Consider the following 72,089-nt stretch of genomic DNA (forward strand, 5'->3'; position numbering starts at 1 on the left):
TCAACACAAAAGTTTTAAAAATATGCTACAAATATATGTATTATAAATATACATGTATTTTTCAAAGTATAAAGTGACTCAGAAAATAATTGTTTAAAAATTTTAAGAAACATTTGAGTCCAGAGATTGAATTTTTAATAGAATATGTCTAGAAATATTTTCATAGCTTAGTTTAAAATTATAGTGCATAAAGTTTATAGAAATTCAGAACTGTGTATATTTTGGATTTTATAGTGTCTTTAATAAAGCAAAATTTCTGAGTGCACACAGTTACTGATTTTAATGAGAAATGTTTTCCTGCAGGCACTGGCCAGAGGAAAGGTATTTCTGTGTACCTTTGCGACCAACTCCTTGAGTCAGTGAAATTCTCCAGCGGGTGGCCATTCCCTTTTCTGGGGATCTTCCCAACCCAGGGATCGAACCCAAGTCTCCCACATTGCAGATGGATTCTTTTTCACCTGAGCCACCAGGGAAACCTAGGGATACTGTAGTCAGTAGCCTATCCCTTCTCCAGGGTTTCATCCTGACCCGGAAATCGAACTGGGGTCTCCTGCATTGCAGGCAGATTCTTTACCAGCTGAGCTATCAGGGAAGCCCATATTTCTATGTAACAAAGTAATATTTTCTTCTCATTGGAGATAGAGACAATAATGTAGATACATTGACAATAATACCAGATGAATGCTGATTAATGTTTGACTGATCTGATTATAGTTAATAAGAACACAGTTTTTCTGAGATTCAAGTCTGCTGTATATCAGAAGTGATGGTAATCATTTTGACACATCAAAAAGTCTGTGAGTTGAGTGAAGTTTATTGGAACTTTAAGGTCAGAGAAAGGCTTTGATGTAATTATTATTGCTCGGCTACTGGCATAAAAAATGAAATCACTTCATTATGTAACTTAAAATGCTATTGGTGGTGCCTATTTAAAGTGTCCATTTAGAAAAGCATTGTAAGACACTTTTTTTTCCCTTCTATAAATAAAATCATCTTTATCACTGATCTTTAACAATCTGAGAAGGAAAAATGTGAGTGTGTATGCATTTATTATCTTACTTTTTAAGTTTTAACAAAGCAATCTTTTTTACTGAAGTTATTGTATAATATATAAATTACAGATGTGAAATATAGTGATTCACGATTTTAGAAGTTATACTTCATTTACAGTTATAAAATATTTTGCATTCCCTGTGTTGTACAATACATCTTTTCTAGCTTATTTTAAACATGATATTTTGAATGCTTATTAAATTAAAAAAAAAAGCTTATTTAAATATAGTTGAAATACAGTAGGCTAGTTTCAGGTGTACTATGTAGTGTTCCTGGAGAAGGCAGTGACAACCCACTCCAGTCCTCGTGCCTGGAGAATCCCATGGAAGAAGGAGCCTGGTGGACTGCAGTCCATGGGGTCGCTAAGAATCGGACATGACTGAGCGACTTCACTTTCACTTTTCACTTTCATACATTGGAGAAGGAAATGGCAACCCACTCCAGTGTTCTTGCCTGGAGAATCCCAGGGACGGGGGAGCCTGGCGGGCTGCCGTCTTTGGGGCCGCACAGAGTCGGACACGACTGAAGCGACTTAGCAGCAGCAGCAGCAGCAGCATGTAGTGTTACATTTATATTTATTATATGTATACATTTATATATATTTTTGAGAAACCAGTTTATATCCCCTCCAATAGTGCACGAGGGTTTTCTTTTATCCACATCCCCATCGACACTTGCTATTTCTTGTCTTTTTGATGACAACCATTCTGACAGGTGTGAGGTGGTATTTTGCTGTTAATTAGTGATACTGAACAACTTTTCATGTCCATGTTGGCCATTTATGTCTTCTTTGGAAAAATATCTTAACAGAATCTTCTGCCCATTTTTTAAATAAGGTTTTTGGTTTTTTGATTTTGAGATGTACAATTTCTTTATGTATTTTGGATATTAACCTCTTATCACATGTATTGTTTGCAATATCTTTTCTCATTAAGTACATTGCCTTTTCATTTTGATGATAATTTCCTTCACTGTGCAGAAGCATATTCAGTTTGAGGTAGTCCCACTTGTTTATGTTTGGCTCCATGGTTGTAAATTAATTGACCATATAAGCACGAGTTTATTTCTGATTCTGTATTCTGTTTCATTGATCTGTAATATCTGTTTTTTTCTTTTTTTACCAGTACTTTATTGTTTTAATTATGTAGCTTCTTTGTAGTATAGCTGAAAATTTGGGCTCATGACTCCTCCATGAGTTTTGTTCCTCTTTCTTAAGATTTCTTTGACAATTCAGTGTATTTTCTGTTTCTGTACAAATTTTAGAATTATTTGGTCTGGTTTTGTGAAAATTCCTTTGGGATTTATTTTTTATTTTTAAAATTTATTTTTATTTGGAAGATAATTGCTTTACAATGTTGTTTGGTTTCTGCTATACAACAATGTGAATCAGCTCTAAGTATACATATATCCCCTCCCAGTTGAGCCTTCATCCCCTGCCATCCCAGTCCTCCAGATTGTCACAAAGCATGGAGCTGAGTTCCCTGTGTTATACAATAGCTTCCCATTAGCTGTTTCACACATTTCAATTCTACGTACTCAATTCATCCCCCTTTTCCTTCTGTGTTCATCAGTAACATTTTTATAGATTCCAAATATATGCATTAATATATGATATTTATTTTTCTCTTTGTGACTTATTTCACTCTGTGTTATAGGTTCTAGGCTCATCTGCCTCAGTTCAGCTAGCTCAAATTCATTCCTTTTTGTGGCTGAGTAATACTCCAGTGTTGGAGAAGGAAATGGCAACCCACTCCAGAGTTCTTGCCTGGAGAATCCCAGGGACGGGGGAGCCTGGTGGGCTGCCGTCTATGGGGTCACACAGAGTTGGACACGACTGAAGTGACTTAGCAGCAGCAATACTCCAGTGTATGTACATATATATCACAACTTCTTTTTCCATTCATCTGTTGATCAAAATCTGGGTTGCTTACATGTCCTGGGTATTGCAAATAGTGCTGCAGTGAACATTGGGGTAAATGTGTCTTTTTAGATTATGGTATTCTCAGGGTATATACCCAGGAGTGGGACTGTTGGATCATATGGTAGATCTCTTCCTCATTTATTAAGGAATCTCCATATTGTTCTCTGTAGTGGCTGTATTAATTTACATTCCCACCAACAGTGCAGGAGGACTCTTTTTTCTCCACATCCTCTTCCGCATTTGTTGTTTATAGATTTTTTTTGATGATGGCCCTTCTGACTACTACAATGATACCTCATTGTACTTTACATTTTCATTTCTCTAATAATGAGTGACGTTAAGTATCTTTTCATGCTTGTTGGTTATTTGTATGTCTTCTTCGGAGAAATGTCTGTTTAGGTCTCCTGCTCACTTTTTGATTGAGTTGTTTGTTTTTCTGATATTGAGATGCATAAGCTGCATATGTGTTCTGGAGATTATCCTTTGTTAGTTGCTTCATTTGCAGTTACTTTGCCTCCTTAGGTAGATTTATTCCTAAATATTTCATTCTTCTTCCTGTGATGGCAAATGGTACTGTTTTGTTAATTTCTCTTTCTGATCTTTCCTTGTCAATGTATGGAAATGCAGCTGATTTCTGCCTATTAATGTTGTACCCTGATACATTACCTAATCTACTGATGACCTCTGGTAGTTTTCTGGCCCAATTTTGTTTTTGATGCCATATTTTACATCTCTTTATCATTTTAGTATTTATAGATAATTTGACTACTCTTGTATTTTAACCTTTCTTTACAGGTAATTAATTTGCTATATTTAGTATATATTTATCTTGCAAGTGAGATTTCCTTCTTTCATGTTTTATTATTTCTAGTTATGGCCTTTTTTTCTTCATTTAAGGAAGTACCTCTAACTTTTCCTGTAAAGCTAGTGGTGATTAGTTCCTTTAGCCTTTGCTTATCTAGGAAACTCTTTATCCCTCTTTCAATTCTGAATGAGTAGAGTATTTTTGATTGTAAGTTTTTCCTTTCAGTACCTTGAATATATAATGTTAGTGCCTTCTGATATGTAATGTTTCTGCTGCAAATCAGTTGATAATTTTAAGGGATTTCCCTTATACCTAACTAGTTGTTTTTCTCTTGGTGCTTTTAAGAGTCTCACTTTTACTTTTGGACTTTAAATTATAATGTGTTTTGGTGTAGATCTCTTTGGATTCATTTTGTTTGGTACTAGGTGCATTCTGGACTTGTGTATCTGTTTTCTTTGCCACATTAGGGAAGTGTTCAGTTGTTATTTCTCCAAATAGATTTTCTCTTTTTTCTTTCCTTCTCATTCTGGGACCCCAATAATGCAAACGTTTGTGCCTTTAGTGTTGTCTAAGATGTCTCTCAAATTCTCCTCATTTAAATCTTTTTCTTCTACTGTTTCAGTTGAGTAATTTTCAGCAGCATGGATTGCTGATCTGTTCTTTTGTATCCTCTAATCTGCTATTGATTCCTCACTTTCAGTGTAGTTTTTATTTCAGTTATGTATTCTTCAGTTCTGATTAAAAAAAATATTTTCTATCTCTTTGTCTAAATTCTCATTGACTTCACCCATTCTTTCCCTGAGTTCAGTGGGTATCTTTGTGACTATTACTTTGAACCCTTTATCTGGTAAATTGTTCCTGTGTTGTTTTTTATTTTCCTGAAGTTCTGTCTTTTTTTTTTTTTTTTTAATTAGGATCATGTTCCTTTATCTCCTCATTTTGCCTGAGTTTCAGTATGTTTTCTAGTGTATTAGGTAGATCAGCTCTGTCTCTCAGTCTTGAGTGATATAGCAGATATCCTGTGGGGCCCAGTGGTGCAATCCCCCTGTTGCCCAGAACCCGGTGCTCCAGGTGTTTCACTTGTGTGGACTACATGAGCCCTCCTGTTGTGGCTGGGCTGTGATTGTTGTGGATGTGCTGGTGGACAGGGTTGGCTCCTAGGTCAGCTGGCTGTTAGGCCCACCTGCAACTGTTTTGGGTGTTTTAGTGTGTTGGGCTAACCCACTGTACAGGCACCAGTGCTGGCCAGGGCTGCCTGCCTGGTGGGGTGGCCCAGGAGTCATTTTGGAGTTCCAGTGTAGGTAAGTTGGATGGGGCTGTTACTCAGGGGAACACAAGGGCAAGCTGCACCATCATGTTAGCTGTGTTGATGGAGAGTGACAGAAATAGCACTAGCCAGTGCCAGGTAAGTTAGGTAACAGAGTAAAAAATGGCACCTACCTTGTAACTTCACAACCTACCATTGAGTTTTGTTTTGAAATCCCAAGTAAATTGAATTTTGATAATTTCTTCATTTGGGGAAAATGACTGGTATGTGTGGAATTGGAAATTGTATAGTCCATTGTAGAAAATATTTTTTTCTGAATGTAATTTCATATCAGTTGTGGAAAAAATGGCACCTGCCAGTGCATTTGACTCCAGAGAAAGTTCCACTCAAACTCTGCTTCTCCAGCACATGCTTTAAAATTAGTCAGTGACTCTTTTCATATGACCAAGGTGCTTTTTACGCTGCTGCCTTTGTGCTAGAACTTGGATCAGGTGTGTTTGTATGTGACACTTCAAGAGTAGGGTCTTGGTTTCCCACAGCCCTCCAGTTCTCCTGGTCATTGATTTCCAAAGACAGATATCATGAGGGGTCATCTTCCCAATGAAGGTCCCATTGGCTGGGGGAGCTGAACAGGTAGCTGGGACCCCTTGCCTCTTAATGAGATCCTTCATGGTTGTGATATATTTCATGCTTTGGGGCTGCTGCACCCTTGGTGTGAGTTCTGACTAGATTGTGTCTCCTTCTTACTCATCCTGCTGTGGCCTTTTATTTATATTCTTAGTCTTAGAAAATCTGTGCAGCTAATCTTCAGATCATTCTCTGGGATAGTTGCTCTATGTGTTGTTGTAGTTTGGTGTATCTGTGGGAGGAAGTGAGCTCAGGCTCTCCCTACTCTGCTAAATCGATCTGGTTTTCCAAAAGTGTAAACATTGCATTTTTATTCTTCAATAAAACAGAAAACTCCAAGGCTAAGAATTCCTGCTGCTGCTGCTGCTGCTAAGTCACTTCAGTCATGTCCGACTCTGTGTGACCCCACAGATGGAAGCCCACCAGGCTCCCCCGTCCCTGGGATTCTCCAGGCAAGAACACTGGAGTGGGTTGCCATTTCCTTCTCCAATGTGTGAAAAGTGAAACTGAAGTCGCTCAGTCGTGTCTATCCCTTAGCGACCCCACGGACTGCAGCCTACCAGGCTCCTCCATCCATGGGATTTTCTAGACAAGAGTACTGGAGTGGCTTGCCATTGCCTTCTCCAGAAGAATTCCTAGATAGCCCTTATCTGCCAGGGATCTACTTCCATCATGGCATTGCTGAGTAAAAATTTTGTTAAGAGAAAACTCTATACCAATTTGGGCTTCGCAGGTGGCTCAGTGGTAGAGTCTGCCACAATGCAGGAGACATGGGTTTGATCCCTGGGTCAGAAAGACCCCCTGTAGAAGGAAATGGCTACCCACTCCAGTATTCTTGCCTGGAGAATCTCATGAACAGAGGAGCCTGGCATGCAACAGTCCATGGGGTTGCAAAGTGTGGGGCACAACTTGGTGATTAACAATGAGTGCATATACCAGTTTACACTGTGCAGTAGCCTAATGTATTATCTCCATGTTGTCAACAAACATGTTTTAGAGCTAGAAATAGCATAATTTTTGAAACTGAAATTCCTTAATACAAGATGTTTTGATTTATGGGTAGTTTTGAAACAAAAATCTATTCATTTTACAAAATCTCAGTAAAGGGTGTTGCAAGGCATTTTTGTAAAGCTGATGTTATTGTGTTTAAAGTGAATTCATAAAGACAAAATGAATCTCTAAGGAATTCAGTTTTTTCTTCCTCAAAATAAATTCTACATTTTATTTCCTCAACTTATGTGATGGGTAATTTTATGTCAGCATGACTGGGCTAAGGGATGCCCAGATAGCTGGTAAACCGATATTTCTGGGTGTGTCTGTGAGCATGTTTCTGGTAGAGATTAGGATTTGAATCCATAGACTGAATAAAGATTGTATCAATGCAGATGGTCATCATCTAATCCCCTAGGGTCCTGAGTAGAGAAAAAGGAGGGAGGAGCAAGGAATTTACTCACTTTGGTGCAGCTGAAACATCAATCTTCTTTTGCCCATAGACATTCGTACCCTGGCTCTTAGACATTTGGACTTGGCCTGGGAATTCTACCATTGGTTCCTCTGGTTTCATCAGCCTTCAGACTCTGACTGAATTATAGCACTGTTTTCCTGGCTCTCCAGCTTGCAGATGGCAGATTGTTGGAATTCTTCGTCTCTGTAATCAAATTTTATAGTAAATTTCCCTTTATGTCTATTTATATCCTATTGGTTCTATTTCTCTGGAGAACTCTAATATAACCAATACACCATAAGGAAATCAGGAACCTTGAATAGCAGCTTGAATTTTCTCTTGGTTCTTTGCTGACAGCATCTAAGACTTATACACTGTAGGTGCTCAACCAAGATCTCTTTGAAGAAAGAGGAGGAGGAGGGAGTAATGATTTACAGAAATAAAAAGGAAAAAGTTGTGATCATCAACAAGAGACTTTCACCAACCTATTACTATTCTTTTTTTTTTTTTCTTTTATTGAATTCCAATCTTCACTATTCTTTACTGGATCATTGCTGAGACAAAGCAAGTGCTACTTCTCTGTTTACCTGTACTTCTAAACACTACTTAACACTAATTTATTTTATTCCTTCCTGTAGTCTCCTGTGAGGATGTGTGTGTGTGTGTGTGTGTGTGTGTGTGTGGCCAGAGTGTGCAGCTTGCAAGATCTTGGTTCCCTGACCAGGGATTGAACCCATGCTGCCTGCAGTCCAAGTGCAGAGTCCTAATTATGGTACCATCAGGGGATTCCCTCATGTGAGGATTTTTAATTCTTAGCATCATAAAACGTTAGAAGTTGGGCTTAGGAGAAAGTTGTGAGATAAGGATTTAAAGAATGTAGCACAGTGTATGCAGGTGGGAAACACTCAATAAATAGCTATTATTATCATATCACATAATAATATCACCATAGTTTGATCCACATCTTATTTTATAATCAAGCAAACTGAAGTCCTGTGAAGTTGCCCAAGGTAAAATCAAGAACTGTTCTTGGAAGTAGAATCAAACATAGATTCTTCTGAAACTTTACCTATGCTTTTTAAAACGTGTTCCAGCAACTTCTTGCTTAACCACAGGCTAGCCTGTGACAGAGGTAATATGATTCTTACTAGATCCTGTTTAGTACTCCTCTTTCTGGGCACACAGACTATATTATTCAATATTCTTAGATTGGGAACATGGATTAACTTTTGGACAGTGGGATATGGTCAGAATTTATTTAAGTCAGTTTTCAGGACTGGTACTTAAAATACCCCGTGTGATATCCCTGAACTTCCTCTGCAATGACCTTAGACACTGTGTGTTTCAGATCCAGATTCCTGAATAATAACTTGAAGGGGAGCCATTGAGAGGGACATCTTACATTTCACTGGTAACGAAAGAAAAATAAAGTTTGTTGTGTTAGACCACTAAGATTTCAGTATTTCTTTGTTACTGTAGCATAGCCTCTTCTAGCTAAGCCTGTGGTAAAATGTGGGCTTCTATGCAAAGTGTATTTTTATCTACTCTACAAACCTCATTTGTCTCTTCTATTTTCAATGGTAAAACAACCCATGACTACGTTTAATGATAAAGAACACTGATTAATTTGCTTCCTATCTCTTTATTTCTCTATCTTTTTTTCATTTAAGTTAGCTATAGATAAACTCTGATGTTGGGTAAATTTCTTATGGACTGTCTTCCTCAGTTTCCTCAGTATGAATTAGAATAATGATATTTCCCTACACAAGGCTGTCAGAAAGATGAATGTGTTGATAATTATTAGAAAAGGAGTGTATAATCATAGAGCATTGTGTTATTATTATGTTAGTCTTTTTTAAAAATTTTATTGGAGGCTAATTATTTTACAATATTTTATTGGTTGGCTTTGCCATACATTGACATGAATCCGCCCTGGGTGTACATGAGTTCCCCCTCCTGAACCCCCCTCCCACCTCCCTCCTCTCTTTATCCTACCTCTGGGTCATCCCCGCACACCAGCCCTGAGCATCCTGTAACATGCATCGACCCTGAACTGGTGATTCGTTTCACATATGACAACATATATGTTTCAATGCCATTCTCCCAATCATCCCACCCTCACCCTCTCCCACAGAGTCCCAAAGACTGTTCTATACATCTGTGTCTCTTTTGCTGTCTCATATACAGGATTATCATTAGCATCTTTCTAAATTCCACATATATGCATTAGTATACTGTATTGGTGTTTTTCTTTCTGGCTTACTTCACTCTGTATAACAGGCTCCAGTTTCATCCACCTCATTAGAACTGATTCAAATGCATTCTTTTTAATGGCTGAGTAATACTCCATTGTGTATATGTACCACAGCTTTCTTATCCATTCATCTGCTGATGGACATCTAGGTTGCTTCCATGTCCTGGCTATTATAAACAGTGCTGCAATGAACATTGGAGTACATGTGTCTTTTTCAATTCTGGTTTCCTCGGTGTGTATGCCCAGGATGCGATTGCTGGATCATATGGCAGTTCTATTTCCAGTTTTTTGAGGAATCTCCACACTGTTCTCCATAGTGGCTATACTGGTTTGCATTCCCACCAACAGTGTAAGAGGGTTCCCTTCTCTCCACACCCTCTCCAGCATTTATTGCATGTAGACTTTTGGATAGCAGCCATTCTGACTACTGTGAAATGGTATCTCATTGTGGTTTTGATTTGCATTTCTCTGATTATGAGGGATGTTGAGCATTTTTTCATGTGTTTGTTAGCCATCTTTATGTCTTCTTTGGAGAAATGTCTGTTTAGTTCTTTGGCCCATTTTTTGATTGGGTCATTTATTTTTCTGGAATTGAGCTGCAGGAGCTGCTTGTATATTTTGGAGATTAATCCTTTATCAGTTGCTTCATTTGCTATTATTTTCTCCCATTCTGAAGGCTGTCTTTTCACCTTGATTATAGTTTCCTTTGCTGTGCAGAAGCCCTTGATTTTAATTAGGTCCCATTTGTTTATTTTTGATTTTATTTCCAATATTCTGGGAGGTGAGTCTTGGAGGATCCTGCTGTGATTTATGTTGGAGAGTGTTTTGCCTATGTTCTCCTCTAGGAGTTTTATAGTTTCTGGTCTTACATTTAGCTCTCTAATCCATTTTGAGTTTATTTTGGTGTATGGTGTTAGGAAGTGTTCTAGTTTCATTCTTTTACAAGTGGCTGACCAGTTTTCCCAGCACCACTTGTTAAAGAGACTGTCTTTTCTCCATTTTATATTCTTGCCTCCTTTGTCGAAGATAAGGTGTCCATAGGTGCATGGACTTATCTCTGGGCTTTCTATTTTGTTCCATTGATCTATATTTCTGTCTTTATGCCAGTACCATAGTGTATTGATGACTGTGGCTCTACTATGTTAGTCTTATAAGAATAGTGAAAATGGTCCTATGCTATAGATCTGGAAAATGTTATGAAGGAGAGATTTATTATTTGTTCTGTGATTTGTTTTTCTTTGTAGAATTGGAAAAATTCTTTTAGGTTACATAACTAATCTACTTATCTTAAAACTTGAAGGCATCTTAACATGTCTACATAAATATTTAAAATGCTTCAGGGCACTGATATTAAAATGTTATATGAGATAAATTGATTGATATAAAGAAAAGCATGGGTGGCTTTTCATGCAGTTTCATGTTGCTGTACAAATGTTCAGTTGTTTCCAGCCTCAGCATAAATGAAAAATAGTTACAATACCTAGGGGCTTAGTGAACCTTGTTAAAAAATAATATGAATAATGGTTGATCTTACAAGGAGACCAGACTTTAAAAAATTTAATTCTTAAAGGCATATGTTACATTTTAAAGCAGTGTTAATATTTAACCATAATTAGTCTTTAAACTTAGGTGATTATTATAAAGCATTCTTCATAGTCTTCTTGAACCATAACTTAATTATGCAAGCTATATTTGTTTTTAAATTTGAGACACTCTTAAAGTGCCCTCAAATATATTTAGTCCTCAAATATATTTCATCTGTAATATATTTAATCACATTCAGTTCAGTTCAGTTCAGTTCAGTCGCTCAGTCGTGTCCGACTCTCCGTGACCCCATGAATCACAGCACGCCAGGACTCCCTGTCCATCACCAACTCCCGGAGTTCCCTAAAGCTCATGTCCACAGAGTCGGTGATGCCATCCAGCCATCTCATTCTCTGTCATCCCCTTCTCCTCCTGCCCCTAACCTTTCCCAGCAGCAGAGTCTTTTCCAGTGAGTCAACTCGTCGCATGAGGTGGACAAAGGATTGGAGTTTCAGCTTTAGCATCAGTCCTTCCAATGAACACCCAGGATTGATCTCCTTTAGAATGGACTGGTTGGATCTCCTTGCAGTCCAAGAGACTCCCAAGAGTCTTCTCCAACACCACATTTCAAAAGCATCAATTCTTCGGCGATCAGCTTTCTTCACAGTCCAACTCTCACATCCATACATGACCACGGGGAAAACCATAGACTTGACTAGATGGACCTTTGTTGGTAAAGTAATGCCTCTGCTTTTTAATATACTATCAAGGTTGGTCATAACTTTCCTTCCAAGGAGTAAGTGTCTTTTAATTTCATGGCTGCAATCAGCATCTGCAGTGATTTTGGAGCCCCCAAAAATAAAGTCTGACACTGTTTCCACTGTTTTTCCATCTATTTCCCATGAAGTGATGGGACCAGATGCCATGATCATCGTTTTCTGAATGTTGAGCTTCAAGCCAACCTTTTCACTCTCCTCTTTCACTTTCATCAAGAGGCTTTTGAGTTCCTCTTCACTTTCTGCCATAAGGGTAGTGTCATCTGTATATCTGAGGTTATTGATATTTCTCCCAGCAATCTTGATTCCAGCTTGTGCTTCTTCCAGCCCAGCGTTCCTCATGACGTACTCTGCATATAAGTTAAATAAACAAGGAGACAATATACAGCCTTGACGTACTCCTTTTCCTATTTGGAACCAGTCTGTTGTTCCATGTACAGTTCTGACTGTTGCTTCCTGACCTGCATACAGGTTTCTCAAGAGTCAGGTCAGGTGGTCTGGTATTCCCATCACTTTCAGAATTTTCCTCAGTGTCTTATGATCCACACAGTCAAAGGCTTTGGCATAGTCAATTAAGCAGAAATAGATGTTTTTCTGGAACTCTTTTTCTTTCTCCATTATCCAGCGGATGTTGGCAATTTGATCTCTGGTTTCTGTGCCTTTTCTAAAACCTGCTTGAACATCTGGGAGTTCACGGTTCACATATTGCTGAAGTCACATTAGTCAGGGTTAAAAATAGAGTAATAGGATCAACCACAAAATAATCGTTCTCTTGCTTCTTATATTCACCTGATTTGGAGAGGAACTATCTTTCCTAAAATTCCACTCGAATGTTTGATAATCCTTACAGAGTGGCCAGTGTATGCTCCACTGACCCCTGTACTTTGCAGTGCCATGATATCGGCCTTTGTTTCTCTTCACCATTGGCTCAGTGGCTGACATGTCCTATCTTGTTGGTATCCAGAGCAGGAGCCTGCTACTGATAGCTGCGAGGTGCCACTTGTTCTGGTACTGGTGCCTGCCAACGTGCTCTAAGGTTGCTAATGCATGATGCTTACGCCAATGATGTTTGAACCAGTGATCTTTGTAATGTGAGTCTTGGCATGAAGAGGCTTCTACCAAATGATTCTCAAAGTCTCATAATGGCACAAGTTACATTACTGTGGGTAACAGCCAGGATCTCCACTTATGCTAATAATGGCTAATATTGAGGGTATCACTTTTACTACAGAGATTGTTGCAAACAGCTCATTTGCCACCACCCCACTCCATTTTGCTCTAATTTCCATTACTGATAATTCAGGAATGAGTCCTTAGGACAAGACCTGGGCAGAGAACAAACCTAATTGGTAATAACCATGCTCTTTTCAGAATCCCTTCTTCAGTCTAATTCTTACTCTTTTTTTAATCCCCATGGGACTGACCTCAGTTTCCTCTTCCTTTTTGGAATTCATAGTTTAATATTTAACCCTCTTTATTTTTGGAGACATCACCGATTCTGTGGACATGAGTTTGAGTGAACTCTGGGAGTTGGTGATGGACAGGGAGGCCTGGCGTGCTGTGATTCATGGGGTCACGGAGAGTCGGACACGACTGAGCGACTGAACTGAACTGCAATGATGTGGATATGTAATGTGATTAGACAAATAGGAAATTAAATTTATTGATCATGATAAATATGTAAACCTCCTTCAGACCTTCTGAAAACTATATTGAAGAATGTTAATTAGCTCGAATCTCAAGTGGGCTTCCCCCCTTTCACCCCATACGTGTCTCTTGGGACGTATACTTTCTTATAGAACTAGATGAGGGGTTGCTGGAAGAGTATATAAGTCAGGGAATATTTGGTTTTGTGTTTTAAAAATGGCTTATGTGAGAACATGGGCTTCCCCAATGACTCAGCAGGGAAAGAACCTGCCTGCAATGTAGAAGACACAGGAGAAAACGTTTGGATCCCTGGGCTGCGAAGATTCCCCTGGAGAAGGAAATGGCAACCCACTCAAGTTTTCTTAACTGGAAAATCCCATAGCCAGATGGGACTGGTGGGCTATAATCCAAAGGATCTCAAAGAGTCTGACATGACTGTGACTGAGCACACATGTGAAACATATTTGAATACTAATTACTCAGAAAATTAGTCAAGGCTGAAGGTATAGGAGAGAGACCGGGGAGCTGTTGGAATAAATTCCATGAAACCAGGGATTGCCTTCAGAAGAGCTCTGGACATAACCAGCCTTTGACAGCAGGATGGACACTTGTGCCCACTCTTTCACATGAGGGTACTTGTACCGTTAGAGTGCTACCTGTAATTTTTCTGTTCCATATATGCCGAGCTCATTTCTACTCCTTCATCCAGATACTGTGCAGGAACACCCTTCCTTACACCTCCCCCTCTCCTATTTGATCCAGAAAAAGTGAAAGTGAAAGTTGCTAAGTCATGTCTGACTCTTTTGTGACCCCATGGACTATAGCCTGGCAGGCTCCTATGTCCATGGAATTCTCCAGGCAAGAATACTGGAGTGGGTTGCCATTCCCTTCTCCAGGAGATCTTCCCTACTCAAGGTTCAAAACCATATCTTTTGTATTGATAGGTAGAATCTTTACCACTAGTGCCACCTGGGAAGCCAGATTCACCGCATTTGTGTTCACCCAGCAGAGATGCTTTTACCATAGAGCTTTTCATAGTCTATTATAACTGATGATAGTCTGTTTATTTCTAAGTTGCTCCTGCTAGTTTGTAAACTCCTTGAGAAATGTCTCTAATTTATTTCTTTTTATTGTGCTGAAATATATGTAACATAAAATTTGGCATTTTAACCATTTTTAACGGCTTGGTTATATGGCGTTAAGTGTATTCACATTGTTGTGCTACTGTCACCACCATCCATCTCCAGAACTTTTTAATCTTCTCCAGCTGAAACTCTGCACCCATTAAACACTAACCAGCAAAACTTCCCGCCCACATTCCCTGGCAGCCACCATCTGATTTATTTTTTTAGTGTCAGGGACAAATGCATTACTTGTCAAATAATAGGTGGGCAATAAATGTTTATTTAGTAAATGAATACAGGTACTCATTGATTTTTGATAATCTTCTGGTGAAAATATGGACCAGTGCCTTTAAATTTGGAATGATTATCTTAACTCTACATTAGTCAAATGCAGTTGAATATATCACAATTTATTCTAATCACATTGTGCCCTTATTTGATGAAAGAACATCATGTTTGAAAAGAGGACTCAATACAAATGAATGACAGTCAAACTCCAGAGATGGATATGTGCAAAACATAGCATCTAGATTACAAAAAATACAAACACAAAGGGATTCAATTATCAGTAACCTTTACAAGTAAGCATAAGAACAAAAATAATCTTTAGTTTCATAAAAATGCCAAATAAATGGCAATGTCAGCTATCATAATTATGGAATTAGGGCAAAGGAAAAGAAGATTACACAAGTGAGCATTTTTGTTGTTACAGAAATATTGTTGTTCAATGATTGGGTTGCAGAAGATGCTTATAAGTAACAGTTAAAAATAACAAGATTAAACTCAATCAAATTTTCTGATTTTAATGAATAATTGGACTTTGGGGGGAGATATAAGCAATATTATTTCACAACTTTATAGTACTTTCTTCAAGCCTTATTTTGATAAACATATGAAGCTTGAAAGTTAGCTAAAATATTTTTTAACTCATTGTTGCTTCTGATGGCATCTTACTTATTGCAGTTAAAAAAAAAAAAAGCATGAGCTTCCTGAATATCACAGGTGTGTTTGCAATAACACATTAATGACAATAGGAAATCCTTCCAGAACAACAAACTCCTGTTGGCCTTGTTAGAACTGGCTTCCTCTGTTCTACTATGCCTGAGGTAAAGATGTGCATATTGGCATTAAAGTGACAACTCAGCTTTTCTAGAATATAGGTTAATCTCTTGAGTCACATAGAGAAAAAAATAATCTAAAACAAGGTGTCAGTTTTCAGTGATGAAACTCAGTCATGTGAAATTGGTGCATTTTCTCACTGATGAGACAAGAAAATCTGGTCAAAGATCAGAGAACTAGTGAGGAGAGAGTGAACGTTGCAAATGATGCAAATATGATAGTTTCAACCTGATTCCATTCAATTTCACTGAATTATTTTTATAACGCAAGATGATGCTTTAAAATTTAGGAAGTCATGTAACTCTATACTATATACATTATTTAGACCATTTAATAGTTTTAAGTAATAGCCTAGAAGTAGCAGATAATGTTGAGATGCTGGGTTTAAGATGTTAGGGGGGGATTTTAGTTCTGTTTACCAGCTGTGAGACTTAGGCTAAAATCTTTAACTTTTCTAGGTTTTAGTGCTCTTTTCTGTAAAATGAAGAGATTAAGCTACATAATTGAAGAACCCTACAAAGCTATGACATTTACAAACAGAGCAGATATCAAACTGGTATTTCTTCCTTATATCGACTTCATCAGGGTTTGCAAGTGCTGTCAGATGTACAATATTGAACCTACTGAAATGCCTTGAAGTTGCCTGTTATATATCTTCCAGCTGATTTCTACTGTATGCATCTGGCCCATAAAATACTGAATTATCAGTTTTGATCAACATGCTTAGGTTCATTAGATGGGCTCACATACTGAGACACATGGTAGAATTGCGATCTGTTTTTCTTTCTTGCTTCTAAGGAACAATTTATAGTGAAAAGATTGAACATTTTTCTTCCAGAAGATAATGAGAATTGATTCCTTTACCCCAAATCAAGCTTTCACATTCCAAGAAAGGAACATTGAAAAAAATTTGCTTTTAAAACTTGTAGTCTCTCTGAACCCTCAAGGGTAAAAAGGTATAATGCTGTTTAAGTGATGGAAAACCATGTACACTTCATTTTGCTCTTTTGTGCAAGTAAATACTACTTCAGGGACCTTAAATTTTAAGCAAAAAATTTATCTTTCAAGTTTTACCTTAGTAGCATTTATAATGATTGAACATAGGGTAGACTTTGCATTTGGGAAACCTTGCCGGGAGAAATATCAATAACCTCAGATATGCAGATGACACCTCCCTTATAGCAGAAAGTGAAGAAGAACTAACGAGCCTCTTGATGAAAGTGAAAGAGGAGAGTGAAAAAGTTGGCTTCAAGATCAACGTTCAGAAAACTAAGATCATGACATCTGGTCCCATCACTTCATGGCAAATAGATGGGAAAACAGTGGAAAGTGTCAGACTTTATTTTTTTGGGCTCCAAAATCACTGCAGATGGTGACTGCAGCCATGAAATTAAAAGACGCTCACTCCTTGGAAGGAAAGTTATGACCAATTTTTGGGGGCTCCAAATCACTGTGGATGCTGATTGCAGCCATGAAATTAAAAGACGCTTACTCCTTGGAAGGAAAGTTATGACCAACCTAGATAGTATATTAAAAAGCAGAGACATTACTTTGCCAACCAAGGTCCGTCTAGTCAAGGTTATGGTTTTTCCCGTGGTCATGTATGGGTGTGAGAGTTGGACTGTGAAGAAAACTTATCGCCGAAGAATTGATGCTTTTGAACTGTGGTGTTGGAGAAGACTCTTGAGAGTCCCTTGGACTGCAAGGAGATCCAACCAGTCCATTCTAAAGGAGATCGATCCTGGGTGTTCATTGGAAGGACTGATGCTAAAGCTGAAACTCCAATACTTTGGCCACCTCATGCGACGAGTTGACTCACTGGAAAAGACTCTGATGCTGGGAAGGATTGGGGGCAGGAGGAGAAGGGGACGACAGAGAATGAGATGGCTGGATGGTATCACCAACTCGATGGACATGAGTTTGAGTGTACTCCAGGAGTTGGTGATGGACAGGGAGTCCTGGCGTGCTGTGATTCATGGAGTTGCAAAGAGTCTGTCACGACTGAGCGACTGAACTGAACTGAACTGAGACAGCATATAAAAAGCAGAGACATTACTTTGCCAACAAAGGTCCATCTAGTCAAGGCTATGGTTTTTCCAGTTGTCATATATGGATGTGAGAGTTGGATGATAAAGAAAGCTGAGCACAAAAAATTGATGCTTTTGAACTGTGGTGTTGGAGAAGACTCTGAGAGTCCCTTGGACTGCAAGGAGATCCAACTAGTTCACCCTAAAGGAGATCAGTCCTGGGTGTTCACTGGAAGGACTGATGTTGAAGCTGAAACTCCAATACTTTGGACACCTGATGCGAAGAGCTGACTCATTTGAAAAGACCCTAATGCTGTTAAAGATTGAAGGTGGGAGGAGAAGGGGATGACATAGGATGAGCTGGTTGTATGTCATGACTGAGTCAGTGGGCACCAACTCCGGGAGCTGGTGATGGACAAGGAGGCCTGGCATGTTCTGGTCCATGGGGGCAAAGAGTCAGACACGACTGAGCAACTGAACTGAACTGAACTGAACATTTATAATGATTGACCATAGAGCAAACTTTGCATTTGGGAAACCTTGAGAAACTTACACAAGGGACCAAAGTTTTAAATTTTTAATTAAAATCCATCTTTCCTCTTTTTAAAATTATAGTTTTAAATTGTTTCCATTATGCCACTCATGATAAGTTTCTTATTTTGCAGATCTCTGTTTGAGTTAAATGGTAAAAAGTCTGGAGATGAATATGTATGCATTTTGTTTTTAGAAAACCCTAACAGACTTCTCTTTTGACTTCACTGTTGGAACATGTAAAACCAAATTTAGTGTCCATTTGAATTGCATTTATTGCTCCCTATCTCTAATGATGTATAACTTAACTTTTTAAACCATATATGTAGTTCTTATACTGTGAAAAATGGGGTTTTCTTTCCTTACTTTGTTTTGAAAACTTAAACTAGTCGTTGCTACATGACTTGCCAGATTGTCATGTGATGAATGTCTCTGTCTTCCACAAATTCATATGTTGAAACCCTACTGTCTATCCCCAGTGTGATGGTTTCAGGAGGTAGGGACTTTAGGACGTAATTAGAATTAGATGAGGTCATGAGGTCTCCATCCTAATTAGTGAGGGTAATATCTTTTTAAGAGTTAGAAAAGATCACCTTCTGTGTCCTAGGTTCTGTGCAAAGTTCCAAGAATATCATGTATAACAAATAAGAGACTTGGTCTTTAGGCTCTTGAGACTTAAGATCTATTAAGGAGTCAGTTAGAAAATGTTCTTTGAAAATAAGTGGAAGCAAGTATTATATTGTTGTTCAGTTGCTAAGTCATGTCCAAGTCTTTTGTGACCCCATGGACTGTAACCTGCCTGGCTTCCCTGATGATGGGATTTTCCAGTCATGAATACTAGAGTGGGCTGCCATTTCCTTCTTAAGGCGATCTTCCTGACCCAGGGATTAGACCTGGATCTGCTGCATTGACAGGTGAGTTCTTTACCACTGAACCACCAGGGAATCCCCAAGTATTATGAGGTTTCAGCAATTAGTTTATAACATTTTCTAATTAGTTATTTTTCTCTTTTTTCTACTAATCTATTTTTATTATACAAAAAGTAGAACCGATGTTAGGATTTGCCTAAATATAGCCCCTTTAAAGGCAAAATATCTGAGTAATGTGTAATATCACATTTATATTTAACCAAACATTTTACAAACAAGATAATATGGCTACACTATGAACTAATCAGTGTAGAGTCTCTTGCTTGCTTTCTAAATTGAGTGATATTTACATGTAGCACAAATTTGCATATTAGCACACAAAACAGTTCTCCAAATGAAAGATTTGCTGCCTGGTTTAATCTGCTAAGTGGTTGTAAAACAAATGTTACCTTTAATGCTATAAGTAAAAAAAAAAAATGCTTTTATTAACCTACCTTATGTTTGTACAAACTGGAGATAATTGACTTCTATTTAAGAGATCATAAGGATTATAAAGATTATATTGACACTCATGTAAACTGTAATTATCACCTTTCATTAATGATAACATGAGTTTATGTAAGTATATTTCTTTGCTAATTACCCATAATTAAGATAATAATCCATTGGATAAATGGATTTTTTTGTTGTTGTTGTTAAATCCCATACAGTCCCTCAATACATAATTTTTAATTTTATAGTATTGGCTCATTGGCTGGTTTAGGTACTAACTACAGTAAGAATTTTTCTTTAAGCACTAGTCACTGCTTTCTGGAGTGAGGCAAATAGGAAGCAGAGCTGGGGATCCCAGTTCTTGGGGAGGCCCATCTGTTCAGCTAAAAGGGTGAGATGGCCAGTAACTATTAAGGAAAAGGCATGTGGATACATTCATAAGCTAGAGAACTAGCTAATCTAAGGGTGGGCAAGCTCATTAGAATTAACTTTTCTTTGAAACCCACAGTTGTATTATAAGCACTTCCTTTTTGTTTAATATATAAGTCACCTATATCTTCAATGTTGTCCACCTAAAGAAATCAGTTTTTAAAATATTTCTCCAGCAATTTCTCCAGTGTTATTTATAAAACCTTTTTTCCTTCTAAGAATCTAACCATGTACTGGCCAAGATAAAAATAAATAAATAAAGGTTTACAATGTGAAGGTGATAAGAATTAAAGATGTAACCAATTTACCCTTACCTCAAGCTGGGGATTCATATAGATTCTCAAGAGCAAAGGGAAGATTGGAATGATCATAAGAGATTATGCTGCTGCTGCTGCTGCTGCTGCGTCACTTCAGTCGTGTCCGACTCTGTGTGACCCCATAGACAGAAGCCCACCAGGATCCCCTGTCCCTGGGATTCTCCAGGCAAGAACAGTGGAATGGGTTGCCATTTCCTTCTCCAATGTGTGAAAGTGAAAAGTGAAAGTGAAGTCACTCAGTCGTGTCCGACCCCTAGCGACCCCACGGACTGCAGTCTACTAGGCTCCTCCATCCGTGGGATTTTCTAGGCAAGAGTACTGGAGTGGCTTGCCATTGCCTTCTCCGATAAGAGATTATACTAAACATTAAAGAAATAAATATAATCATGAATTTCTTAGAACTGGTTGAGAGAATAAAATTGTCTGAATAAAGGCCAGTTATGATATTTTTTTGGGCTCCAAAATCACTGCAGATGCTGATTGCAGCCATGAAATTAAAAGACGCTTACTCCTTGGAAGGAAAGTTATGACCAGCCTAGATAACATATTAAAAAGCAGAGACATTACTTTGCCAACCAAGGTCCGTCTAGTCAAGTCTATGGTTTTTCCCGTGGTCATGTATGGATATGAGAGTTGGACTGTGAAGAAAGCTGATCGCCGAAGAATTGATGCTTTTGAACTGTGGTGCTGGAGAAGACTCTTGAGAGTCCCTTGGACTGCAAGGAGATCCAACCAGTCCATTCTAAAGGAGATCGATCCTGGGTGTTCATTGGAAGGACTGATGCTGAAGCTGAAACTCCAATACTTTGGCCACCTCATGCGACGAATTGACTCACTGGAAAAGACTCTGATGCTGGGAGCGATTGAGGGTAGGAGGAGACGGGGACGACAGAGAATGAGATGGCTGTATGGCATCACCAACTCGATGGACGTGAGTTTGAGTGAACTCCGGGAGTTGGTGATGGACAGGGAGGCCTGGTGTGCTGTGGTTCATGGGGTCGCTAAGAGTCGGACACGACTGAGCGACTGAACTGAACTGAACTGAATGATATTTTCAGATAATTTTGGAAAGCATGCCAGGTTTTGTGGCTAGAAAATACAGAATGTCCTTAGGGTATTAATCTAGAGGGACTAATTCAGGGCATGTAGAAAGTTTCCTACCATCTCTATGGATTGCTGTCGTTTTATGAGTTTCTGTTGTTTGCTAGGTGGGTTATTGCTAATACTCAGAACAATCTTCATGTTGAGAGGGTCCAGGAGATTAAGTTGCTCATGTAAATTCTCATATATAGGATGTGGAGAACCTAAGATTTTACTCCAACCAGTTTTCTCAATGCAAAGAACTAACTCTTTGGAAAAGATCCTGATGCTGGGAAAGATTGAAGGCAGGAGGTGAAGGGGATGACAGAGGATGAGATGGTTGGATGGCATCACTGACTTGATGGACATGAGTTTGAGCAAGCTCCAGGAGTTGGTGATGAACAGGGAAGCCTGGCGTGCTGCAGTCCATGGGGTCACAAAGAGTCAGACACGACTGAGTGACTGAACTGAACTGAGCTGAATTTTCTCAAAATCTGAGTGTTCCTTTTACCATAATATGTAGTATCTTTTGATCTGTTCAACCAACTTCTGTCATTGCTTATGCGTATGTACTGGACATTTGTAATTTTTTTGACTGAAGAGTAAATATTCAGTCCCATGCACCTAATATCCTGATCTCCCCTTGTGGTACACTTCCTTCCATTCCTTGTCTTTTCAGGGATGAAAAAAGAAGTCATATGTGACATATGAACTTCCTAATCTCTCTGTCCAAAGCGGGAGACAACAGCAAAATGGGGAAAAAATTAATTTAAAAAGACTAACTCTTAAAAATTAGGGGACAATTTCTTTAGGCCAAAGTCATGTTCAAATTGCTTCATCTAAAATTCCTTAGTACATTGTAAATGGCAGCAAGAAAACAACTGAATTCAGAGACTGTTCAGTATTAGGTTGACTAATTCCATTTCTAAGAGTCATAGCTAAAAGTGATGCAAAGGGAATTTTCTGAATGAACAGAATAAATACATCAATATAATTTTTAAAATAATTCAGGCTGTCTATTTTTCTAAAACTCAATTTAATATCTTATCTTCATGCCTCCTATATTTCTGTTAGGCTCTTTACTATCCACTTAAATAGCATTATTACTCCTTTGGTAATGCATTTTTTCACAAATAAATTATTTTCAGTGAATAAAAATCTAGACCTTTTTAATATTATTGGCTGTGCTTCCAGTATACATGTAATACTCCAAACAGTTGAGTCAAGGTGATGATTTTGGTTTGAATGAATGAATTTCAATGTGGGTTGCAGGGTGCTGACCAAGAAAACCTGGAGAAACAGCTTCTTTCATGACTTTTAAAAATATATTACTTTTGATGTCTGATTTTTATGTACGAATAGATTTCATCATGACTTCATTTGATAACAGCTTCACAACTTGCAAAGGAAAGAGTTATTGAGAATCTTCTAAAGTCTCTGAGGAAAAAGATTTAAATGACTTCTTTCAGAATAAATCCTTTTGGGATTGAGTGGATGGCTGGAATTAAATCATTTAGTATTGTATTTAAAATGTAAATATTTTCTTTGTGAAATTGTTCTAAAATCATGGTGTACCTTGTCCAGATTCTTAGTGAAACTATACCTGACCAAGACTACCTTTTTCTATACTTAGCTCCAGAAAGCTGTCTCTGGAAGCTCTGTTTACGATAGCTCTCATAGGCTTCAAGGGCTCAATTCTACACATGGAAATCACCAGTCAGCCAATACCAAAGTCAGATTGATTGTATTCTTTGCAGTCGAAGATGGCGAAGCTCTATACAGTCAGCAAAAACAAGAACAGGAGATGACTGGCTCAGATCATGAATTCTTTATTGCCAAAATCACACTTAAATTGAAGAAAGTAGGGGAAACCATCCCTGGGAAATTCAGGGATGACCTAAATCAAATCCATTACGATTATACAGTGGAAGTGACAAACAGATACAAGAGATTGGATCTGATAGACAGTACCTGAAGAACTATGGACAGAGGTCCATGACATTGTACAGGAGGCAGTGATCAACACCATTCTCCACAAAAAGATATGCAGAAGGGTAAAATGGTTGTCTGAAGAGGCCTTACAAATAGCTGAGAAAAGAAGAGAAGTGAAAAAGGGAGAAAAGGAGATTTACCCATCTGAGTGCGGAGTTCCAAAGAATAGCAAGGAGAGATAAGAAAGCCTTCCTCAGTGGTCAATGGAAAGAAATAGAAGAAAACAATAGAATGGGAAAGAAAATAAGTCTCTTTAAGAAAGTTAGAGATGACAAGGGAACATTTCATGCAAAGATGGGCACAATAAAGGACAGAAATAGTATGGACCTAACAGAAGCAGAAGACATTAAGAAGAGGTGTCAAGAATACATGGGATAACTATACAAAAAAGTTCTTAATGACCCAGATAACCACGATGGTGTGATCATTCACCTAGAGCCAGACATCTTGGAGTGCAAAGTCAAGTGGGCCTTAGGAAGCATCACTATGGACAAAGCTAGTGGAGGTGATGGAGTACCAGCTGATCCATTTCAAATCCTAAAAGAGGATGCTGTGAAAGTGCTACACTCAATATGCCAGCAAATTTGGAAATCCCAGCAGTGGCCACGGGATTGGAAAAGGTCAGTTTTCATTCCAGTCCCAAAGAAAGACAATGACAAAGAATGTTCAAACTGCCGCACAGTTGCACTGATTTCACACGCTAGTGAAGTAATGCTCAAAATTCTCCAAGCTAGGCTTCAACAGTACATGAACTGAGAACTTCCAGATGTACAATCTGGATTTAGAAAAGGGATAGGAGTCAAAGATCAAATTGCCAACATCTGCTGGATCATAGAAAATTCAAGAGAATTCCAGGAAAAAATATACTTCTGCTTCATTGACTACAGTAAAGGGTTTGATTGTTTGGATCACAACAAGCTGTGGAAAATTCTTAAAGAGATGGGAATACCAGACCACCTGACCTGCCTCTTGAGAAATCTGTTTGCAGGTCAGGAAGCAACGGTTAGAACTGGACATGGAACAACAGACTCGTTCAAAATTGGGAAGGGAGTACTTCCAGGCTGTATATTTTCACCCTGCTTATTTAATCTATATGCAGAGTACATCATGTGAAATGCTGGCCTGGACGAAGCACAAGCTGGAATCAAGATTACCAGGAGAAATATCAATAACCTCATATATGCAAATAGTTCCATTCTTATGGGAAAAATGAAGAGGAACTAAAGACCCTCTTGATGAAGGTGAAAGAGGAGAGTGAAAATGCTGACTTAAAACTCAGCTTTCAAAAAAACGAACATCATAGCATCTGGTCCCATCAGTTCATGGCAAATGGATGGTGAAACAATGGAAAAAGTGACAGACGTTATTTTCTTGGGCTCCAAAATCACTGCAGATGGTGACTACAGCCACAAAATTAAAAGATGTTTGTTCCTTGGAAGAAAAGCTATGACAAAACTAGACAGTATTTTAAAAAGCACACATTACTTTCCTGACGAAGGTCCACATAGTCACAGCTATGGTTTTTTCCAGTCATTGTGTATGGATGTGTGAGTTCGACCATAAAGAAGGCTGAGCACCAAAGAATTGATGCTTTTGAACTGTGGTATTGGAGAAGACTCTTGAAAGTCCCTTGTACTGCAAGAAGATCAAGCCAGTCCATTCTAAAGGAGATCAATCCTGGGTATTCATTGGAAAGACTGATGCTGAAGCTACAATATTTTGACCACCTCACTGGAAAAGACTCTGATGCTGGGAAAGATTAAAGGCAGGAGGAGAAGGGGACAACAGAGGATGAGATGGTTGGATGGCAACACCGACTCAATGAACATGAGTTTGAGTAAGCTCCAGGAGATGGTGAAGGACAGGGAAGTCTTGTATGCTGCAGTTCATGGGGTCACAAAGTGTTGAACATGACTGAGCGACTGAGCAACTACAACAAGAACTAGTTCTCTTTCAATATCTTATCTTTTTTAGATCTAAAGATTTATAGTAAATAAAAAGGGGGTTAGTATGAAATCCCTTACAGTCAAATTGAGTGTGTTAAAAACTAGCTTTATTCAAGTTACTATAGAGTATAATCATAAGGGATTTGATTTAGGTCATATCTGAATGGTCTAGTGGTTTTCCTTACTTTCTTCAATTTCAGTCTGAATTTGCCAATAAGGAGTTCATGATCTGAGCCATAGTCAGCTCCTGGTCTTGTTTTTGCTAACTGTATAGAGCTTCTCCACCTTTGGCTGCAAAGAATATAATCAATCTGATTGTGGTGTTGACCATCTGGTGATGTCCATGTGTAGAGTCTTCTCTTGTGTTGTTGGAAGAGGGTGTTTGCTATGACCAGTGCGTTCTCTTGGCAAAACTCTATTAGCCTTTGCCCTGCTTCATTTCGTGCTCCCAGGCCAAATTTTCCTGTTATTCCAGGTGTTTCTTGACTTCCTACTTTTGCATTCCAGCCCCCTATAATGAAAAGGACATCTTTTTTGGGTGTTAGTTCTAAAAGTTCTTGTAGGTTTTCATAGAACCGTTCAACTTCGGCTTCTTCAGCATTACTGGTTGGGGCATAGACTTGGATTAGTGTAATATTGAATGGTTTGCCTTGGAAACAAACAGAAATCATTCTGTTGTTTTTAAGATTGCATCCAAGTACTGCCTTTCAGACTCTTTTGTTGACCATGATGGCTACTCCATTTCTTCTAAGGGGTTCCTGCCCACAATAGTAGATAAAATAGTCATCTGAGTTAAATTCACCCATTCCAGTCCATTTTAGTTCACTGATTCCTAGAATATCGACGTTCACTCTTGTCATCTCCTGTTTGATCACTTCCAATTTGCCTTGATTCATGGACCTAACATTCCAGATTCCTATGCAATATTGCTCTCTACAGCATCGGACCTTGCTTCTATCACCAGTCACATCCACAACTGGGTATTTGTTTCGCTTTGGCTCCATCCCTTCATTCTTTCTGGAATTATTTCTCCACTGATCTCCAGTAGCACACTGGGTAACTACCGACCTGGGGAATTCCTCATTCAGTATTCTATTATTTTGCCTTTTGATACTGTTCATAGGGTTCTCAAGGCAAGTATACTGAAGTGGTTTGCCATTCCCTTCTCCAGTGGACCACATTCTGTCAGACCTCTCCACCATGACCCGTGACATTGTACAGGAGACAGGGACCAAGACCATCCCCATGGAAAAGCAATGCAAAAAAGCAAAATGACTGTCTGAGGAGGCCTTACAAATAGCTGTGAAAAGAAGCAAGCAAAAAGCAAAGGAGAAAAGGAATGATATAAGCATCTGAATGCAGAGTTCCAAAGAATAGCTAGGAGAGATAAGAAAGCCTTCCTCAGCAATCAGTGCAAAGAAATAGTGGAAAGCAACAGAATGGGAAAAACAAGAGATCTTTTCAAGAAAATTAGAGATATCAAGGGAACATTTCATGCAAAGATGGGCTCGATAAAGGACAGAAATGGTATGGACCTAACAGAAGCAGAAGATATTAAGAAGAGGTGGCAAGAATACACAGAAGAACTGTACAAAAAATATCTTCACAATGAAGATAATCACAATGGCGTGATCATTCACCTGGACCCAGACATTTTGGAATGTGAAGTCAAGTGGGCCTCAGAGAGCATCACTACGAACAAATCTAGTGGAGGTGGTGGAATGCCAATTGAGCTATTTCAAATCCTGAAAGATGATGCTGTGAAAGTCCTGCACTCAATATGCCAGCAAATTTGGAAACCTCAGCAGTGGCCACAGGACTGGAAAAGGTCAGTATTCATTCCAATCCCAAGGAAAGACAATGCCAAAGAATGCTCAAACTACCGCACAATTGCATTCATCTCACATACTAGTAAAGTCATGCTCAAAATGCTCCAATCCAGACTTCAGCAATATGTGAACCATGAACTTCCAGATGTTCAAGCAGGTTTTAGAAAAGGCAGAGGCACCAGAGATCAAATTGCCAACATCTGCTGGATCATGGAGAAAGCAAGAGAGTTCCAGAAAACATCTATTTCTGCTTCATTGACTATGCCAAAGCCTTTGACTGTGTGGATCACAATAAACTGTGGAAAATTCTGAAAGAGATGGGAATCCCAGACCACCTGACCTACCTCTTGAGAAACCTGTATGCAGGTCAGGAAGCAACAGTCAGAACTGGACATGGAACAACAGACTGGTTCCAAACAGGAAAAGGAGTACGTCAAGGTTGTATATTGTCACCCTGCTTATTTAACTTCTATGCAGGGGACATCATGAGGAACGCTGGGCTGGAAGAAGCACAAGCTAAAATCAAGATTGCCGGAAGAAATATCAATAACCTGAGATATGCAGATGACACCACCCTTATGGCAGAAACTGAAGAGGGACTCAAAGGCCTCTTGATGAAAGTGAAAGAGGAGAGTGAAAAGGTTGGCTTGAAGCTCAACATTCAGAAAACGAAGATATGGCATCTGGTCCCAACACTTCATGGGAAATAGATGGGGAAACAGTGGAACCAGTGTCAGACTTTATTTTTTTGGGCTCCAATATCACTGAAGATGCTGATTTCAGCCATGAAATTAAAAAACGTTTACTCCTTAGAAGAAAAGTTATGACCACCTAGATAGCATATTAAAAAGCAGAGACTTTACTTTGCCAACTGAGGTCTGTCTAGTCAAGGCTATGGTTTTCCCCGTGGTCATGTATGGATGTGAGAGTTGGACTGTGAACAAAACTGATCGCTGAAGAATTGATGCTTTTGAACTGTGGTGCTGGAGAAGACTCTTGAGAGTCCCTTGGACTGCAAGGAGATCCAACAAGTCCATTCTAGAGGAGATCAATCTGGGTGTTCATTGGAAGGACTGATGCTAAAGCTGAAACTCCAATACTTTGGCCACCTCATGCGACGAGTTGACTCACTGGAAAAGATCCTGATGCTGGGAAGGATTGGGGGTGGGAGGAGAAGGGGACGACAGAGAATGAGATGGCTGGATGGCATCACTCACTCCATGGACATGAGTTTGAGTGAACTCCGGGAGTTGGTGATGGACAGGGAGGCCTGGCATGCTGTGATTCATGGGTCGCAAAGAGTCAGACATGACTGAGCGACTGAACTGAACTGAACTGAACTGATAGAGTATAAACTAAGTACACTGGAAAATATCCAGGTATATGAATGATGGTGCAAAAATTTCATGGTCTGAAGGTATTGATATCACAGAGTCTGTTTTGAATAGAATTTATATTCTACTGTTGTGTGGAAATTGTATAAATCTTAATTATGTTGTATCGGTTCATGGTGTTTTTCAGGTCTACTGTGTCCTTCTACTTTTCTGTATGTTCATTCTATTAATTTTTGAGTGTTTGATATTGAAATTCCAGCTAAGAATCTTAATTTATCTACTTAAAAAGTAATTGTAATATATAGTGGAGCTTATGTAACTTTCTTCTATATATTTGAGGTCTCCTATAAATGTGTTATCATACTTTCATAATTTTATTTTTTTAATTTATTTATTTTAGTTGGAGGCTAATTACTTTCATAATTTTAAAAATAAAAAGACAGGAAATTAACTACCTTTATTATGTAATAGCCATGTGTTCTTTTCCATGATACTTATTTTTCTGTGTCTCAATTGTCTTACCTCCAAATTGGAGACAACACTACTTCTAATTCATAAGAAAATTCATTCACTATGTTTTTGAACTGTGGTGTTGGAGAAGACTCTTGAGAGTCCCTTGGACTGCAAGGAGATCCAACCAGTCCATTCTAAAGGAGATCAGTCCTGGATGCTCACTGGAAGGACAGATGCTAAAGCTGAAACTCCGGTACTTTGGCCACCTCATGTGAAGAGTTGACTCATTGGAAAAGACTCTGATGCTGGGAGGGATTAGGGGCAGGAGGAGAAAGGGATGACAGAGACTGAGATGGTGGGATGGCATCACCGACTTGATGGACGAGTTTGAATGAACTCTGGGAGTTGGTGATGGACAGGGAGAGGCCTGGCATGGTGTTATTCATGGGGTTGGAAAGAGTCGGACACAACTGAGCGACTGCACTGAACTGAACTGAACTTAAGTATTCATTGAGTGCATGTTTATTATGAGCTGTTAATACTGAATATTGAAGATAGAGAAGTGAAAGAAAAAGTAAAAAAAAAAAAAATCTTCCATGTAGCTTACATTCTACTGAATAACATCAGATACTTATTCAACACTTATGGAGTTTCAGTCACTGTTCTAAATGTATTATTTGTATTTACCTAATGCTGGCAACTACATGATGGGACAGATATAATTGGTATTTCTATTACTTTACTCACAGAATCATTAAGTAGCTTGCTTATATTGTACAGGATTAAAAGATCAAATGTAAAGTGTTCATAGAAGTATCTGTCATAAGGAAACACTAGATAGATTTGTAAGTAAACAGCTTATTTAGATAGATAGATTAGATATTAGTTCCCGTATGCTGTTCATCCATATATTTTTCTTCATCATAAATGTAATAATACTCAAATGCATAAAAGTAAAAATAAGAGACTCTTAAATATCTTCTTATACTGTTGAAGAGTTTGGCTTTTATTTTAAATTCATTTATTTTTTTAATTGAAGGATAATTTCTTTACAGATTTTTGTTGTTTTCTGTCAAACCTCAACATGTATCAGCCATAGGTATACATATGTCCCCTCCCTTTTGAATTTCCCTCCCATCTCCCTCCCCATCCCACCCCTCTAGGTTGATTCAGAATCCCTGTTTGAGTTTCCTGAGCCATACAGCAAATCCCTATTAGCTATCTATTTTACATATGGTAATGTAAGTTTCCATGTTACTCTTTCCATACATCTCACCCTCTCCTCCCCTCTCCCCATGTCCATAAGTCTATTTTCTATGTCTGTTTCTCCACAGCTGCCCTGTAAATAGATTCTCAGTACCACTTTTCTAGATTCTGTATATATGAGTTAGAATATGATATTTATCTTTCTCTTTCTGATTCACTTCACTCTATATAATAGGTTCTAGGTTCATCCACCTCATTAGAACTGACTCAAAGGTGTTCCTTTTTACAGATGAGTAGTATTCCATTGTGTTTATGTACTATACTTCTTTACCCATTAATCTGTCGATGAACATCTAGGTTGCTTCCATGTTCTAGCTACTGTAAATAGTGCTGCAATGAACAATGGGATACACATGTCTCTTTCAATTTTGGTTTCCTCAGGGTATATGCCTAGGAGTGGGAATGCTGGGTCATATGGTGGTTTTATTCCTAGTTTTTTAAGGAATCTCCATACCACCTTCTATAGTGGCCAAATCAATTTACCTTTCCACCAACAGTGCAAGAATGCTCCTTTTTCTCCACACCCTCTCCAGCAGTTATTGATTATAGACTTTTTGATGATGGCCATTCTGAATGGTGTGAGGTGATATCTCACTGTAGTTTTGATTTGCATTTCTCTAATAATGAGCAATGTTGAGCATCTTTTCATGTGTTTGTTAGCGGTCTGTATGTCTTCTTTGAAAAATGTCTGTTTAGGTCTTTTCCCCACTCTTTGACTGGGTTGTTTGTTTTTCTGGTACTGAGTTGTATGAGCTGCTTGTATATTTTGGAAATTAATCCTTTGTCAATTGTTTCACTTGCTATTATTTTCTCCCATTCTGAGGGTTGTCTTTTCACCTTGCTTATGGTTTCCTTTGCTATGCAAAAGCTTTTAAGTTTCATCAGGTCCCACTTGTTTACTTTTGTTTTTATTTCCATTACTGTAGGAGGTGGGTCATAGAAGATCTTGCTTTGATTTATGTCACTGAGTGTTCTGCCTATGTTTTCCCATAAGAGTTTTATAGTTTCTGGTCTTACATTTAGGTCTTTAATCCATTTTGAGTTTATCTTTGTGTATCGTGTTAAGAATTGTTCTGAAGTGAAGTCACTCAGTCGTGTCCGACACTTTGTGACTGGCATTTTCTTCCCTGGGATTTTCCAGGCAAGAATACTGGAGTGGGCTGCCAATTCCTTCTCCAGGGGCTTTTCCCAACCCAAGGATCGAACTCGGGTCTCCTGCATTGCAGGCAGATGCTTTACCATCTGAGCCACCAGTGAAGCCCTAAGAAGTGTTCTAACTTCGTTTTTTTTTTTTTTTAACATGTAGCTGTCCAGTTTTCCCAGCATCATTTTTTTGAAGAGGCTGTCTTTTTCCAATTGTATATTCTTGCCTCCTTTGTCAAAAATAAGGTACCCATAGGTGTGTAGGTTTATTTCTGGGCTTTCTATCTTGTTCCATTGATCTATATTTCTGGTTTTGTGCCAGAACCATACTGTCTTGATGACTGTAGCTTTATTGTATAATCTGAAGTCAGGAAGGTTGATTTCTCCAGTTTCATTCTTCTTTCTAAAGACTGCTTTTGCTATTAAGAATTTGGCTTATAATTTACTTGATGGGCTTCTTTTCCTAAGGCATATGTGAAATTAAGTCCCAGAATTTAATAAGCCAAAAAATTCTGATTGTAATCTGTGGTCATCTTGGAAACATCAAGTAACTTCTGATATCAAAGAAAATCACTAGTAGGTAGGAAGCAAATAGTAGAAGGCCCAATATAAGGAATTTCTAAGCAATTCCATAATTTGTATTTTTCATTCACCTTCTCATAAGGTCAGTAACACAAAATATCTCTTTTCTCTGTAGTACAGAAAAGAAAAGTCTATTTTTGCCTACTTGGATTGACTGCCGACCAATTGCAAACTTTATATATAAGTATTTATTTAGTGTCACAACATACTTCAGGGCATACGCTCATTTTTATGCATGAGGAGTCGCAATCATAACTTTCCTGGAGCCAAAAGAAGACTTATACTTTGCATCTTTTTACACATTTAAACTTAAATTGCTTGAAAACATAGCTTCAATCTTTATTTCTGTTCTTTCATTTTGTTTCAGCCCAACTGAAATCTCATTTTATAGAAAGTATTTTACTGTTGTAATTACCAAGAAAATACTCTTAGTAATATGATTAATAAAATTTCCCTTAGTCTTTCAAACACTAGTAGTATATCTCTATGTTTTAAGAAAACTAAAGCTTATTGAAGAGCCATAAACAAAACTAAAGTGTGATCTTTCAAGGTGCTGTTAAGTCGCTTCAGTCGTGTCCGACTCTGTGCGACCCCATAGACAGCAGCCCACCAGACTTCCCTGTCCCTGGGATTCTCCAGGCAAGAACACCGGAGTGGGTTGCCATTTCCTTCTCCAAGGTGAGATAATACTTAATAGGTACCATATGGACCTATACAGAACTGTGTACAGATGTGAACTGTTATCTTCAAGATGTTTCCTAGTAAAGGAGAGAGTATAATCTTAGGCACGTTGGGGTGTAAATAGTAAGGAGTGTACAGAACAATCAGGGCAGAGGGAAAATTAAGAACTTCTGTTAGTAGATTTTTTTTTAATCTAAAACTGAGGACATAAATGGCTTTGCTGACATATGAATAAAATTAAGAAATATTCTAATGTCAAAACTTGCATTGAAGATAAGCATAAGTAAAGATAAAATGGAGAAAAGGACATGTCTCCTATTTCAGTGTCCTATTCATCAATCATATTAAGAGGTAGAACAATAATTACCTAATCGTATCTGTCATGAATCTCTTTAAAAATGAAATTATAATAAAGACTATTTGAAATGTGGATTCATATCACATCAGAACTGATGAACTTCACTCTCGTAGCATCTTGTGCTCTGAGGTGTTAACAGTATATATGATGGATCATATGTATCTAATAGTCACATAAACATGCAGGAGGAAGGCTTCTTCATATGTTTTTCCTGAACAATAAAAAATGTTTGGGGAACACATATCCTTTAGTATCCTGTGATGACAGTAACAATTTCACCTCTTTATTGAAGGGTGAATTTGTCAGAGGAAAGATCCCATATACATTTGCAAACTTATTTTCTTTGAGCCAGATCTAGTTCACAGAAATGTTTCATTCAGCTTACATGTTATTTATTTAGTTAGTCAGTTTTTAACCTAGTTTCTGACATTTAAAACCATTAGATTTCACATTTTAAAAACACAATTTTTTGTTTCTCTCTTGTAAATCTCTGCCAATAATGTGCATGCTTTTCTACCTGAGACTCATCTTCCCTCTTTAGTCAAAGAATATGCTTTCAAATTTCCGAGAGTTTCCTATACTCTCTGTGTATTCTCTCAAAACAAATTCAGTCATTCATGTTCCTGTTTGCCTTTGAGTCTGTGAACTATGGTATATGTGGTAGCTGTAGTGAAGAGAGGTCAAAAAGCTCTGTAGAGGTTAAAAACTCTCTACACTAAAGAGTACAAAGTGAAGGATGGAAAGCAGCTGTTGAACAGGAACTGTTCCTTCATTCTTCTCTCATCTTACTGGGACACTGTGATTAGTTCTCTCAGTGGAATATGAATAGAAGTAACATGTCCCAAAGAGTTCTTTTTTCAACTATCGAGGAGACCTTGGTACAGTGGTTAATACCAAAAGATAGTAAAAATGTGAACCTTGAAATACCACATGGGAAAACATCCTACCAATTGGCAACATACTTCTGTTGTGGTAAGCTAGTAAAATTTGTGAGGCTATTCATTGCAGCAACAAGCTGTACAATGACTCAGTTCAATTCAGCTCAGCTAATCAGTCATGTCCAACTCTTTGCAACCTCATGGACTGCAGCACAGCAGGCTTCACTGACCATCAACAAATCCCAGAGCTTACTCAAACTCATGTCCATCGAGTTGGTGATGCCATCCAACCACCTCATCCTCTGTTGTTCCATTCTCCTCCCGTCTTCAATCTTTCCCAGTATCAGGGTCTTTTCAGATGAGTCAGTTCTTCACATCAGGTGGCCAAAGTATTGGAGCTTCAGCTTCAGCATCAGTCCTTCCAATGAATAGTCAGGACTGATTTCCTTTAGGATTGACTGGTTGGATCTCCTTGCAGTCCAAGGGACTCTCAAGAGTCTTCTCCAACATCACAGTTCAAAAGCATCAATTCTTTGGTGCTCAGCTTTCTTTATAGTCCAACTCTCACATCCATACATGACCACTGGGAAAACCATAGCTTTGACAGAACTTTGTTGGCAAAGTAATGTCTCTGCTTTTTAATATGCTGTCTAGGTTTGTCATAGCTTTTCTTCCAAGGAGCAAATGTCTTTTAATTTCATGACTGTGGTCACCATCTGCAGTGATTTGTACAATGACTAATACACACTAATATTTATGAAATACTTACATATCTCAACCAAATTAGAAAGCACTGTCACATTTACTGATAAATATCATGGAGAAATCATTAAACTGAAATTAAAGCTGCAGATAACGGTTTGTCCACATTTTTTAAAAAGCTTAATTTTGGGGGAAAATTTGCTCTTAGATCAGTTGTATTTTTACTATTAAGATAAAACTAAATGATATTAGTACATATAAATAATAAACAGTGGCAGGTTAAATTGTGACCCTACTTCTCTCTCACATCAGAGTAAAAGATGAAAAAAATAGAAACTTAAGACCAAGTTTTAAATTTTGAAAGTAATAAAAAACTTCTATAACTGCAGTGTCAAAATCATTTCAACTTCTCCTACACTTAGAGTTTACCCTCTTTTTGTTTTAAGCATCCATATTCACTGTACCCTATCAAACATAGAGGAGAAAGAATAAGGTTTTTTCTTTTTCCTGACTAAATAAGTTAAAAACATGTTTTTCTCAGGGATAGGGCTTAAGAAAAATTCTAAGCAGGTGATTATTATTGAACATACATTATTCTAAAATAAAATATGAGGTGAAGCTAAAACAAACAAACAAAAATCTTCTCATGGGTTGACCTGAAAGGGGAATAGATAGATTAGAATAGAACTCTTCCAACATATACGCTGTGTGTTGGCTGAGAGAGACAGCCGAGATCTTATGTAGGGGAGATTTGTTATTGACTATTTTCAATATGGAATGTAATGTGTGTTCATTTCTGTGTATGTGTGTGCATGTGTCTTGGACTTGAACAGAGGGTTGGATGTGAGGTCAGTCTGTGACTCCAGAGGCTAGAATAGAGTTGGTCAGTTTTGGAAAACAGACAGACCAAAGAGAAAAGTCAGACAAGGAGGAAAGAGAAACCTAATGTGGGGCATTAAGGCAGAAATTCTGGATGGGACCTGCTGCCAATCTTCTCATCTCATCATACATTTGCTTATTAGGGGAGAATCATTTAGACTCTGAGGCAACACTAGACCTTCAGGTGGGAGTTATGAAGTTCTGATCTCCCAAATCAATGCATGAAAGGACACATAACTAAAGGAACATCACCATAAATCAATACTGTGGCTCCTTTAACTTTCCTTATGGTGTCTCTGAGCAACTGATTTTTGTTTCTTTGAAGCACCAGTGATTTTCTACCCACAACAAGAACAGAGTAATTGTGTGGTCTAATATACTATAGAGAATCCTAACAAGGAAAATTTCAGAGGAGCTTGGGATTAATAGAAAGCCATAGACTGAGACAAAATTTTTATTTAAGCCAGTAATTTATGACTTGTTACATTTTGTCTTGCTAAGCATAAAATTAGAATTTAAAAATTGCAAAATCCATAGCTCTTAGAGTAGTTGTACAAATTGAAGTGGGTTTCCTTTTGGTTGAGCTTCACTTCTGCTTATCTCTGACATCCTTTGTACTGAGATAAGTTTGTATTTCTACATATAACGCTATTTTGTTTAGAAGATGGATTAAATTATTTCAGTATCTTACTTGAAACACATGAATTTGATGAGTTTAGAAGTTAGGGAATTTTTTTTTCAGATTTTAGTTTCCAAAACTTCACTACTTTCCCCCTCTCTTTTTTATTTGCTAATTTGTTCACTAATTGAACAGATATTTGTTCCGTTCCGTCGCTCAGTCGTGTCCGACTCTTTGCGACCCCGTGGACTGTAGCCTACCAGGCTTCTCCGTCCATGGCATTCTCCAGGCAAGAATACCAGAGTGGGTTACCGTTTCCTTCTCCCGGGGATCTTCCCGACCCAGGGATCGAACCCGGGTCTCCCGCATTGGAGGCAGACGCTTTAACCTCTGAGCCACCAGGGAAGCCCAGATATTTTTTAACAGATATATATTATTCTAGGTATTGAAGATTCCAAAGATGAGTAATATATAATAGCTAACCCCCAAGAACCTACAGGATTAAATCACTTGAGACTTATGAGTTAGGCTGTTTAGATGAAGCAAAACAACAACAACAAAACAGTAACAATTGACCTTATGAGGGTATTACTTGGATTTTAATCTGGAAAATATTTCGTAAAATTGGGAAGGACTGTTAAAAATATCCCCAAACTAAGGCTTAAAAGTGCCTTCCAACTGATGATTTCTTGTTAGCAAATGATGAGTCATTGATAAAAGTTAGCATCTCAGATTCCATCTTGCATGTGTGTGTGCGCTAAGTCGCTTCAGTTGTGGTATTCCCTAAATCATTAACTCTTCATATGATTTCAAAACATTTCTTGGAATGATGTAACCCTACTAATCCTGTTATATGGGCACACTGGAATTTCATGTGACTTATTCCACTTGTCTTCAATAGTACTTGAGGAAAGAGTCTACTGAAATGTTTTGTTTGCTTGAAAATTTGAATATAATCTTAGAAGGAGTAATAAACGTAATCATGACTAATAATTACTTTTTAAGAGTAAGGGCAAAGAAGGAGAGTTTGTATATTCATAAAGGAAACATATTTAACATTTATCATAATAATAAGTCCAGGTACTTTGAAGGAGAATATATTCAAATACATCTTAATATATGGATGACCATTAACGATACTTTAAGAATAGACTATATTTGCATTAAAGTTAGCTTTAAGAGAGCGTTCAAAAGTGTATCACATAGTCATTATATTAAAGAAACAGTATAGCATTAAAAATGTTAATCATTTCAAACCAAAATTTATACATTTTTTTTTACTCTCAAGTTGGATTTTATTTTTATAATATCACAAAATAATGATAAGGAGCAATACATGATTGATTACACATATTTGTTCTAGTAATGCAGATTCTCCTTAGAAGCTTTGCAGAGTTGTAGTCAAGAAGTGAGTAGAGAGAAACAAACTTAGACCAGCAGACATTGGAAAATAGAATGTAGTGATTTTAAGGGATAGGCTCTGAAGTTACCCTGCCTGGATTCAGATGCCAGCTCTCCCACTTTCTAGCTGTGGAACTTTGGGCAAGAAGCATACCCTCTCTGTACCTCAGTTTCTTCATCTGTATTCCATCATACCTCATTGGTTTTTTGTAAAATAAAGTGAGTTTGTTACTACTCCTACCATTACTACAACTACTACCACTACCATATTTGCCATGAGTATTCCTGTTACTGCTATAGAATAACCAAGAAAGAGTTGAGTTTTGTATAAGTCAGCTAGGGCAGAAGTTGTTGAAGGGATGCTGTATTTCTTTCTTCCTTTCTTTTTTTTTTTTTTTGAGATACTTTCTCAGCTCCCAAAGAGAGAGAGAACTTTATTTATTTATTTTTTAATTTATTTTATTGGAGGCAAATTACCTTACATTAATATATTGGTTGGTTTTGCCATACATTGACATGAATCCGCCCCGGGTGTACATGTGTTCCCTTTCTTGAACCCCCCTCCCACCTCCATCTTCCCCATATCCTCCCTCCAGGTCATCCCCGTGCACCAGCCCCAAGCAACCTGTATCATGTGTCGAACCTGGACAGGTAATTCATTTCACATATTATAATATACATGCTACAATGCCGTTCTCCCCAATCATCCCACCTTCACCCTCTCCCACAGAGTCCCAAAGATTGTTCTATATACCTATGTCTCTTTTGCAGTCTCGTATACAAGGGTAAGGTTACCATCTTTATAAATTCCATATATATGCATTAGTATACTGTATTGATGTTTTTCTTTCTGGCTTACTTCACTCTGTATAATAGGCTCCAGTTTCATCCACCTCGTTAAAACCGATTCAAATGCATTCTTTGTGATGGCTGAAAAATAGTCCATTGTGTATATGTACCAAAGCTTTCTTATCCATTCGTCTGCAGATGGACATCTAGGTTGCTTCCATGTCCTGGCTATTATAAACAGTGCTGCAATGAACATTGGAATACATGTGTCTCTTTCAATTCTGGTTTCCTCGGTGTGTATGCCCAGGAGTGCGATTGCTGGATCATATGGAAGTTCTATTTCCAGTTTTTTGAGGAATCTCCACACTGTTCTCCATAGTGGCTGTACTAGTTTGCATTCCCACCAATAGTGTGAGAGGGTTCCCTTCTCTCCACACCCTCTCCAGCATTTATTGCATGTAGACTTTTGGATAGTAGCCATTCTGACTGGTGTGAAATGGCATCTCATTGTGGTTTTGATTTGCATTTCTATGATGATGAGGGATGTTGAGCTTTTTTTCGTGTGTTTGTTAGCCATCTTTATGTCTTCTTTGGAGAAATGTCTGTTTAGTTCTTTGGCCCATTTTTTGATTGGGTCATTTATTTTTCTGGAATTGAGCTGCAGGAGCTGCTTGTATATTTTGGAGATTAATCCTTTATCAGTTGCTTCATTTGCTATTATTTTCTCCCATTCTGAAGGCTGTCTTTTCACCTTGCTTATAGTTTCCTTTGCTGTGCAGAAGCTTTTGATTTTAATTAGGTCCCATTTGTTTATTTCTGCTTTTATTTCCAATATTCTGGGAGGTGGGTCTTGGAGGATCCTGCTGTGATTTATGTCAGAGAGTGTTTTGCCTACATTCTCCTCTAGGAGTTTTATAGAATCTGGTCTTACATTTAGCTCTCTAATCCATTTTGAGTTTATTTTGGTGTATGGTGTTAGGGAGCATTCTAGTTTCATTCTTTTACAAGTGGCTGACCAGTTTTCCCAGCACCACTTGTTAAAGAGACTGTCTTTTCTCCATTTTATATTCTTGCCTCCTTTGTCGAAGATAAGGTGTCCATAGGTGTGTGGATTTATCTCTGGGCTTTCTATTTTGTTCCATTGATCTTTATTTCTGTCTTTATGCCAGTACCATACTGTCTTGATGACTGTGGCTTTGTAGTAGAGCCTGAAGTCCAGCAGGTTAATTCCTCTAGTTCCATTCTTCTTCTTCCTAAGGCAATAGAGTACAGAGTCTCATGCAGTTAACGATTCAGGAACAGTGAAGAGCAGATAAGAGTGATCAGCCATTCCAGAGGCTGTTATTTGGATACTCTAGTTGATATTCTGCCAGGCTACTCAAAACCCAATGGTATTTTAGTTGTGGTTGGGGACTAAGTGTTTAACTATGGTTGTGAAAGGTTAGAAGTACTGAAATCACTGGATGGTCTGTATCCAATTCTTTATCAAATGAGCTTGTTTACTGCAAACTTATTCTCTTCAGCTTTAAAATTAGGATGTTTTAAAGGATTCAAAGGCCTGTTTGAGTTTTAATGCTCAGAGTTCTTAAGACATACATAGTTTGTCAAAGTCTATGTCATTTATTAGTGTTAGAACTCAAACCAAATGCAGAAAATATGTTGTAAATATATTCAAACAGTATTAACCTTAATTCACGTTAATGTGATGAAGTCTAAAACCATAAATAAGAATGTAAACAACAGACTCTTGATAGTCATGAGAGGATCTAGAGTTTAATAGCATGGAGTTTTCCTTAGACTGTGTAGTGTTTCAAAGTTGGAGCACTGAATACAGAAGATTGCCTTGACTTGAAAGAAATGGAGCATCATTTCTGCTGGGTTCAGTAAACAGCTTTAAAAATGAAAAACAAAATACCATTTTCATATCTATGTGCCTTACCCTTTAGGCTGTGAGAATCCAGAGAAAGTTTTTGCAGAACCTTACCATTAAGAAGATGTATGCCAAAAAGTGAAGTATGCATTTGGATGGAAATCAGCCTATTGCCAGGGAATTTAAGGCTGACAGAGATCAATTTGGAGTCAGGCTACAAGCTTCATAACAGGCATGCCAGTGTAGCTCAAACCTCAACAATTAAGAAATGTTTAGGTGAGAAATAGCATTTGAGTAGATTTTAGTATTGTTTCCACTTAGTTGCTGCCTCTCCTTGTGAGAAGATTATATTTTTCCCATTCTGTCAACAGGAGATTTGACCATGTATCTTGCTTCCTTCAATAAGTGTGTGAGTAAAGTTATATCATTTTAGAGCAGAAGATTTGAAAGCCCTCACATGGTTCAAGTACAGCTTTTTTCTTTTCCTCTCACAGGAGAATAGCGTGTCTTTTATAAAGATCCTTAGTAATGTGGGACCCAAATGGAGCAAAGCCAAACTGACCAGTAACCTAAATAAACATAATAAGGTGTAAATCTTTTTGTTGCAAGTCACTGAGATTTAGGGATTGTCATTACTCCATAAGTTAGTATAGACTAGTTAATAATGTTCCTGCTTCCTTCAGCAAAAATAATTTTACCTGGTTGCATTTGAATGTATACTCTTGGTTACTTCATCTTATAGTGGGCAATGTCTGTGCCAATTTGAATTAGCTATTAAATTTTGCCTAAAATATCTCCATATTCTCTAAATCTAAACCTTTTGTTGAATAGACAGAATAGGAAATGATACATTTTTTCACCATAACCAAAAATTAATGATAATATATAGTAGTAGTAATTTCTTTGGCATAATAATGGGTCTTAGAAATGGAAAATCAATTTTATTTTTTTCTGAGAAAATTATTTTAAAAGCTAAAACTTTTTAGATGTTATGGAATTCATAATGATGCTTAGAATGAACTGACGTGTAATTTCTGTTCTACCTGCAATGACTCTTCCACCACTTTTTGAGAAGACAGATTGGCATTCTGCATGACCTTTGAACACAAAGAGAAAACATTTTCAGTATATTGAGTGACAGCTGTAAATGGAATGGCTCAGCAAAAGTAAATTCAATTTCCTTTCTTTGGAGGTACAAATTATATGGATAGCTGCAGTGTCTGCAATTATGTTGGCTAATCTATGATTCTGAGTTATTCTTCCCACATTGCTTCCTCTCTGAATCTGGGGTGTTATTTCAGAGGGACAGTTCCAGGGAGTAATGGATTATTTCTCAACAAGAAAGGCAACCAGAGACTTTAGAAGGAAAACGAGAGAAATTCAATACTAGAAAACATGAGTGAACAAAGAGTTTGCTGTCACAGGTACCTTTGAAGATAATTATATACCTTCCTGGCACCATCAATAGCACCCATTTATACTATTTTTAGAGGAAGATAAAAAGAAGCAGTGAGCTATTATATCTATAGTTTCAACTTTACAATTTGACCTTTGGGTACTGTTTATGTCTGTTTCATAAAGGAAGATGAAACGTACTGTTTATTTAAAAAAGAAGAATAAAGCTGTGAGCATCCTGGATTACCACTGACACTGTTTCTGATCCCAAAACAATGGGGCATATTAGATTAAATTATGTTAGGTTTGTGCTAAAATCTCTTATTTCTTATTCATACTATTACTATCACCTGCAGATCAGCAGAGGCTTCTGTTCTACATAGTCACTCAGGTTTCCAGATTGTTGAGGGCTCTACTATCTACCTTATAGCTATACTGTCTGGAAGACATGATGTATAATTTTCTCAGTTAGCATAGCAAGAGGGGGAAAAAAAGCTGGAGAGTCTTTCACTAGCAGTTAAAATGCTTTAGTTAGAAGAGATGCCTAACACAAACTATTTGCCAGAACTAGTCACATGGCCTTGCCTAATTTCTGAGAGTTAGGGAAGTAGAATCATCCTCCCTCATCTGCCTGCCGATGCAAGAGACACAGATTCGATCCCTGAGTTGGGAAAATCCCCTGGAATAGTAAATGGCAACCCACTCCAGATACCAATCTTAAAAAACCTACTGGGAACTTTACAATGAAAAGAAAGAACTATCAGATAAATATAAACAAGTATCATACCTCTGTAAATATAATATCAGAAAATCTATGAGTCACAATAGAAAATTTCCTTTAGAAAATTGTCTTTACACCTGTTTCTTGAAAAATTGTCATCCATTCATTGTTTCATAACTGTTTTGGTCAAAAATATTTTAAATGCTGCTATTAAACCAGGGAGCAGATTATGATCTTTTAGAAAATAATTTAGAAAGATAATAATGATAACCCTGTATAAGAGAACAGCAAAAGAGACACAGATGTATAGAACAGTCTTTTGGACTCTGTGGGAGTGGGCGAGGGTGGGATGATTTGGGAGAATGGTATTGAAACATGTATATTATCATATGTGAAACGAATCACCAGTCCACGTTTGATGCATGATACAGGATGATCGGGGCTGGTGTACTGGGATGAACCAGAGGGATGGGATGGGGAGGTAAGTGGGGGGAGTTCAAGATGGGGAACACATGTATATCTGGGGCAGATTCATGTCAATGTATGGCAAAACAAATACAATAATGTAAAGTAATTAGCCTCCAATTAAAATAAATAAATTAAAAAAAAGAAAATAACACCCTATGACTGTGTGGATCACAATAACCTGTGGAACATTCTGAAAGAGATGGGAATCCCAGACCACCTGACCTGCCTTTTGAGAAACCTATATGCAGGTCAGGAAGCAACAGTTAGAACTGGACATGGAACAACAGACTGGTTCCAAACAGGAAAAGGTGTACGTCAAGGCTGTATATTGTCACCTTGCTTATTGAACTTATATGCAGAGTACATCATGAGGAACGCTGGGCTGGAAGAAGCACAAGCTGGAATCAAGATTGCCGGGAGAAATATCAATAACCTCAGATATGCAGATGACACTACCCTTATGGCAGAAAGTGAAGAGAAACTCAAAAGCCTCTTGATGAAAGTGAAAGAGGAGAGTGAAAAGGTTGGCTTGAAGCTCAACATTCAGAAAACAAAGATCATGGCATCTGGTCCCATCACTTCATGGGAAATAGATGGAAAAACAGTGGAAACAATGTCAGACTTTATATTTTTGGGCTCCAAAATCACTGCAGATGCTGATTGCAGCCATGAAATTAAAAGACGCTTACTCCTTGGAAGGAAAGTTATGACCAACCTAGATAGTATATTAAAAAGCAGAGACATTACTTTGCCAACAAAGGTCCGTCTAGTCAAGGCAATGGTTTTTCCCGTGGTCATGTATGGATGTGAGAGTTGGACTGTGAAGAAAGCTGATCGCCGAAGAATCGATGCTTTTGAAATGTGGTGTTGGAGAAGACTCTTGAGAGTCCCTTATACTGCAAGGAGATCCAACCAGTCCATTCTAAAGGAGATCAATCCTGGATGTTTATTGGAGGGACTGATGCTAAAGCTGAAGCTGCAATACTTTGGCCACCTCATGCGACGAGTTGACTCACTGGAAAAGACTCTGATGCTGGGAAAGGTTGGGGGCGGGAGGAGAAGGGGACGACGGAGAATGAGATGGCTGGATGGCATCACCGACTCTGTGGACATGAGTTTGAGTGTACTCCGGGAGTTGGTGATGGACAGGGAGGCCTGGCGTGCTGTAATTCATGAGGTCGCGGAGAGTCAGACACGACTGAGCGACTGAACTGAACTGAACTGAACTGTAGTCAACATTTTTAAACTGGAAGAAATTGTAATAATAACAATAAAAAGAATAGTTTCCCAATATATGGGTTTTGGCAGGTAAAGAATAAGGAGCAAGTTGGTGCCAGAGAAGTTTTCACTGAATAAAAGACAGTCACAGAGGTTGACAGAGACGAGTAATCAGACTAAGGAATTTGTTTTTCTCTTTCTGTCATGGTCACCAGACAAGAGCAGAGAGAGGACCATCTGCAAAAATCTCAGTATCTTCTACCTGATCAAGAATGCTTGGCTGCATATACTATTAACAGAGGGAAATAGTAGCCTAATGAGTTAGTTTAACTCATGCTTCCTGGTAAAAAATTAGATCATGAATCTGGGCATCAGTAAATTTTAAAACCTCCCTCAGGTAAGTCTAAGTTAGAACTTTGGCAGTGGAACCATTGATGTAGGTGAAGAACAGCTCATGTATTATTTTATGTGCCATTCCATCTCCAGAGTCTAGCATTATCCGTAGCATACAGATCAGTTCAGTTCAGTTCAGTCGCTCAGTCGTGTCCGACTCTTTGCGACCCCATGAATCACAGCACCCCAGGCCTCCCTGTCCATCACCAAATCCCGGAGTTCACTCAAACTCATGTCCATCGAGTCAGTGATGCCATCCAGCCATCTCATTCTCTGTTGTCCCCTTCTCCTCCTGCCCCCAATCCTTCCCAGCATCAGACTCTTTTCCAATAAGTCAACTCGTTGCATGAGGTGGCCAAAGTATTGGAGTAGTAGTATCCAGTAAATATTTGCCGACTAAGTCAAAGTTGAATATATTTGAAAAAAATATGTAAAATGTAAAACACTATATAGATAGTGCCAGCAAAGTCTTACAATGAGAAGTACAATTTTAAAAAATGAACACGAATTAAAACAAATTAGTCAACCTCTTTTTCACACTGATTGGAAATAACAGGTTTACGGGAGAAATGGATATTAATTTCCGGTGATAAACACAATTAGGTGATTAAATGGGGGGTTGTTCTCCCTATTTCTGAAAGGCCCTATGTAGCAGGTGTTAGCACTTGAGTGTGACCCACTGTTCATTCAGATGTCTGAGTTTCCACAGAATGCAGTCACATCTGTCTTGAGAGAGCTATAATTAAACAACACGCTATAAAAGGAATTAAATATAATGGCAGCTGTGATAACATATTTGATCCTCCTATGGTTTAACACTCATAATTTCTTGCTACTTGTCAATTTTGACTCTTTTTAAACATTTCTGACATACTTCTACTGTCTTAGTAAGAGAAACATAGAGAAAAAAAATGTTGTCTTTGGTAGATTCTTTTCAGGACTCAAAAAATCATTTATCTCTACTTTGAACCTATTCAAAATTTCCGTCTATATTTCTCATAAAAGACTTCCTTTTTCTTGTCTTCATTCCCTTTCCTACATTATATTTCCAACAAGTAGCAGTTATGTTATTTCTTAAATCAGCCTCCAATCTGTCTCAGAGGCTTCATTATCTGTTTGATTTTACGGTCTATAATTCCATAGACAGTGAGACAAAGAATTTCTTAGCATAATAAAAAGACCCCTGAGGTTTTAAATTTAACCTGCATTTTCAGATTTATGCTTTTTTTCATGTTAAGTCCATTCATCAAGACAAATTGAAAGTGGTCAAACAGGAGATGGCAAGAGTGAACATTGACATTTTGGGAATCAGTGAGCTAAAATGGGCTGGAATGGGTGAAATTAACTCAGATGACCATTATATCTACTACTGTGGGCAAGAATCCCTTAGAAGAAATGGAGTAGCCATCATAGTCAACAAAGAGTCTGAAATGCAGTAATTGGATGCAATCTCAGAAATGACAGAATGATCTCTGTTCATTTCCAAGGCAAACGATTCATATCACAGTAATCCAAGTCTATACTTGGACCAGTAATGCTGAAGAAGCTGAAGTTGAATGATTCTATGAAGCCCTACAAGACCTTTTAGGCCTAACACCCAAAAAAGATGTTCTTTTCATTATAGGGGACTGAAATGCAAAATGAAAGTCAAGAAATACCTGATTAACAGGCAAATTTGACCTCGGAGTACAAAATGAAGCAGGGCAAAGGCTAATAGAGTTTTGCCAAAAGAACACACTGGTCATAGCAAACACCCTCTTCCAACAACACAGGAAAAGACTCTACACATGGACGTCACCAGATGATCAATACCAAAATCAGATTGACTATATTCTTTGCAGCCAAAAATGGAGAAGCTCTGCACAATCTGCAAAAACAAGACTGGGAGTACACTGTGGCTCAGACCATGAACTCCTTATTGCCAAATTCAGACTTAACCTGAAGAAAGTAAGGAAAACCACTAGACCATTCAGGTATGACCTAAATCAAATCCCTTATGATTAAACAGTGGAAGTGAGAAATAGATTTAAGGGACTAGATCTGAAAGACAGAGTGCCTGATGAACTATGGATGGAGGTTTGTGACATTGTACAGGAGACAGGAATCAAGACTATCCCTAAGAAAAATAAATGGAAAAAAAGCAAAATGGTTGTCCAAGGAGGCCTTACAAATAGCTGTGAAAAGAAGAGAAGCTTAAAGCAATGGAGAGAAGGAGAGATATACCCATTTGAAAGTAGAGTTCCAAAGAAGAGCAAGGAAAGATAAGAAAGCCTTCCTCAGTGATCAATGCAAAGAAATAGAGGAAAGCAATAGTATGGGAAGACTAGAGAGCTCTTCAAGAAAACTAGAGATATCAAGGGAACATTTCATGCAAAGATGGGAAAAATAAAGGAAAGAAATGGTATGGACTTAACAGAAGCAGAAGATATTAAGAAAGGGTGGCAAGAATATAGAGAAAAACTATACAAAAAAGATCTTCATGACCCAGATAATCACGATGGTGTGATCATTCACCTAGAGCCACACATCCTGGAATGCGAAGTCAAGTGGGCCTTAGGAAGCATCACTATGAACAAAGCTAGTGAAGGTGATAGAATTCCAATTGAGCTAGTTCAAATCCTAAAAGATGATGCTATGAAACTGATGCACTCAATATGCCAGCAAATTTGGAAAACTCACCAGTGGCCACAGGACTGGAAAAGGTCAGTTTTCATTCCAATCCCAAAGAAAGGTACTGCCAAGGAACGCTCCAACTACTGCACAATTGCACTCATCTCACACAATGGCAGAGTAATGCTCAAAATTCTCCAAGCCAGGACTCAACAGTGTGTGAACTGTTAACTTTCAGATGTTCAAGCCGGATTTAGAAAAGGCAGAGGAACCAGAGATAAAATTGCCAACATCATCTAGATCATGGAAAAAGCAAGAGAGTTCCAGAAAAAAATCTATTTCTGCTTCATTGACTATACCAAAGCCTTTGACTGTGTGGATCACAACAAACTGTGGAAAATTCTGAAAGAGATGTGAATACCAGACCACCTGACCTGCCTCTTGAGAAATCTGTATGCAGGTCAGGAAGCAACAGTTAGAACTGGACATGGAACAACAGACTGGTTCCAAATAGGAAAAGGAGTATGTCAAGGCTGTATATTGTCACCCTGATTATTTAACTTATATGCAGAGTACATCATGAGAAACTCTGGGCTGGAGGAAGCACAACCTGGAATCAAGATTGCCAGGAGAAATATCAAAAACCTCAGATATGCAGATGACACCATCCTTATGGAAGAAAGAAAAGAACAACTAAAGAGCCTCTCAATGAAAGTGAAAGAGGAGAGTGAAAAAGTTGGCCTTAAACTCAACATTCAGAAAACTAAGATCATGGCATCTGGTCCCATCACTTCATGGCAAATAGATGGGGAAACAGTGGAAACAGTGCCTGACTTTATTTTCTTGGGTTCCAAAATCACTGCAGATGGTGACTGTGGCCATGAAATTAAAAGAAACTTGCTCCTTGGAAGGAAAGTTTTGACCAACCTAGATAGCATATTAAAAAGCAGAGACATTACTTTGCCAATAAAGTTCTCTCTGATCAAAGCTATGGTTTTTCCAGTGATCATGTATGGATGTGAGAGTTGGACTATAGAGAAAGCTGAGCACTGAAAAATTGATGCTTTTCAACTGTGTTGTTGGAGAAGACTCTTGAGAGTCCCTTGGACAACAAGGAGATCAAACCAGTCCAACCTAAAGGAAATTAGTCCTGAATATTTCTTTTGAAAGACTGATGCTGAGGCTGAAACTCGAATACTTTGGCCAGCTGATGGTAAGATCTGACTCATTTGAAAAGACCCTGATGCTGGGAAAGATTGAATGTTGAGATGAGAATGGGACGACAGAGGATGAGATGGTTGGATGTCATCACCGACTCAATGGACATGTGTTTGAGTAAACTCCGAGAGTTGGTGATGGACATGGATGCCTGGCATGCAATCCATGGTGTCACAAAGAGTTGGACACTACTGAGCAACTGAGCTAAAGTGAACTCATGCTTCCAAACTTCTCTTTCCAAAATATATCATTAGTTACAAATGGCATTTTGATTGTTTCCCAAATACATCATATATGTTTACACTCTGCCAGTTAGGATCTTTTCAGAAAATTAATTTAATTTTCTTAAAGAATATTTATTGTTTCACATAAATAATCCGAGAAAGAAAGATTCCAATGTTACCTGGTTCAATGGTAAAATCTAGTCATCAGAAATCTGGTTCTTTTCTTTTTCTCTCTGCCATTTTCAGCTTGTTGTTTCCATTCTCTTCATGGTCACAATTTACCTGAATCGGCTCCACAAATTACATTTCCAAACAACCAAGTCTGCAGGCAGACTTTATGTATCTTTTTTAGAGTGAGGCTCAGAACTTTATTGGAATTCTTCAGACATCTCTTCTTGTCCCATTGGCCAGAATTGATCTCATGCTCTTGCCCATCTATTGCTGAGAGAATGGTTGATTTAAATCAGTCATCATTCACCCACTGTGGTTGGAGAGAGACCTTATCTTCTTAGAAGGACTTGTTGGAGAGGACCGAACCAAACTGAGGTTTTCTTGATATAAGGTTGGAAAATAACTATTGAGTGTGATACTCTGTCATTCATAAACACAACTTAACTTTTCTGCTTGTAGTGTTCTTTGCCTGACCCTCCCTCCTCTTTAGGTAAATTACAACTCAATCATCAATATGCTCTTCCAATGTCATATTCTCTGTGCAGCTTTATTCAAATCCCTGTAGAAAATGTTATTTGCTTTCTTTTTTACTTCCAGAGCTGTTCTTATGTCTACTAAATCTTATACCAAACTGTATTATATATATATATATATATACAATATATATGTATATACATGTATATATGTATATACATATATATGTATATATATAAAACACCAAACTGTATTTTATATATTTATATATGTATCAGTTCACTTCAGTCACTCAATCATATACGACTCGTGATCCCATGGACTGCAGCATGCCTGGCTTCCCTCTCTATCACCAACTCCCAGAGCTTGCTCAAACTCATGTCAATCGAGTCAGTGAAGCCATCCAGCCATCTCATCTTCTGTCATCCCCTTCTCCTCCCACCTTCAATCTTTCCCAGCATCAGGGTCTTTCCCAATGACTCAGTTCTTCACATCAGATAGCCAAAGTATTGGAGTTTCAGCTTTAGCATCTGTGCTTCCAATGAATATTCAGGACTGATTTCCTTTAGGACTGACTGGTTTGATCTCCTTGCAGTCCAAGGGAATCTCAAGAGTTTGCTCCAACATCACAGTTCCAAAGCACTAATTCTTTGGTGCTCAGCTTTCTTTACAGTCCAACTCTCACATCCATACATGACTACTGGAAAAACCATAGCTTTGACTAGATGGACCTTCTTTGGCATAGTAATGCCTCTGCTTTTTATTGCATTGTCTAGGTTTGTCATCGTTTTTCTTCTGAGGAGCAAGCATCTTAATTTCATGGCTGCAGTCACCATCTGCAGTGATTTTGGAGCCCAAGAAAATAAAGTCTGTCACTGTTTCCATTGTTTCCTTATCTATTTGCCATTAAGTGATGGGACCAGATGCCATGATCTTTGTTTTTTTGAATGTTGAATTTTAAGCCAGATTTTTACTCTCTTCTTTCACTTTCATCAAGAGGCTCTTTAGTTCCACTTTGCTTTCTGCCATTAGAGTGGTGTCATCTGTGTAACTGAGGTTATTGATATTTCTCCCGGCACTCTTGATTCCCACTTATGCTTCAGTGAGAATTTCTCATGATGTACTCTATAAGTTAATTAAGCAGGGTGACAACATATACCCTTAACATACTCCTTTCCCAACTTGAAACCAGCCCGTTGTTCCATGTCTGGTTCTAGTTGTTGCTTCTTGACCTGCATACAGCTTTCTCAGAAGAGAGATAAGGTGGTCTGGTATTCCTATCTATTTCAGAATTTTCCATAGTTTGTTGTGATCCACACAGTCAAGGGCTTTGGCATAGAAAATAAAGCAGAAGTATCTGTTTCTTTGGAGCTCTCTTTCTTTTCTGATGATCCACTGGATGTTGGTAATTTGTCCTCTGGTTCCTTTGTCTTTTCTAAATCCAGTTTGTACATATGGAAGGTCTAGGCTCACATACTGTTGAAGCCTGACTTGGAGAATTTTAGCATTTTTTAGCATTACTTTGCTAGCATGAGAAATGAGTGCAATTGTGTGGTAATTTGAACATTTTTTGTCATTGTCTTTCTTTGGGACTGGAATGAAAATTGACCTTTTCCAGTCCTGTGGTCACTGCTGAATTTTCCAAATTTTCTGGCATACTGAGTGTAGCACTTTTACAACATCATCTTTTAGGATTTGAAATAGCTCAGCTGGAATTCTATCACCTCCACTAGCTTTGTTCATAGTGATGCTTCCTAAAGCCCACTTGACTATGCATTCCAGGATGTATGGCTCTAGGTGAGTGATCACACCATTGTGATTATCTGGGTCACGAAGACCTTTTTTGTGTAGCTCTTCTGTGTATTCTTGCCACCTCTTCTTAATATCTTCTGCTTCTGTTAGGTCCATGCTGTTTCTGTTTTTGTTTTTGTTTTTTCTTTGTGCCCACCTATGCATGAAATGTTCCCTTGGTATCTCTAATTTTCTTGAAGAGATCTCTAGTCTTTCCCATTCTATTGCTTTTCTCTATTTCCTTGCAGTGATCACTTCTGTGGGCTTTCTTATCTTTCCTTGCTATTCTGTAGAACTCTGCATTCAGATGGGTATATCTTTCCTTTTATCCTTTGCCTTTTGCTTCTCTTCTTTCTCAGGTATTTGCAAGGCCTCCTCAGACAACCATTTTGCCTTTTTTGCATTTCTTTTTCTTGGGGATGGTCTTGGTCACTGCCTCGTGTACAATATCATGGATCTCTGTTCATAGTTCTTCACATACTCTGTCTATCAAATCTAATTCCTTGAATCTATTTGTCACTTCCACCCTGTAATTGTAAGGGTTTTGATTTAGGTGGTATCTGAATGATCTAGTGGTTTTCCCTGTTTTCTTCAATTTAAGCCTGAATTTTGCAATAAGGAGTTAATCTGACATCTTTGTTAGATGGCAAGATCCTGGGAATTAAGGGTTTATTTAACACCGAAATCCTGGTACTCAAAATTCCTGATCCAGAGTAGATGCTGAGTAAACGTTTTCAAGATTGAATGATTAAAGTTAAACTATATCAAAATATCTCAAGAAATGCTTTTTTGCTTGTGTGTATGGTTTATATAACTAACTCATAACAAGTACTATTTTCTAAGGGTGGTTGCTCTCCTGATTTGTAGATGGACTGGAGATAATGGCTTTCCTTTCCAGGTCACTCAGTGATAAATAATCCACCTGCAAGCAGGAGATGCAACTTCGATCTCTGGGTTAGGAAGACCCCCTGGAAAGGGAAATATCAACCAACTTCAATATTCTTGCCTGGGAAATCCCATGGACAGAGTAGCCTGGTGGGCTATAGTCCATGGAGTTGTAAAAGAGTCAGACATGACTTAATGACTAAACAACAATAAACAACAGTATTTTGTGAAAACTTTTTTGTTTACTTTGGATCTTTAGAAACCAGACTTACCTGGACATGCATATTCAAAGTGTATATTTTTAACATTGCCCTAGGCTCTTGGGACACAAAATAACGCAGGTATAGACACTGCTCTCAGAGAGCCCAGGATCTCCTAGAGGAGATAGGCTTTTATATAAATAATTACAATTCAGTATATATTTGGAGAAGTACATCTCACCCTAAAGTAGGAACTCTAAGGAAGACAATAATGAGACAGGTTATTCCCTTGGATTACCCCCTTGGATATCCTCTTGGATTACCCCTTATCCATAGTGGAGTTGATGCCTAACTTTGCTATGAGAGGATATTAAGAATTTTTCCAGATGAATCAGGGAAGGAAGGCATTCCAAAATGATACAGAAGAATATACAAAGATACAGAATCATGTAGTTATATGCATAATTAGAAAGTGCAGGTAGTTCTGCAATCTTAGAAGGTATATTTTGAAAAAAATACCAGGAGAGGAACTTTCAGAGAAATGAAAGGGTTGCATATGAATGGCGTTTTGTGTCATGAGAAAGATCTAGAGCTACTCTGAAGGCTTTTACTGGGAGCTGGTTAGCTCATTATGCATTATTGCAAAGGGAATACACCCTTTAATTAACAGATACACTTTGAGCTCTCATTGGCTAGATGGTTGTAAAGTCTTTTATTGGCAAATTAGAGAACCTCAGCAGACTAAATTGATATAAAATGATCCACTTTCTGTTTTACTTTCAAAATAATAGGAAATTTGAAATGGATCTTCTCCCCATGAGCATTTTTCATCCTCTATTGTCACCTGGGGGATGTTAATGCTTTTGGACTGCTGCCTGCAGCCTTGGCCTTGCCCCCTAAGTGGATATTCGGTGATGGCAACGCACCCTCATAAAGACAGACTGCTGATTACATTTCCATTAAAAACCAGAATCATGTTTGTCTGCTAATTTCCTTGCCAATAAGAGTTAGAGTTTTACTGTGGCAAGTTTGCTGTGGAGAACCACTTTTCTAGAAAAAGTGCAAAGAGATAGCATAAGAAATTTAAGACCATAGCCTTCATCAACAAATATCCTAAATAGAGTCTCTAAATATACATCTTTGTATGTATGTGTGTCATGTGACATTCTTTGCGACGTTATATTATTGTCTGCCCTTTCAGATTCTATTTTTTCACTGAAGGCACAATGGATGTATAGAGTGTAATTCCAGATACCCATTCAAGATTATGTGCCATACATTGTGCTAGATGTCATGACCTAAAAATGAATATGGCATAGCTGTTGCCCTCAAGAAGCTTTATAGTTCAATCCTACCTACCCTTGGGTATAAGGTGTTTTCATAGTAAACAAAAAAATAAAATTCTTATGAAAGAAAAGCTATTATAACACTGTGGTTTGCCAAAATAGATGGTAAATACAATTTTAGGATCCAGATTAGCATTTGTAGTAGATTTAATTATAATAAAGTCTCTGTAAAAATAATTTTTACATCATATTTTTTCCTTTTGATCACCATTTCTTATTGCTTAAATACTCCCAATGTGATGTTATTTTGAATTTGGGACTTTGGGAGGTAATTAAGGTTTAATGAGGACATGAGATTGTGGCCTTCATGGTAGAATTAGCATGCTCAACGGAAGAGACCCCAGAGAACTGACTTTCCCACCTGTCTTTTATTTCTGTCATTCTCTCCAAGTGTATGTCCTGAAGAAAGTCTGTGAGCACATCTCAAGCAGGCAACAGCCTACATGCCAGGGAAAGAGCTCTTACTAGAACAGACCCTGCTGGCAGCTGATTCAGGATTTCTAGCCTCCAGAACTATGAGAAAGTACTTTTCCATTGTTAAAACCATTCAGTCTAAGGCGGATATTATGGCAGCCTAAGCCAATATCTACCATACTGTATTAGACACTATGCCTGGTACTTCCTTTTATTTTTCCATAATGCTCACCATGACCCTGAGGCAGTGATTATTGTCTTATTTTGTTGATATATAAACTGAGGCCAGGGGCTTAAATTATTTTCCTGGGATGACAAAACTAATAAGTGGCAAGTCAAGATTTGAGTTCATATCCATGTTATGTCCACTACCAAATGACATCACTTCATAGCACAGTTTCATTAATCTCTTCCTTAATAGTGAAAAGTACGCTACTCAGATATTTGTCTTCTAACCTCCTAAATCTCTACTTTTTCCCCCCTCATAATTTAGCAATAATCACACAAACTCATTAGTATTTGTTGAGAAACATTCACAATGCTTGACACAGGCTTCCCTGGTGGTCCAATGATTAAGAATCTGCTTTGCAATGGAGGTGACACTGGTTCCATTCCTGGTCCAGGAAGATCCCATAAGCTACAGGGCAACTAAGCTTGTGAACCTAACTACTGAGCCCATGTGCCCAGAGCCTGTGCTCCTCAACAAGAGAAGCCACCACAATGAGAAACTCATGCACCACAACTGGAGATTAGCCCCACTCACCACAACTAGAGAAAAGCCTGCCTGCAATAAGGAAGACTCAGCACAGCCATACATAAATAAAGAAAAATTTAAAAAAAAAATACTTAACAATTGTGTATCATCTATGTACTGATTTCAGGAGACATAGAAGAATTTTTTTCCCCCCCTGAGGTCCTAGTATCCTTTACTTCAGTAACTATTTAATTTTATAATGATGAAGAGAAGCAATATAACAGCTGTCTGACACAATATGATAGCAATTCATAATGTGATTTCTGAGATTATTTGGCTCTGTTTTGTTTTGGAAATCATGTGTTGATGTGAATCAGTGGCAGGTGGGACTGTCAGATACATCATTTAGCAAATCATACAGGCATTCTTCTGCTTTGGATAGTTTATTTCCTTGTCAATTCTAGCCTACCTTTGAAAATATGGAATATGTATAAGTTTGGTAGTATTTTCTTTTTCCAGTATGGTTTGAACTTGTGTATTTCTTTCACTGACTGAAATAATGTACAGCTATTCCTGAACCAGTATCTTTTGCTGCTGCTGCTGCTAAGTCACTTCAGTCGTGTCAGACTCTGTGTGACCCCGCAGACGGAAGCCCACCAAGCTCCCCCGTCCCTGGGATTCTCCAGGCAAGAACACTGGAGTGGGTTGCCATTTCCTTCTCCAATGTGTGAAAGTGAAAAATGAAAGTGAAGTCGCTCAGTCGTGTCCGACCCTTAGCGACCCCACGGACTGCAGCCTACCAGGCTGCTCCATCCATGGGATTTTCTAGGCAAGAGTACTGGAGTGGCTTGCCATTGTATCTTTTGAGGGAAGTCTGAATGTGTTCATGTTCCTATTTCATTGTTCTCTTTTTCCTTTGTAGGAAAACTTCTAAAAGAGTGGTTATACTCACTGATTCTAATTTCTCTCCTCTCAAGCTTTTAAAACCTAACTTCCATCAAATTTGTTGCAAACTGCTCTTACCAAGATACCTTGTGACCTTTATATTGCTAAATCTAATGCTAATTCTCATTCATCTTGACCCGTCAGAAGCATTTTACACGTTTGATCATTCCTCTTCTTTGAAGCACTTTTTTTTCTTGATTTCCAGGATTTTATATTCACCTGGTTTTCTCTTTATCTAGTCACTGCTTTGAGTGTACTTTGCGGATTTACCTTCATCCATGGGATCCCTATGTGTTGAAGTATCTTTGGGATCAGTCTTTGGACCTCTTCCTTTTCCTGTATATTTTTCAACATGTAGTGATTTCACATAGTCTCGTAACTTTTAAAATAATCTATTTTATGTATCTCTTCCTGTGTAACAAATAACCCCAACATTTAGTGGTTAAAAATAGTAATAATTGTTCTCTCTCACAGTTTCTCAGTTGAGTGGTTCTGGTTTGGGATGTCTTATGAGATTACATGCTCAGAGGTTAAAGTGTCTGCCTCCAATGCGGGAGACCCGGATTCGATCCCTGGGTCGGAAAGATCCCCTGGAGAAGGAAACGGTAACCCACTCCAGTATTCTTGCCTGGAGAATCCCATGGACGGAGAAGCCTGGTAGGCTACAGTCCACGGGGTCGCAAAGAGTCGGACACGACTGAGCGACGGAACGGAACGGAACGGCTGAGATTACAGTCAGATGCCATTTTGAAGGCTTTATTGGAGCTGGAGGATTCACTTATGGGGTGGCCCATTTGCATGTCTGGTGAGCTGGCCCTACTATTGGACAGAGGCCTCAGTTGCTCTCCATTGATCTCTGTAGATAGAAAGTCATACACTTTGGTTTCCATTTCCTGTCATATTGAGCCAGTCCTGCTTCAATATGGAAATGGATGCCATAAAGACATACTACCAGGAGATGAGGATCATCAGGAGTCCTCTTTGAAGCTAAATATAGTCTACCTGTGCCCCCACTGATAGCCCTCTCACAAAATACAGTCACTATTCCCCCAATATACCCTCTACTTGCATCTTTTATGCCTCAAGTGCAGGCTGCCATCAAGTATCTCCTCTTCTAAATCAAGTCCAGAAGTGAATGAGGTGACCCAGGTTAAGTTTTTGGAGTGAAATTTCATCTTGAGTGAAATTTCTCTTAATCTAAAGACCTGTGAACTAAAGAGACAAGTTATCTGCACCCAACACACCCAATATACATTGGTGGGAAAGACAGAAGATATGTGTCCCAAATGTTCCATTTCATAAAGAAATAAATAGGAGGCTCACAGGAGCAACTTCTCTTAGGTAATTTGAAATCCTGCTCTTGTTAAAGTGTGTTAATGTGCATGTCTTTTGTCTGGAGAGTATTCATTTTGATGCTTAGCTCTGCCGTTTGAGGTGGTTCCATATTCTGAATCATTCTTTCTTTTCCATAATAAATGGTTTGTGTTTGAGTAGTTTTTCAGCCTGCTTCCAGCCCACGATATTTCAGAGTTCAAAATAATCTTTTTTTACTGTCTCTGCGCCTGTTAGTCTGAGCTAGCTGTGTTTTCACAAGTGCAGTTCACTTGAAAAACTATTTGGGTCTCTTGTGAATCATATTGAAGGTTCATTCAATTAGCAAACATCCACATTGGTCAACCAATCCTGTTACAGTAGATCCTTCTTTACCTTGGCCTTCTTATAATGCTGTTATAGGAAAACACACCTTAGATTTCAAAGAAGTCCCACTGTTTAATGAAGTGGGTCTGTGAGAACTGCCTCTAAGGTCTTTCAAGGCTTTACCTTTTTTTTTTTTTTATTTTTGTTGTTGTTTTAAGATAGTACTTTGAACAATTTCTGAGGTCTTGAAGGATTTTGTAGTCACACCCTTCATTTTCCACCGAAGTTTTCCTGACAGTGCTTTCTTTTCCTAGAAGCTATGTTCTTATTTTTATCATTGTTTGCCACCAGAAGAAGCAGGATTTAGATACAGTTTTAATTTGAACACAGAAAGCCCTGGATAGTTTATATATTTAATCATTGTTGTTTTTGCTTAACTTCTTAATCTTTATTTTAACATAGAGAGAAAGAAGAAGCCAGGTGATACCACCAGTACTCTACCTAGAAATATATTTATCTAAATAATGCTATTAAGTATATTTTGTATTTCCTATGTCATTAGAAGTGACACGTTGCTAAATTTTCTGTCAATATAACAGCAGTCCCTTTTTATCAAACTTCCAATAATATTTCATCACTTTTCTTTGAGCCCTAGTTCACAATCTTTTCAGAGCTATGGGGATGTGCTGACATTTTCTATGCCCCTTAGAATTTCATTAATATCGCCCTGAGATTCTTTCAGCTTTTGTCTGTTTCTCAATCACAAACTGACATTTTTAGGTTTTATTACCGTGGCACCCTAACTCTAGTACCAAAATTCATATTTCCACTTTATAAAACAGATCACTCCAAAGCTAAATTGCTTGAATCTATAAAAATAATTGATCTTTTGTATTTTGGGGGGAGGCAATTAATCAAGAGTGTTTCAGGTGCATAGTTCTAGCTCAGTATCTCTCATGAGATTACTATCATATACAGGCTGGAGCTGAAGGATCTAATATCAAGGTGGCTTCTTCAAATGGCTAGTGAGTTGATGCTGGCTATTTTCCAGAGGTTTTAGTTTCTCTCTCTATGAGCCTCTAACCAAGGCTTGTTGAATGTCTTCATGGAGGATGGCTTACCTTAGAGCAACTAATTCAAGATACCAAGACAGAAACTGTAATGCCATTTTATGACATAACCAGAGGAATCACATACTCTCATGTCTACTGTATTCTATTAGTCACACAGGGTTAACTCTGATTCAGTGTGGGAATGTATACATAAGGGCTCATATACTGAAAACCTGCCATTGCAGGCCATATTCATGGCTGGCTACACCACTGTCACCATACAGTGTCTTCCAAGTGTGTTTCTCCAGTTTGGACTTTTCACCTAAATCCAGCTGATTGATCAACATATTCACCCACATGTCTGACAAGCATCTCAACATACCACATAGAAAACTGAGCATTTCATGTCTTCATTAATTGCCCTTCAATTCTGTGTCTCTCATCATCAACCATTTTCAGAAAATGATAACTGCATTCTTCTAGTTGCTCAGGCCAAGGTTACTGAAGTTTATATCAAGTATCAAGTTATCCTTGATTCATCTTTTTTCTTTATTCACACTCTATATCAAAATTCTATATAGATAATCTGTGTACAGAAAACACTCTTTCAACACACTTTATGGGCATGCATTTCCTTAGGAAAAGGACTTTTTAGGAATCCTAATGTACTTGTCCCAGAGCATATTGACTCTTAGTACAAGAGAGAGATGGAAAGAAATTTGTAGAGGTGGTGGTCTTCTAATGGAATGAATTGTAAACTTGTTACAAAATATGCTCACATTTTTAAAAAATGAAATTATTACAACTTGGATTGAAAGAGACAGAGATCTTCAACATGTAAAAAGGCAGAGAGCTGGTTCAGAGTGAAAAGATATTCATTTATTGGTTATTTACTTTTTTCTGGGAAAATTGAAGGGATTTATTTTACATATTCTCATGGGATTTCAGTCATGTGAAGTAGATAATACTAATGTCTTGAATTTAGAAAAGAGAAAACAGAGGCTTAGAGAAATTAAATAATTCACCAATTATTTTAATCATCTACAAGTAGCAGAATTAAGAGTTAAACCCACGTGTTCTGAAGCAGGTTTGGCATTTTTTTAATGATGTGTCAGTGAGTTCATATTTTTTGATCTGTGGATAAAAACAAATGATAAAAAACATAGTTTGTCATATTGAAACACAGTTTACCATAAGGTCAAAACATATCCTCAAGCAGTGGACAATGGAGCAAAAATTATATAAGGAAAGTGGTGACGAGGGCCTTGGAAAAGAGTGATGAAGGTGTGACATCAATAAAGAAAGACTAATTTGGTACAGTCAGGTCCAGGGTTGGTAAGTAGAGGAGACAAGAGTGCAATACAAACAGGAATAAGATTAGAAGCAAAGTGACAAATACTCTTACAGGCTGTTGTTCTGGCTCAAGTGGTGGGATGCAGTAGAACTTTCAGATCTTGCCTGAAAGCTGAAAAAAGAAAAGAAAGGGAGGATTTTTTTGACATTTGGTAAATTCTTTAGATTTTAACATTTCTAAAAAAAACATTCTATGAATAAAGTGTAAAATGCAAAAGACAGCTCTTCCACATGTCACATTGAAGAGACTGTGTTTTTTGTCCATGTTGGTAACAGTATGCAGTAGACAAAGATGTACACAGGATTGAAAGGTGATTCCTTCATTGTACAGGTCTGTCTTCTTTCAGTAGAGTGGCTTCCTTAATTGAGTGTACCTCAGTATCCCTTCCAAAAAGTAGTAGAGAAGAGTGCATTTTAGCAACAGTCATAAGAAAAGCTCTTATCCTTCCCGCCCAATATAAACAAGTAGAAAAAAATAAAAGATAACGGCAAAAAGTTGAGGAGCCAAGTATAGCTAACTAAAGATACTTTCATAGTCTGTACAAGCTAAGTACAATGTTTGAGGAGGAGAGTTTCCTTGGGGAGCCAGGGAATTGGTTTTGAGTGCTGGTACATTAATCCTACTTAGAAACACTTATCATTGTAAATAATTTACAAAGTTTGATTTCAGGAGACAGTCTGGGCTAAAAGAAGTTCCAGGAAGAGAAACCAAACAAGATAATGGTCTCTATGGAATAATCTGAGGATTGAGAAGTAGAAAAATCATTCTGATATTATTGCTGTTAAAAAAAAATTGCCCCAGTCTCTCTAACCTAGAGCTTCAGAAAAATGAATGAGGATATGTTCTTCAACAAACACTCATTGAACTGAACAGGGTGGGACTTCAATGGATACTGAATTATATAACAAGGAGGTAGAAGGAGCATGAATGTAGTTGCAGATGAGCCTCAAGGATAAGTGACCAATAAGCACTGAGGCTATAATACAACAGAGAGTAATAGAAAGTTAGGATGTATTTAATTGTGCACATCCTTTAGCACATCTGCCGCAAGTCCCTCAAGCAATAATTGGAAAAACCAGTTTATATAGCTAGGTGTAAACATGTACATTATTTTCACCATAAATGTAAAAGGAAGTTAAAATTGATAAATAGCTCAGTTTTTTTAATAAGGGAAATGCTGGATTATATTTTCCCCTTTAGTGTAGTATTTTACCTAGAGACAGGTTGCTAGTGGAAAAGATTTGTGTACAGTTAGTACATGTGGTCAAAAAAGGAATTGAGTTACAATAAAGGAATTATTAGAAGAGAAAATTAAGGAAAACTCAATGTAGTTTTAAACAGCTCATCTTTTTATGTATTCATGGCATTTCTAAAGCCTCACCTTTTTATATAGGAAACTAACTCTGTTAATTGTATGCTTGACAAAATGACCTCTTACTTGTAAGATCTTTAGCACCTGAAAAATCAACTGTGAAAGTTAACTCTACTTGATCCTTTGTGTCATTATGGTGAAAGAGACAATCTGATAGAATCCCAGGTCCCAAACTGTTAAAAGAGAGTAACAGTAAAACAAAAGTCAGGATCTCTTGTTACCCAACTGCTAATTATTCACCGATTTAGGAACGCTCACATGACAATGTTAGGTCCTTTTCTGACTTTTATATTCTCTAACATCTGATCTATGATGAATAATTGTTTATAAACCTCTAGTTTGGTTTGAATGAATGGTACTATATGGTTTAAAATCTGAATTTACCTTTTTTTTAAAAAATTTTTTCTCAAGAAAGGGATTGCTACTGTTTGTGATGCTTTGAATTGTATTTAAACCGTGAACTCCCAGATGTTCAAGCAGGTTTTAGAAAAGGCAGAGGCACCAGAGATCAAATTGCCAACATCCGCTGGATCATGGAGAAAGCAAGAGAGTTCCAGAAAAATATCTATTTCTGCTTCATTGACTATGCCAAAGCCTTTGACTGTGTGGATCACAATAAACTGTGGAACATTCTGAAAGAGATGGGAATCCCAGACCACCTGACCTGCCTCTTGAGAAACCTGTATGCAGGTCAGGAAGCAACAGTTAGAACCGGTCATGGAACAACAGACTGGTTCCAAATAGGAAAAGGTGTACGTCAAGGTTGTATATTGTCACCTTGCTTATTTAACTTATATGCAGAGTACATCATGAGGAACGCTGGGCTGGAAGAAGCACAAGCTGGAATCAAGATTGCTGGGAGAAATATCAATAACCTTAGATATGCAGATGACACTACCCTTATGGCAGAAAGTGAAGAGGAACTCAAAAGCCTCTTGATGAAAGTGAAAGAGGAGAGTGAAAAGGTTGGCTTGAAGCTCAACATTCAGAAAACAAAGATCATGGCATCTGGTCCCATCACTTCATGGGAAATAGATGGAAAAACAATGGAAACAGTGTCAGACTTTGTTTTTTTGGGCTCCAAAATCACTGCAGATGCTGATTGCAGCCATGAAATTAAAAGACGCTTGCTCCTTGGCAGGAAAGTTATGACCAACCTTGATAGTATATTAAAAAGTAGAGACATTACTTTGCCGACCAAGGTCCGTCTAGTCAAGGCAATGGTTTTTCCCGTGGTCATGTATGGATGTGAGAGTTGGACTGTGAAGAAAGCTGATCACCGAAGAATCGATGCTTTTGAACTGTGGTGTTGGAGAAGACTCTTGAGAGTCCCTTATACTGCAAGGAGATCCAACCAGTCCATTCTAAAGGAGATCAGTCCTGGATGTTCATTGGAGGGACTGATGCTAAAGCTGAAACTCCAATACTTTGGCCACCTCATGAGACGAGTTGACTCACTGGAAAAGACTCTGATGCTGGGAAAGGTTGGGGGCGGGAGGAGAAGGGGACGACGGAGAATGAGATGGCTGGATGGCATCACCGACTCTGTGGACATGAGTTTGAGTGTACTCCGGGAGTTGGTGATGGACAGGGAGGCCTGGCGTGCTGTGATTCATGGGGTCGCGGAGAGTCGGACACGACTGAGCGACTGAACTGAACTGAACTGAATAACAGCAAACATGTTCACATTATTTATTCTTTTAATTTGCTCATTCTAAACCCTAAAAAATAATTATGTGAGACCATAGATAGGAAGATATTTATTTTCAACTTGTAACACAACTTTGAGCAGTTGCAGTTGTTGTCTGTATTTACAAAAAAAAAAAAAACAAAAACAAACAAACAAATAAATACTGAATTGGGAGCAGTGTTATCTTGAACAGTTTCCTTAATCCAGATAGTTCAAGTCAGGAGGTAGAGTAAGAATTCAAACTCATGGGTGTCTGACTTCTAATTCCTCTTTCTTTAAAAAATGCCACTTCCTGTGAGGATAGGAACATTCACATATTCAATGGATGAAGAATTTTTTTAACAGTTGGGACTACTGTGAATATACTCCCTGATGAGGTCTGTTATTCCTTCTACATGACATTCAATAGGTAGATGGGGAGGTGGAGAGTATCTTGGATTATACTTAGTCACTGTGGCTAAAGCTACAGTGACTCAGCAAGTAAAGAATCTGCCTGCAATGCAGGAGACACGGGAGACTTGGGTTCAATCCCTGGGTTGGGAAGATCCCCTGGAGAAGGAAATGGCAACTTTCTCCAGTATTTTTGCCTGGGAAATCCCATGTAAACAGGAGCCTGGTGGGTTATAGTCCATAGTATCACAAAGAGTTGGACACGACTGAGCAGCTAACACTATGGCTAAAGGGAGAGAACACTGACAGCACCTCAGAGTAAGCTATTGAGTGGGGAGCACTGGCCATATCTGGGCTTATTCAGCCTCTTTGTCCAGTCAAAGATCATAGTTTCTGGTTTTACTAAGTACCTATCTTCTGGACCTGGTCTGTGCATGTGTGCTCAGTTGCTTAGTAATGTCTGATTCTTTGTGACCCTTTGGACTGTAGCCTGCCAAGATCCTCTGTCCATGAAATTTTCCAGGTAAGAATACTGGAGTAGGTTACTACTGTTTCCTCCTCCAAGGGATCTTTTTGACCCAGGGATCAAACCCGTGTCTCTTGTGTCTCCTGCATTGGCAGTACAGATCATAGTACAATGAAGAAAAGAAAGAAGACAACATCTAGACTTCTATAATGTTTCTGATGTTTGACCCTTGGGTTTTACATGGTTTTATTTAATAGCTATCACTCAACACATTAGGGATTGTAAAGGGATTTCTGAGGCTATGATTTTCTTTCTTTCTTTATTTTTATGGCTTTCTTAATACTTGAGTAAAATTATAACTTATTTTAAAATTATTTGCAATATTTAGGGGTAATATTTATTTTAATGTTTCTTACAAATGTTTTTTCTTTTTTATTTTAATTGGAGGCTAATTACTTTACAATATTGTGATGGTTTTTGTAATACATTCACATGTGTTCCCCATCATGACCCTCCCACCCTCCCCATCCCATCCCTCAGGGTCATCCTGGTGCACAAGCCCTGAGCACTCTGTATCATGCATCAAACCTGGACTGGTGATCTATTTCACATATGATAATACACATATTTCAATGCTATTCTCTCAAATCATCCCACCCTCACCTTCTCCCACAGAGTCCAAAAGTCTGTTCTTTATATCTGTGTCTCTTTTGCTGTCTCACATATAGGGTCATTGTCACAATCTTTCTAAATTCCATATATATGTGTTAGTATACTGTATTGGTGTTTTTTTTTTCCTGACTTACTTCCCTCTGTATAATAGGCTCCAAGTTCATCCACTTCATTAAAACTGATTCAAATGTACTCATTTTAATGGCTGAGTAATACTCCATCGTGTATATGAACCACAGCTTTCTTATCCATTCGTCTGCTGATGGACATCTAGGTTGCTTCCATGTCCTGACTATTGTAAACAGTGCTGTGATGAACATTGGGGTACACGTGTCCCTTTCTCTTCTGGTTTCCTAGGTGTGTATGCCCAGCAGTGGGATTGCTGGGTCATATGGCAGTTCTATTTCTAGTTATTTTTAAGGAATCTCCACACTGTTCTCCATAGTGGTTGTACTAGTTTGCATTCCTACCAACAGTGTAAGAGGGTTCCCTTTTCTCCACATCCTCTCCAGCATTTATTTATAGACTTTTTGATAGCAGCCATTCTGAACAGCATGAGATGGTACCTCATTGTGGTTTTGATTTGCATTTCTCTGATAATGAGTGATGTTGAGCATCTTTTCATGTGTTTGTTAGCCATCTGTATGCCTTCTTTGGAGAAATGTCTGTTTAGTTCTTTGGCCCATTTTTTGATTGGGTCGTTTATTTTTCTGGAATTGAGCTGCAGGAGTTGCTTGTGTATTTTTGTGATTAATTCTTTGTCAGTTGCTTCATTTGCTATTATTTTCTCCCATTCTGAAGGCTGTCTTTTCACCTTGCTTATAGTTTCCTTCATTGTGCAACAGCTTTTAAGTTTACTTAGGTCCCATTTGTTTATTTTTGCTTTTATTTCCATTACTCTGGGAGGTGGGTCATAGGACATCCTGCAATGATTTATGTTAGAGAGCATTTTGCCAATGTTTTCCTCTAGGAGTTTTATAGTTTCTGGTCTTACATTTAGATCTTTAATCCATTTTGAGTTTATTTTTATGTATGGCGTTAGAAAGTGTTCTAGTTTCATTTTTTTACAAGTGGTTGACCAGTTTTCCCAGCACCACTTGTTAAAGAGGTTGTCTTTTCTTCATTGTATATTCTTGCCTCCTTTGTCAAAGATAAGGTGTCCATAGGTTCATGGATTTATCTCTGGGCTTTCTATTTTGTTCCATTGATCTATTTTTCTGTCTTTGTGCCAGTACCATACTGGCTTGATGACTGTTGCTTTGTAGTATAACCTGAAGTCAGGCAGGTTGATTCCTCCAGTTTCATTCTTCTTTCTCAAGATTACTTCGGCTATTCGAGGTTTTTTGTATTTCCATATAAAGTGTGAAATTTTTTTTCTAATTCTCTGAAAAATAACATCGGTAGCTTGATAGGGATTGCACTCAATCTATAGATTACTTTGGGTAGTATATTCATTTTCACTATATTGATTCTTCCGATCCATGAGCACAGTATATTTCTCCATCTATTTGTGTCCCCTTTGATTTCTTTCATCAGTGTTTTATAGTTTTCTATATATAGGTATTTTGTTTCTTTAGGTAGACTTATTCATAAGTATTTTATTCTTTTCGTTGCAATGGTGAATGGAATTGTTTCCTTAATTTCTCTTTCTGTTTTTTCATTGTTAGTGTATAGGAATGCAAGGGATTTCTCTGTGTTAATTTTATATCCTGTAACTTTACTATACTCATTGATCAGTTCAGTTCAGTCTCTCAGTCGTGTCCGACTCTCCGCGACCCCATGAATCACAGCACGCCAGGCCTCCCTGTCCATCACCAACTCCCGGAGTACACTCAAACTCATGTCCACAGAGTCGGTGATGCCATCCAGCCATCTCATTCTCTGTCATCCCCTTCTCCTCCCGCCCCCAATCCCTCCCAGCATCAGAGTCTTTTCCAGTGAGTCAACTCGTCGCATGAGGAGGCCAAAGTATTGCAGTTTCAGCTTTAGCATCAGTCCTTCCAATGAACATCCAGGATCGATCTCCTTTAGAATGGACTGGTTGGATCTCCTTGCAGTCCAAGGGACTTGCAAGAGTCTTCTCCAGCACCACAGTTCAAAAGCATCAATTCTTCGGCGATCAGCTTTCTTCACAGTCCAACTCTCACATCCATATATGACCATGGGAAAAACAGTAGCCTTGACTAAATGGACCTTTGTTGGCAAAGTAATGTCTCTGTTTTTTAATATGCTATCTAGGTTGGTCATAACTTTCCTTCCAAGGAGTAAGCGTCTTTTAATTTCATGGCTGCAATCAGCATCTGCAGTGATTTTGGAGCTCTAGTAATTTTCTGGTAGAGTCTTTAGGGCTTCCTATGTAGAGGATCATGTCATCTGCAAACAGTGAGAATTTTACTTCTTCTTTTCCAATCTGGACTCCTTTTATTTTTTACTTCTCTGATTGCTGTGGCTAAAACTTTTGTATTTTGGAAGATTTCTGATTACAGTTTCAATTTCTGTGCTTCTGATGGGTCTGTTAAGATTTTGTATTTCTTCCTGGTTCAGTTTTGGTAAGTTATACTTTTCTAAGAATTTGTCCATTTCTTCCAAGTTGTCCATTTTTTTTTGGCATATATTTGCTGATAGTAGTCTCTTATGATCCTTTGTATTTCTGTTTTGTCTGTTGTGATCTCCCTATTCTCATTTCTAATTTTATTGATTTGATTCTTCTTGCTTTGTTTCTTGATGAGTTTGGCTAATGGTTTGTCTATTTTATTTACCTTCTCAAAGAACCAGTTTTTTAGCTTTGTTGATTTTGTCTATAGTCTCCTTCGTTTCTTTTGTATTTATTTCTGCCCTGGGGTGCTTCATTTCTTCCTTTTCTAGTTGCTTTAGGTGTAGAGTTAGGTTATTTATTTGATTTCTCTCCTATTTCTTGAGGTAGGCTTATATTGCTATGAACCTTCCCCTTAGCACTGCTTTTACTGAATCCCATAGGTTTTGGGTTGCTGTGTTTTCATTTTCATTCCTTTCTATGCATATTTTAATTTCTTTTTTGATTTCTTCTTTGATTTGTTGGTTATTCAGAAGCATGTTGTTTAGCCTCAATATGTTTGTATTTTTAACAGTTTTTTTTTTTCCCTGTAGTTGACATCTAATCTTACTGCACTGTGATCAGAAAAGATGCTTGAGATGATTTCATTTTTTTTGAATTTACCAAAGCTAGATTTATGGCCCAGGATGTGATATATCCTGGAGAAGGTTCCGTGTGTACTTGAAAAAAAGGTGAAATTCATTGTTTTCAGGTGAAATATCCTATAGATATCAATTTTGTCTAACTGGTCCATTGTATCATTTAAAGTTTGTGTTTCCTTGCTAATTTTCTGTTTTGTTGATCTATCCTTAGGTGTGAGTGGGGTAATAAAGTCTCCCACTATTATTGTGTTACTGTTAATTTCCCCTTTCATACTTGTTAACGTTTGTCTTACATATCGTGGTGCTCCTATATTGGGTGCATATATATTTATAATTGTTATTTCTTCTTCTTGGATTGATCCTTTGATCATTATGTAGTGTCCTTCTTTGTCTCTTTTCACGGCCTTTATTTCGAAGTCTATTTTATCTGATATGAGTATTGCTACTCCTGCTTTTTCTTTTTGGTCTCCATTTGCATGAAATATCTTTTTCCAGCACTTCACTTTCAGTCTGTATGTGTCCCTAGGTTTGAGGTGGGTCTCTTGTAGACAGCATATATAGGGGTCTTGTTTTTGTATCCATTCAACCAGTCTTTGTCTTTTGGTTGGGACATTCAACCCATTTACATTTTTTAAGGTAATTATTGATAAGTATGATCCCATCGCCATTTACTTTGTTGTTTTGGGTTTGAGTTTATAAACCTTTTCTGTGTTTCATGTCTAGAGAAGATACTTTAACATTTATTGAAGAGCTGGTTTGGTGGTGCTGAATTCTCTCAGCTTTTTCTTGTCTGTAAAGCTTTTGATTTCTCCTTCATATTTGAATGATATCCTTGTTGGGTACAGTAGTCTGGGTTGTAGATTTTCCTTTTTCATCACTTTAAGTATGTACTGCCATTCCCTTCTGGCTTGAAGAGTTTCTATTGAAAGGTCTGGTGTTATCCTTATGGGGATCCCTTTATGAGTTATTTGTTGTTTTTCCCTTGCTGCTTTTAATATTTGTTCTTTGTGTTTGATCTTTGTTAATTTGATTAATATGTGTCTTAGGGTGTTTCACTTTGGGTTTATCCTGTTTGGGACTCTCTGGATTTCTTGGACTTGGGTGGCTATTTCCGTCCTCATTTTAGGGACATTTTCAACTATTATCTCCTCAAATATTTTCTCATTGCCTTTCTTTTTGTCTTCTTCTTCTGGGACTCCTATGATTTGAATGTTGGGGTGTTTAACATTATCCCAAAGGTCTCTGAGATTGTCCTCATTTCTTTTAATTCCTTTTTCTTTTTTTCTCTCTGTTTCATTTGTTTCCACTATTCTATCTTCCACCTCACTTATCCTGTCTTCTGCCTCAGTTATTCTACTGTTGTTTCCCTCCATAGTGCTTTTGATCTCAGTTATTGCATTATTCATTATTGATTGACTCTTTTTATTTCTGCTAGGTCCTTGTTAAACTTTTCTTGCATCTTCTCAGTCCTTGTCTCCAGACTATTTATCTGTAACTCCAGTTTGTTTTCAAGATTTTGGATCATTTTCACTATCACTATTCTGAATTCTTTTTCAGGTAGACTCCCTATCTCTTCCTCTTTTGTTTGGTTTGGTGGGTTTTTATCATGTTCCTTTATCTGCTGAATATTTCTCTGCCTTTCCATCTTGTTTAGGTTGCTGTGTTTGGGGTGGCTTTTCTGTATACTGGAAATTTGTGATTCCTCTTTATTGTGGAGGTTCCTCCCTATGGGTGGGATAGGATGAGTGGCTTGTCAAGGTTTCCTGGTTAGGAAAGCTTGCATCGGTGTTCTGGTGGGTGGAGCTGTATCTCTTCTCTCTGGAGTGCAATGAAATGTCCAGTAGTGAGTTTTGAGGTGTTTATGGGTTTGGTGTGACTTTTGACTGCCTGTATTTTTGTGCTAAGGTTATGTTCCTGCTTTGTTGGAGAATTAGCTTGGTGTGTCCTGCTCTGAAACTTGTTGGTTCTTGGGTGCAGCTTGGTTTCAGTGTAGGTATGGAGGCTTTTAGATGAGCTCTTGTTGATTAATGTTCCCTGCAGTCAGGAGTTTTCTGGTGTTCTCAAGTTTTGGATTTTAGCCTCCTGCTTCTGGTTTTCAGTCTTATTCTTATGGTAGCCTCAAGACTTCTCCATCCATACAGCACTGATGATAAAACATCTAGGTTAATGGTGAAAAGATTATCCACAGTGGGGGATGTTCAGAGAGGGTCACAGGATTACATGGAGAAGAGAAGAAGGAGGAGGGAGATAGAGGTGACCAGGAGGAGAAGAGGGGGAATCAAAAGGAGAGAGAGCAGTGTAGCTAGCGATCAATTCCATATTTGCTCTCCGCAGTTTGGAACACTCAGGGAGGTTCACAGAGTTCCACAGAGAAGAGGCAGGAAGGAGATAGAGGTGACCAGGAGAAGAGGAGGGGGAATCAAAAGAGAGACCAATATAGCCTGTGATCAGTTCCCTAAGTGTTCTCCACAACCCGGAACACCCAAGGAGATTCACAGAGTTAAGTAGAGAAGGGGGGGTGGATAGAGGTGATCTGGGGGAGAAAAGGGAGAGTCAAAAGGGAAGAGAGCAATCAAGCCAGTAATCACACTCTTAAGTAAAAAATGGGTACTAATGATTGGATTCTTTAAGGTACAGAATTGATAACAAATACCAAAGAGCAAAGATTAAAAATCTAGAGGTTAGACTTTCAAAAATACAATATTAAAAAAAAAAAATCACAAAGGTTATAAAATAATATGAAATTTGCTTTAAAAAATAGGGTCTTTTTTTTTTTTACAAGTTAATAGTATGTTTTAAAAATGAAAATTAAAGTAGTAATAAGGAACTTAAAATTTAAAAAAAAATTATTTTAAATGATAACAGTAAAATATATCTAGGAGTTTCTCTGGAGCTGTTGAGGACAGCGTGGGGTCAGTTCAGTTTCAGATAGTTCCTTGCTCCAGCTTATATTTCTTCTCAAGATCTATAGGCACCTTCCAATGTAGTCAATGCTAACTACAGGGTTTTAATCTGTTGCACCTGTCACTTCCAAAGCGGTTCCCTCATCTTTGTTTATTTTGGCTTCCTCTGTTTGCAAGTCTCTTCAGTATGTAACTTCCACCCTGACACAAAGAGGGGAAAGGTAGTCATTTATTTAGGCACACTTTTTCATTTGTGCTGCAGGGAGAGAGGAACACTGCAAAGAAATATCACGCATGTGTGGGCAGTGCTCGCAGTGTCTGGGCCACACTGGGTTTGCCCCTGCTCACGGCATGAGTTCTTTCCTGGCTGCTCAGGCTCCAGGTTGCTCTGCATGGAAACTGTGTAAGGTGGGCCCTGGGTTGTGTGTACTTCCCAGGTCTATGTTGCTCAGGTTCAGGTTCTCAGGTACTCCACAAAGGCGTATACTCAGTTGGGCCTGCGTGTTGTGCCCTTTCCAGGTCTGAGCAACTTAGGCCACCAGACGCTTGGCAAGTGCACTCTCCCCAGGTGTGGTGTGTCATCACCTCCCTGGTCCTGGCCGCTCAGTTTCCTGGGTGTACAATGGGAGCATTGTCTCAGGTGTGCCCTGTGTCTCTTCTGGGGAGCTGATCTCTGGCTGTGACCCTCCTGGTGGATGTCAACTGTCCAAGATCCTAGGAAGACTTGGTTAGTAACTGGGAGCCTGCCTGCAGTTTGGTAGAGGATGCTGTCTCTGGGGCCGAGTTTGCCCCTTGCCTTCCGGCTCTGGCTGTTGCCCTCCTGCCTCTGGCGGGCGGGGGATGGGCTGGTCCATTGCCGGCTATTTCTCCTCTGGTATTCGCTCAGTGCTTTGTTCTGTGGGCAGGCGGGCAGTGCCTTAGGTTAGAGCTTTTCGCAGGAAAGTTCTCTCTCTCTCTTTCCTCTCCCCCCACCCCTTTTGTTATGCCACAATTTGGGTTGCTATCACAGGCTAGCTCCCTCAGGTTGCCTCCCTGTTCAGCCCCCACTTGCTGGTGGTGGATGGGAGTGTCTGGGCTACTTCTCCGCTGGGAGTTGCAGTTAGGCATGTAATCTGTGGGTTTTATTTATTTTTTCCTCCCAGTTACGTTGCTCTCTGAGATTCCAAAACTCCCCACAGACCCACCTGTGAGAGGGTTTCCTGGTGTTTGGGAACTTCTCTTTTATGATTCCCTCCCCAGGATGGGTCTCCATCCCTAACTCTTTTGTCTCTCTTTTTATCTTTTATATTTTCCCCTACCTCCTTTCAAAGACACTGGGCTGCCTTTCTGGGTGCCTGGTGTCCTCCGCCAGCACTCAGAAGTTGTTTTGTGGTATTTACTCAGTGTTCAGATGATCTTTTGATTAATTTATGGGGGAAAAGTGGTCTCCCCATCCTATACATCAGCCATCTTCAACCTTCCCCTCCCTTATAAAACTTTTGATTGGCTAAACAATCACACTATATATTGAATTAAATATTATAAAATCTAAAATCTAGTTGGCATATTCCTTCCCAGTATTCATCCCTAGCCCATTTCATTGTCTGAAGAAAACTACTCTTAACTTTTTTTCTTTTAATTGCCCCTCAAATTTCAAATAAAAAATTCATTTGATATATGATTTACTGACTTGTCAAATTAATATTATGTTTAATGCATCTCAACCCATGGGGTTGCAAAGAGTCAGACATGACCGAATGACTGAGCTGAATGCATCTCCACCATAGAAATAAGAACTTGTGCATACTCAACTTTCATATGCAACTCAACGTTCTTTCAATTCTTCATTTACCTTAATTTTTTGCTTGATATTATTACTATTTTTATGTTGCCAAACTTCATAGCATTTCATTCTGTTCTTTAACTATTAAATCTTCATGCTGTGTTTAGTTTGATCCAACTAATCAAAGGCTGAGGGGCAACATTTGCATGTTTTTCTAAATATTTTATGCTGCAAAGTCAAAAATGTGATTTGACACATAAAGAAGAAAATATGGTCCTAAGAAATTAAAATTTACTTTTTAAAAAGACCCTTCCAAATGTTAATGTCAAATAAACTTTTTTAAAATTTTCTGTCTGCAAGCCTTCTGGGTCAAATGTGGTACATGGATTGTAAATTTTCTGAGTTCTGGCATTATAAAACT

Source organism: Moschus berezovskii, chromosome 1 (assembly GCF_049115385.1).
Source record: "Moschus berezovskii isolate FMDL1 chromosome 1, NW_MosBer_1.0, whole genome shotgun sequence".
Classification (NCBI taxonomy): domain Eukaryota; kingdom Metazoa; phylum Chordata; class Mammalia; order Artiodactyla; family Moschidae; genus Moschus; species Moschus berezovskii.